We start from the raw sequence: 69,954 nt of genomic DNA, 5'->3' as shown, positions 1-69,954 counted from the left end.
TTAGTCAATATCATAGGTCAAATAGAGCTTAAATTTCCCCTTAGCAATATATCAGCAATATATTTTCACTGTATGTGGGATTAAAAAGCAAAGATTCCTCCAACAACCAACATCACAGCGTTTAGTGTAAAATCTCTAATCCTTGCCAACACCTTAACCTTTGTAGCCTGTTGGAGCTGATCCTCATGTCACTGACTAGTTTATGATGTATAATCACATCCTACTTCATTTTTTAATAGGAAGCGTGCTTTTGAGTTAGCATTAGTGAATTAAAAATAAACCTTGCTTCCATCAAGTGAATACTGTGAACTATTGTTCCAGTTATGATATGGTTTTTGTGGATCCAGTGTGCTATGTTGCCTCATTTCTTTAGTGGAAATTGAATTGTTTGGATGCAGTATGGAAATGTATGATACTTAAGTAGGAAAATAAATTAAGTGGCTCACATTTCATAGTCAGCAATGAAGTATTGGCACTTGCCACGATTATCTATTGATGTCTGTGGTGTAAGTGTCAGGTTTCTTGGCATTATTGTGATTCTGACATTAGCTGACATCCAGCAACAAAGATGTCACCAAAGAGGCTAAGCAGACAATCTCTTTGAAAAATTTGCATAAACCAGGAGGTTAAACCATGATTTTCCTTCAAGTCTTAATTATTTTAAGAAAGACCCTCCAGAAGGACTATCACCAACTTTTACAGATGCACAATTGAAAGCATACTATTCGGGTGCATAACAGCCTGGTATGGCAACTGCTCTGCCCGAGACCATAAGAAACTACACAAGGTGGTGTGCACAGCCCAGACCATCATGGAAGTCCATCTGTGGACTCCATTTACACTTCCTGTTGCCACAGAAAGGCTGCCAACATCATCAATAACCTCTCTCTCTATAACCTCTTCCATCTGGCAGCAGATGCAGAAGCTTGAACACACACACACACAGCAGTTTCAAGAACAGCTTCTTCCCTGCTGTTATTAGCCTGAAGAATGGACTCTCTAACATCAAATAATTGTTGATCTTGTTAATGTGGATCTTGCCTCGTGCACCTCCTGTACAATATAAGCTGTATGCCTCACTCTGTGTGAGCACCCTATGATCTATATGTCCTTTGCTTACTATGTACTGTTCACAAACAAAGTGCACTGAGGGACATGTGACTACAATAAATCAAATCAAATTATATGGGCAGCAAAATAAAATTTGATATACATGAATAAGATTAAGATAGAAGATGGAAGCTATCAAAAACACCTTTTTAAACACACGTATTTCAAAAACCTGAGAAATTTGACATTTTACAATTTTTAGTTAGTTTTTCAGGATCAGAGATGCTATCCAGCATTATGAATTTGGTATTCCATTTGGTATTACAATGGCCAGAGAATTGTTGGGGTAGTGTAGACTGGAGTTGTGTGTCCGAGCCATGTCTGGGAGTTTGAAATTTCCAGTGGGAAATTTGCCTGCATCGAGAATCTTCCAGAAACCTCTTTTCAGTCAGTAGCATGAATTGAATTAAATTGAATTGAATGATTTATTGTCAGTGGCATTTTACAGTGAATAATACAGCAAAATACTTTGATGAAAAACTTCATATGTCACCACAACCTGGCACCATTTTGAATGGTTTAAGAATAAAAGGATATACAGAGGAACCTTGAAATTCCAGCATTCAATTGTCTAAAATCGGATTGTCCGACAAGATTGCAAGCTCCCGATGCTTGGCTAAACTATATTATCTGGCATTCGATTATCTGGAATTCAATTAACTGAACGAAATACTCCCTGCCTGAGTCCTTCAGATAATCAAGGTTCCTCTATAACTGAAAGAGAGTCTATCATCGTTCCACTGACTTCATCATGAGTCCTGAACCCTGAGCTGGCTCATCAATGATACCTGTGCCACCACCCTAACTCCACCACCTCACCACACCCACCAACATAGGAGATGCCACTCTTTAGGCGCCATCTCTTGGCATCTGGGCCTACCTTGCCAACACTGATGCTAGAGCCCGTGCTGAACCCACACTCGCCCTGCAACCAGGAAACCCATCTCCACTTACACTGCCACCCCGCTGATAACCAGGAGCCTCAGGCTTCGCTGCCCCTCATTTAACACCAGGAGTCCCCATTCCAGGTATACCATGCTGCCACCAGATCGCCAACACCAGGAGTTCCACTCTGGGCCCACTGCAACTAGGAATCCTTGACTCCACTGCCAGGCCAGACTGTCACTTCACCAAGAGTCCCACTGCGACCAACGTCTTCCAAATTGTCGCGTTGCCAGCACCCTCTCCAACCAATGGAGGAGCTTTGATGCCACCACTGCCTCCGACAGCTGGGAGGCTGCTGCTGTATCATGCATGGCCCACTCTCACTTCCATGCTGATGCCACCGATTAACCCACCACAAAAAAAGCTTTAAAGAAAAGAAAATGAATGCAAAAATGAAAGAGAAAAAACCAGAAGTATAAAGAAAAATGAAAGAAAGCAGATGGGAAGCAGATGTGCACCAGGTTTGAGAGCCCACACACAGCCATGCTACTCTGCCAGAGAGTGTAGACCGAACTAAGGTTAACAGTTAGCCAGGAAATATTAGGGGATTAAAAATCTACTCATACGCCTGGGTAACTGATAAACTGATCCCCTGGGCTGCATAATTCCTGACCATTTATACCCCCGTTTCTGGCAACTATCCTCCAACCACTCCCATTATCCCAACCCTGTCACGCTGCTGGATCTGACCCAAATTGACACACCCCTGCCATTGTCTAGCCAGTCTCAGTCCCTCAACCTAACCCCATCTCACCAGGCCAACCAACCACCCAGACAGCCCTGATTCTACGCCCTTTCATAGCAGTTGTCAAAGTGCTCTGCTGCTTTATATCACAGAACCTGTCACACTGCTGTGTAAAGGGTGGGGGTGGGGGTGGTGGGGTTGCGGGAGCAGGCAGTGGTTAACAGAAGGGTTTTTTTTGCTGCTCAATTCATGGATTTCAGGACAGGTACATATCCAGATGCCCCTGGAATCCCCAGCACAGAAAGCAACTAAAGGTGAGTGGGAATTCTTTAATTCAACCAGGGTAAGAAATAAATGTAGTTGATAAATGAGATGTAACATTTTTAGCACTTTTTTTCACAGCAAGATCAATGGCACAGAATCACAAGTTTGCCTTAATTCAGGTGGTTTCAGGAAATTTCCATCTGTGGTGTGGCTGCTCCTGCACAATCCTTCCCTGCAAAATCTACTCCTAGCTTCCACAATCTCCAGCATTCTCTACTCTCCCCACACCCCTTTCAAGGGTCTTCTCCAACTCCACCCAACACCCCATCCCAGCCTCTCCTCCTTCTCCAGTCCTTATCTAGGGCCTGGTCTAATGACCCTCAGAAGGTTATGTACAACATCCTGCAGTTAATTTCTGGAAATTCTTACTTCTGGATTTCCCATGAGTATATGTTCCCTTCACTCCTGCTCTCTGCACAAACCCACAGTGCATTCATTTCTGAAGGATTTTTCAAAATTCAGGTTTATTTGCTATATTTATGGTAACAGAATAAAGTATAAGAGGGTGTTAAAAAAGATACATTCTGTCTTAACATGTCCATGTTTTAATAATAATACAAGGATTCATGATTTCATTTATTAGTCATTTATTACAGTGCAAAATTACAGTCTGAAGGAATTAAGTTTAATTCAGGGTCACAGTGAAGTTCTCTGCCAGACATTAAATTCACATCTGATCTGAAAGTATATCTGATACAGTCAGTTCTTACATAACATGATAGTTCTGATCTCCTAAGATCTCTTGTTATAAGAAAATTGCGCGATAGCCGCACTATTCAAACTAATAGCACCAGAATCATGTAATAGCCAATGCAGGTAAGGAAAGTTTAGGTTCTACAAATAGCAGTCTAAATTCTTCAATTGTGTTGAAGCCAATTTGCATTGAAGAAACACACGTTATAGCAGAACCAACTGTAGAGTCATAGAGATGTACAACACGGAAACAGACCCTTCAGTCCAACTCATCCATGCCGACCAGATATCCTCATCTTGTCCCATTTGGCAGCACCTGGCCCATATCCCTCCAAACCCTTCCTATTCATATACTCATCCGAATGTCTTTTAAATTGCTGCAATGCAGCCTCCACTACTTCCTCTGGCAGTTCATTCCACACACGCACAACCCTCTGTGTGAAAATGGTGCCCCTTAGGTCCCTTTTATATCTTTCCCTTCTCACCCTAAACTTATGCCCTCTGGTTCTGGATTTCCCTACTCCAGGGAAAAGACCTTGTCTATTTACCCTATCCATGCCCCTCATGATTTAATAAACCTCTGTAAGGTCACCCCTCAGCCTGCAAAGCCCCAGCCTGATCAGCCTCTTCCTATAGCTCAAATTCTCCAACCCTGGCAACATCCTTGCTAATTTATTTTGAACCCTTTCAAGTTTGCAACATGCTTCCGATAGGAAGGAGACCAGAATTGCATGCAGTATTCCAAAAGTGGCAGAACCAATGTCCTGTATAGCCACAACATGACCTCCCAACTCCTGTACTCAATGCTCTCACCAATAAAGGAAAACATACCATACACCTTATTCACTATCCTATCTACCTGTGACTCTACTTTCAAGGAACTATGAACCTGCACTCCAAGATTTGTTTGTTCAGCAACACTCCCCAGGACCTTACCCTTAAGTTTATAAATCCTGCTCTGATTTGCTTTTCCAAAACTGCAGCACCTTGCACTTATCTAAATTAAACTCTATCTGCCACTCCTCAGCCCATTCATCCATCCGATCGCTTTGTACTCTGAAGTAACCTTCTTCACTGTCCACTACAGCTCCTATTTTGGTGTCATCTGCAAACTTACTAACTATATGTCTTATGTTCAAGTGCAAATCATTCATATAAATAACAAAAGGTAATGGACCAGCACCGATCCTTGTGGCACATCACTGATCACAGGCCTCCAGTATGAAAAGCAACCCTCCACCACGACCCTCTGTGTTCTACCTTCGAGCTAGTTCTGTATCCAAATGGCTAGTTCTCCCTTTATTCCATGACAGCTAACCTTACAAACTGGTCTCCCATGAGGAACCTTGTCAACTGCCTTACTGAAGTCCATATAGATCTCGTCTACCACTCTGCCCTCATCAATCCTCTTTGTTATTTCTTCAAAAAACGCAATCAAGTTCACTTTAATTATTATTATGGGTATTTACTAAACTATCAAAAAAATCATAGGACATTGAATTGTGTTCATAGGCTAATTTGTTGCATTATAGTTTTTAATTATTCATTACATATTTTACAGCTTAATATTATTTACACATATAAACTAGGCTAATTATCAGCTGTAGTCAAAAAGTGTGGTGTTGGAAAAGCACAGCCAGTCAGGCAGCATCGAGGAGCAGGAGAGTCAACGTTTCGAGCATAAGCTCTTTATCAGAAATGGGTTGGGGGTGTCCAAGGGGGCTGAGCGATAAATGGGAGGTGGGGGGTTTGGGGGAAAGTAGCTGAGAATGTGATAGGTAGGTGAAGGTGAGGGGGGGGGGATGGTGATCGGTCAGAGTGGAGAGTGGAGCGGATAGAAGGGAAGGAAGGTGGACAGGTCAGTTCATAGGGTGGTGCCAGGTTGTCAGTTTGGATCTGGGATAAGGTGGAGGAGAGGAGAGATCAGGAAACTGGTGAAATTGACACTGATCCCATGTGGTTGGAGGGTCGCAAGGCAGAAGATGAGGCATTCTTCTTCCAGGTGCCGGGTGGTGAGAGTTTGGCAGTGGAGGAAGCCCAGGACTTGTATGTCCTTGGCGGAGTGGAAGGGGAAGTTGAAGTGTTCGGCCACAGTGTGGTGGGCTTGATTGGTGCATGTGTCCCGGCGATGTTCCCTGAAACATTCCGCAAGTTGGCATCATCCCTGTTCATCTTCCTTCCCACCTATCTGCTCCACCCACCGCTCCGACCTATCACCATTGCCTCCACTTCATCTACCTATCGCATTCCCAGCTACCTTCCCCCCAGCTCCACCACCCCTCCCATTTATCTCTCAGCCCCCTTGGGGCCCTCCCACATTCCTGATGAAGACCTTATCCGTGAAACATTGACTCTCCTGCTCCTTGGATGCTTCATGACCTACTGTGCTTTTCCAGTACCACACTTTTTGACTCTGATCTCCAGCATCTGCAGCCCTCACTTTCTCCTAATTATCTGCTGTAGCTTGGTTGGTACCTTTCTTGTCTATGAATCACAAGGGTCTAGGTTCAAAGCCATTCCAGGACCTCAGTACAAAAATCAAGTTTGATACTTCACTGCACCTCTGATGTCAAACTGAGACCCTGACTGCTTCTCACATCAACATGAAAGATAATAGCAACATTTCAAAAAAAGGCAGGTCGATTATCACCTACATCCTGACCAAAAAATTACAATGTTATCACACTACTGTTTCGATGAGCTTGCTGTGCTCAAACTGGTTGCTGCATTTCCAGAAATGCACAAGTGAGTACATTTCAAAAGTATATTATTGGCTGTAAAGCACCTTGAGATGTCCAGTGATCATAGAAAACACGATACAAAAGGGAGTCATTTTTTTCCTTAATTAATAATTATGACTTACTTAATTATTCTGCATGTAACATGGACAAAGTAAGGTGTTCAACTGGGAAAACTAAATAATTCTGTCTTTCCAAGTTTTATGCCCATGATCCAGTTCTTTTCTAAAAACTGAAAGGACGGCTGTTGCTGGAAATCAGAAACAAAACAGAAATTTCTGGAAAAGCTCAGCAGGTGTGGAAGCATCTATGGAAAGAAATCAGAGTTAACATTTCAGGTCAAGTGACCCTTCCTCAGAACAGCATTCCAGTTGTTTTCCGTTTACCTGATCTGTTGTGTTCTTTTGCCTCTTACTTGATAATAGTGTGCAATTCTGGTCTCCTTCCTATCGGAAAGACATTGTGAAACTTGAAAGGGTTCTGAAAAGATTTACAAGGATGTTGCCAGGGTTGGAGAATTTGAACAATAGGCAGAGGCTGAACAGGCTGGGGCTGTTTTCCCTGGAGCGTCGGAGGCTGAGGGGTGACCTTATTGAGGTTTACAAAATTATGAGCGGCATGAATAGGGTAAATAGGCAAAGTCTTTTCCCTGGGGTTGGGAGTCCAGAACTAGAGGGCATAGGTTTAGGGTGAGAGGGGAAAGATATAAAAGAGACCTAAGGGGCAACATTTTCACACAGAGGGTGGTAGGGGTATGGAATGTGGTGGAGGAAGTGGTGGAGGCTGGTACAATTGCAACATTTAAGAGGCATTTGGATGGGTATACGAATAGGAAGGGTTAGCAGGGATATGGACCGGGTGCAATCGGAGCAGCACTTTTATTTGGCTAAAAGCAGTGAATATGGTTTCTGGATATGGTCAGAAGTGCAGGCAGAAGGCCTGGAACCCCGTATACCTCAGCAGCAATTTGTCTAAGTTGTGACTTTGCTATTTTCCCAAATCAAGGATTAAGATCCTACATAATACATTTCTAGTAATAGTGTCTTTACAAAAACTTCCATGTCATCTCAGGGGTAGCCTGTTTCCACACTGTAGGGAATCTAATCTAAACAATTAGACCAAGGCTTTTCCACTTGTTCTCAGGTCAGCATGCAAGATGCCCTTGTACCAAGCCCCTATTAATAAATATAATTGCTGACATTGAATAGCCATCTTTCTACCAATGAACTGTTTGTGAAGGACTATTATATGGAGATCGAAACTTTAAGACCATAAGAAATAGAAACAGCAGTAGGCTGTTCAGCCCCTCGGGCCTGCTCCACCATTCAATGGGATCATGGCTGATGTGACATTCCTCACATCCACTTATTTGCCCTTACTCTTAACACTTGATTCCTCTATTGATCAAGAATCAATCTATCTCAGCTTTAAATATGCACAACTTCGCTATGTCCATAGATCTCGGTGGCGAGGAATTCCAAAGGCTCACAACCTTCTGAGAGAAAAAGTTTCTCCTCATCTCAGTCATAAATTAGTGCTTCCTTATTCTGACACTATGCCCTCTGCTCCTAGACTCTCCCATGAGAGAAAACATCCACTCAGATTTTACCCAGCGAAGCCCTAAAGAATCCTACATATTTCAATCAGATTACCTCATTCCTTTAAACTCCAGTTAGTAGAGTCCCAGCTTGTTTAATCTTTGCTCATAAGACATTCTGTCCATACTGATGATCATTCTCATTAGCCTTCTCTGAACTATTTGTCATGAAATAATATCTTTCCTTAAATTAGGGAACCAAAAATGCTTACTATTCTAGATATGGTCTCAGCTTGTACAGTTGTAGTGTCTTCCCTACTCTTATACTCCAATCCCATTGAAATAAGGGCCAACATTAAAGAAAATCTTTTCGGCACACCAATTTCTGATTAATGGAATATTTAATATTAATGGAATCTATCAAACATTTTCAGGTCAGGTATGAGGTAGACGTTAAAGCGAGGCCCAACACCTTCCTGGACCTGTGTAATTGTTTTTCTTAGTTCATGGGATATGCTTGGCTGGTATTTATTGCTTATTCCTAATTGCCTTGGGCAAGATGTGGTGAGCCATCGTCTTGAACATCAGCAGTCCATGTAGCATAAGTATGCCCACAATTCCCTTTGGAAAGGGAGTTCTAGAACTCTAACCTAGCAACAGTGAAGAAACAGCAATATATTTCCAGGTCCAGATGATGTGAGGTTTGGAGAGGAACTTCCAGGTGGTAGGGAACCCATGTGTCTGGGACTTGACTTTATCCTTCCAGATGGTAGAGGTCCGGGTTTGGAAGATGCTGCCACTAAGGAGCCTCGGTGATTTGGTGGTGGAAGGAGGAAATGTTGAAGGTGCTGAATGGGTTGCCAATCAAACAGGTTGCTGTGTGCTGAATGGTATCAGGTTTCTTTGAGTGTTGTCGGAGGTGCACCCCATCCAGGCAATTGGAAAGTATTCCCTCCCAGTCCTGAATTTTGCCTTGTGGTTAGGTATTGGCAGCGGGTTGGTAGCTCGCTAGAGAATTCTAAACTCCTGATCTGTTTTTAGTAACAATATATACCTGTCTGACCTAGTTCAGTTTCTGGTCAGTGGTAACCCCAAGGTATTGATAGTGTTAATACCATTGGATCTCAAGGGAAAACAGTTAGATTTGCTCTTGTTTGAAATGATCATTATCTGGTACTCCAATGGCATGACTGCTACTTACGTAACATGATAGTTTTCAATTGCCTTTTAGCTGAAGTGAATCGCCAGTTATTAAACAGGGATCTGTACAACCTCCCCTCACATAGAACCCTTAAGGTAAGTAGACTTACACTCAATCTGTCTGGTGTGAATATTAACAAATTGCCTGAAATGGAACATTGTGACCAACATTTTGTGATGCCCACTAACAACATTTACACCAATTTAAAGCCATAGGTTTTGTTTAACTTTACAATGAAGCAGAACTGCCAAGGTGCTGATATGATCTTTGTTTATTCTGGTTAAACTGACATGCCAAGTAATTTTAAACCATTAGGGCTGTTTTTTTCTGACCTCAGTTTCAGTCTAAATTCAGTGATCACTGGTTAAGGGAGTGAATATTGTGGAATGAACAACATTTTAGTCATCATTGGATAATGTCAGGAATAACAGTGCCGTATTACAGCCAAACGCATAGACTTCAACTTAAAGGTCTGAAATCGAATTTTTAAAAATTACAACACATAATTGATAGATTTACAGAAAAAAAATTGCAAATCTAAAATTTCTGTAATTGATGCAAAATACAATTCTAAATAGAGTCATAGGGTCATAGAGATGTACAGCACGGAAACAGACCCTTCGGTCCAACCCGTCCATGCCTACCAGATATCCCAACCCAATCTAGTCCCACCTGCCAGCACCCGGCCCATATCTGTCTAAGTTTGAAATGTATTTTGCTGTGCCCATTAATTAAGTTATAAAGATTATTAAAAGTGTTTTAATTATTTTCATTAGAAGCAAAGAAAATCAAAATTAAAACATAATTTGAACATCTGGTAATTACTGTTGGTTAATTTTTTGGATTTGGTACATTTGTTTGAAAGAACACCATACTTGGATAGGTTTATGACTGCAACAAATTAAATTCCATACACTGTATTTGCCAATTTGCACCCAACCTTATTTAACTTTATAAACACATAACAATAAATTCTTTAGCAATTTACAACTTGCCGGAGAGTGATGTTTTATAGTCATTTATTTGCACAAGTTAATTACTTGTTGCATTTTTTCTAACTGAATTTATGGCGTTACTGAAGTTTTAACCTTGAATTACTTTCATTTAAACACCCAATGTATGAACTGGGTGTGACGCTTTGATTAGATGCCACGTTGTCACAACCTCCTCCCTTTTTGTTACCAACCATAAGCAAAATTTGATTTGTTCGGTTCAGACACAGCAGGAAGCACAAAGAAAAATGTCGAGATAATCATTACTGAACAAGCTGGTGCTTTGATGGCTGAATGACAGGTAAGTTCAATTGGTTTATGTTTTGACTTATGTTAGTCATTAACAAAAAGGAAAACCTGGCTTCCTCTCACTCTAACTTAGTGCTGTTGAATTTTCAACATGCTACTTCCTGATTTTTAATGTACTTTTGGATCTTAAAAAAAGAAAATCACTTCAATTGAGGCCATAATTTGTATCTTTTTGTATCCGTGGTGAAGATGAGATCATTTTAACAAACAGAAGGATTATTCTACATACTAGGTTTTTTGTGGAATTTAACTGCAGGTTGTTACTCGATAAATAGCCTGTAATTGGATTACAATCATTAACCCTTCATTCTGGATAGCGTACATAGGTATTTGGAATATCGTGCTTAGCAAGAAGCAAAAGGGAAAGAAAAATAATGAAATAAAACTGCCCACAAAACTCCTACATATAAAGTTTATGAAAGTAAAATTCTTAAAATACGTGAAAGATGGAGGAAGAGAACAGCAGCAGCAATAATGGCAGAGGTAGTGCCTTAACATGAAAGAGGAGATGTGAAAACAGGGGGGTCTTCAGGACAAAGGGAATCTTTCGAGAGCTGCCTGAAAAGTTGTGAAGGAGGAAGTTAAAAAATCACACAACACAAAACACCAGGTTATAGTCAAACAGGTTTATCTGGTAGCACTAGCTTTCGGATTGCTGTCCTTCATCAAGTGGTTGTGGAGTACAAAATCGTGAGACACAGAATTTCTGTGTCAGAATTCATAAATTGTTTGTCTTACAATCTTGTACTCCACAACCATCTGATGAAGGACCAGCGCTCTGAAAGCTAGTGCTTCCAAATAAATCTGTTGGACTATAACCTGGTGTTGCGTGATTTTTAACATTGTACACCCCAGTCCAACACTGGCATCTCCAAATCATGAAGGAGGAAGCTGTGCTTCTCAAAGTAGATTGTTTCTGATTTTTGTCATTTGTCATTTAAAGCTTTACTCGCTGCCGCGTTTGGGATCCCTGCCTTGTCAGTAACTGTTAAGATACCTGAAGGCATCGGAGGTATCGCTCAATAAGTGCATCAGTGAGGTGACAGGTGCCAAGCATTTCATTTCCCATTGATGATAGCAGTCAAACTTAGCATCTTGGAGTCTACAGCAATGTCAGAGCACTGTTAATCACACCAAAGCTCAATGAGAACAGGCAAGAAGCTTTATCAATCACAAGGAGTCCCATGTAATCGATGTGAAGCTTGTGTATGATACAACAAATGGACTATCTCACAATATACTCCCTCAACAATGATACTGGTAGACTCCAATGCATTGTACAGGGACCCTAGAATGCTAGGTGGTGACTTCTGGTGACATATTTAATGTTACAACTGCGTCAAAGACGTTGACTCCTGCCATACATTCCAGGTGAGATTGCAGAATTGAAGTGCCATCTGAAAAATGAATAGGTGGTGGAAGTTGTCTTCTGCATTCATTCAGAAAGTTGCTCTGAGTCCTTCCCCGTGTCATTCAATCATTGGTGTATTGCAGTCTTTTTCATGACAAGATCTTCAAGTCACCATCTCTGGCTCCCTTAGCAAAGCTACCAGGAAACAATGAGTTGTTTCCAAGGCTTCCCCTAATAAATCAGAAAGTGCTGGAGAAGTTCAGCAAGTCTGGCAGCATTTATGGAGAGAGAAAAAGGCTTAACATTTTGAGTCCAATGATTCTTGTTCAGCATTTGGAAGGAACAAAGCATTTAATGGTGTTTCCTTGATCCGGAGTGATAACATTTCCATGAGGTATCTTCAAGGACCTCCTCAGAAGACTATTGCTGCTGAGAAAAAAATGGTGAAAGGAAAGGGACAAGAGTTAGAATGACAATGAGGCTGTAAATGCATATCTGGAAGAATGAACCTTCTGGATGGAAGATATCTTCAGGAGATTGATTGTCCATTTCACGATTGTTTCTGTGGATGCATGGCAGCATTGTAGAGCTTTTCAGATTCAGTCTGAGGGTTTCACTCTCAGCTCATTAGCCATGCCTTCTAGAGTTACCCCTTTTCACACATGGATCAGCCCTGACAACTTGGCGGGTGGAGTGTTTGGCAAACATTTGCAAAACCTGAGAATCATGCAGTGTGTAAGCAATACAGCAGTTCCCTGGGTAGTGGATACATTAGCTGCAAGAGTTACTGCCTGTCATCAATAACAAGCTGGACATTGAGGGAGTGAAATTCTTTCCTGTTCAGGAATCTGCCTGGAAGTTGCCGTGGAGCTCTGAGCACCACATACGTGCAGTCAGTGATCTCTTGTACCTGAGGGAAATCAGTGATGGATGTAGATCTGATGGTGTAGGCACCTGGACTGCATTGATAGCAAGTTGGACAAATTGTATTGCTTTCCTGTAAAGGCCATCAGTGGACTCACAAGTGATCTTGTGGGCTGCTAATTTGGAGTTACCACACATATCCCCAGTTGAGATTTGAAAGGAGCCTATGACTAGGAACTTCAATGCTGCTGTAATCTTCAGTAATTGATTTTTGGGTGTTTATGTTCGCAGTCATCTAACACTGGCAGTCGAACATTTGTAGGCAATTTATTAAGTTTGTTAAGAAGCAGCAGTTTAGGTGTGGTTCATTATTTAATTGGACAAAGAAAGGAAATGCAACATTAGTCACAGATGAGAAGGCTTTCCAGATCTTCAACCTCTTCTGTAGAATGGAGAAGTGGAGACGTTGGGCCGCTACTATTTGGAGAGGTGGAGTATTCATCCCTCATGTCTCACAGTTTTCAGTCGTAACAATCTATGTTCTCCATTTGAACCTCTGGTCTTCTTCCAAAATGGTAATGGCTTGTTCTGTAGGCTTTCTGTATCTCTTGACACAAACCCCCCACCTCTCTCTCTCTCTCTCTCTCTCTCGTCACCCTGTTGATATATTTTATTTCGGGAGCTGTCAGTCTATGATGTGAGAGTCTGAACCCTTTCAGCCAGGTACTCATGATGTCAGGATGACCGCTGCTCCTTTGCCACCTTCATTGGAGGATTAGTTTACCATTCTTTCTAAGATCAAAAACTTAAGACATTGATAATAGAGTGTATATGGCTGCAGATGAATTGTTGAATGGGGCATCGTGACCTCAGTGATTCTTACTGTTCTCATTACCTTTTATTTTGTTTTCATGCACCAGAGATCTGATTCTATTTGCAGAAAGCAAGTTCCCGGTGTAACATTCATGCTCCACGGAAAGCAATAAATATGAATTTAGTTTTAAACAGGTTTCTAACCAATTTCCAACCACACCGTGTGTGCAGCATTGCCTCCCAAGCTGCATGGCTGCAGTTCTGCCTGCAGGGGATGCCAGATATAGGTGATGGCTACCTCAATATTGCAAAAATACTGCACTGTTCACACATCTGCAGGCAGTTGCAATACTTTCAGTACACCCTATATTGCTACACTGCTCGCTGGTGCTGAAAACTCTGGTTCCCCTCTTCACATGGTGCTTGCTCATCCACAGCTGCTGCCACTGTGTCTCTGGTTGAGTTGATGTTGTTCATCTATTCTCCTCCTCCTCCTCCTCCTCCTTCATATTCCTAACCAGAGTAAAGCTAACAGTGCTGCTGAGGGTCAAATATCTGGCATGAGAGTACTGACCTGTGAAAAGTATCAGGAATGAATTGGTTGCTTGCTTTCTACTTCAGATCTTGACATAGTCAATCAATCTTTTGTTATGAGAGGCTTGTACCTTAGTTGAAAGCCGCCCTATAGCCACCTCCAGGAAGGAAAATATAACCTTCATGACCCAGAGCTGGTTTTCACCTTCCTGATTCTGCCATATGCAAAATCTTTGTGGCCTTGATCTTTTAGTTTCTGTTTTGATTTCCTCAGTTGGCTGTGATGGCACTGTACAGGAATATGTGCAAATAGATCTCAAGTCCCTGCCTTTGGACTCCACATTCTCTGAGAAGTCCTGTTTTGAAAACAGATAGAAGGATGGTGGTTGTAAACTTTCCTTTTGAATCATTCATATTCTACTCTCCTCTTCCCTTAATCCTGCTTTTCCCACATCCTCCAATGCTGCAGATGACTTTCTCCTGTCCTTTGGCATAACGAACTTCCTCCCTATGTCCCTTTAAATTCCTACTCTTCCCTTGATTCCACTCTCATCCAGATTTGCATGGCCAACCTGAGTTGTATACTGTTCCTTAATCAATTCACCTTCCCTCTCTCCCTCCCAGCATACCTAATTGATCTATGTTGTTCCTCACCTGAAAAATGCAGCTCTCATTCTTCCTTGTCCAACTTGCCTCTTATGCTACAGTTTCTCCACTGCATCCCAGTTTGCTCCCTCCATTACCCCAGTGTCCTCAACTAGTGCAGAACAAGGTGAAGTACAGAATAACAGTGGTCAGATTTTCATAATTCATTTGGTACAATTTATCCCCATGTTGCGAATGTAAAATGTTGTAGCTATTATCCCATCCCACTTGGGTAGATGATGACCCTTTAAAAAGTGCATTTACTTCCTACAGCTCATTGATCATGTGGCAGACATGATCGTCTTTTGTTTAAACTGGAAAAGTGATTAAAATAATTGAATTTAAATAACTGAAAATAACTGGAAAATCTCAGGAATTTTGTGAATTAAATAAAAGCAAGGAACTGAACGTTGCACAATATGTTTCTTTCTGGCAGCAGTGTGTGTACTAATTTAGTGTAACATGAAACACAATACAAAGTGAAATTTTGTCAATCAAGAAAAACAAATTGTTCAACATCTAGTTCTGGATTGAGACCAAAACACAGGCAAGCAGCTCATTGGAGATGTTTTATTTTAGGTACAAATGATTCACTTGCAAATTTTACTTCATGTTTATAGACATTTTATGAGATGGTTCAAGTGAACAGTTTTTTTTTGCATTTTAATTGCATATTTTCTGTATGATTGAGAAAGACGAGAACTATTGCTAGAACGATTAATTTTGTCAACTGTTCTCACAAGGGTAAAATGGTGCTTCTTTTAGGACAGAAGCAAAAGTGGAGTGACCTGCTGATTATCCTTTGGCCCTCAGCAGAACCTGCTCTTACCAGAGATGTATTTGAGGCATATAATCTCCTAGAAAGGCAAAATACTGCAGTTACTTGTCATCCTACCAGATGTAAAACATTAACTCTATTTCTTTCCCAACAGATGCTGCCAGACCTACTGGGTTTCTCCAGCATTTTGGTGTTTGTTGCACAAAATCTGCAGGATTACACTGTTTTGTCACTGGAGAGAGAAAAGCAAAATATTGCTATGATGTTAGGGCTTTCTAAGCATTCAAAGTATCTGTGAGAGCCCTCTACTATGGTTAAAACTTAAGGCTCAAAAGTGAAATAGAAAACATAGCCACTTGTGACCCTTGAGATGCACTCTGACTGGGTTTGAGAGACAAACTGACAAGAAACTTGTAAACCTGTCAAGATGATTAATACTGTATTCTAGACTGGAATCCAGCACTCCCAACCTTCACAACCTCACATGAGCGCAGCCATAGAAACCAAAACCTGTAAGTCATAAATTAGAAAGAGATCTGAGCTGGTGTATTTTGCTATATTCTGATCATTATACTAATGGAAAGACTGTTGTGTTGTTTATGGCTAGTCTGAGGATCAGAGTACAAATTTAAAAGAGCCTGGTTCCTTTAAATGTAATTGGGAGTTGATAGCGTAATGGTATTGTCTCAAGACTGCAAATCCAGAAATCCCGGTGATGTCCTGGGCACCTTGGTTCAATACTCACCATGGCAGATGGTAGAATTTGAATTAAATAAAAACTTGGAAATAAGAGTCGAACAATGAGTATGAAACTGCTACTGATTGTTGGAAAAAACCATCTGGTTCACTAATGTCCTTTCGGGAAGGAAACTCCATTCTTTCTTGGTCTGGTCTACATGTGACTGCAGACTCTCAGCAATCTGGTTGAAGCTTGAGACAGTCAGGGATGGGCAGTAAATGTCGGCCTTGCCAATGACAACAATATCCTGTGAATGATTTTTTTTTTTAAATCAATATGTTCCCTTGTGGGAATCTTGATACAATAGCTACTTACAAACATACTTACTGAATAACAGGTAAAATTGATTCAAAACTTCAGAATCTATTCTAGCAGTAGATCACTTTGTCTTCCTTCAACACCATTGCAAGCCAGCTTATAATATGTACACTCTTCTGAGAATCAGAAATTATGAAATTCATAAGAGTTGTTGCAACCCAGCGAGAGAGCATTCAGCCTGTCATGTCTGAGTAAGATCAGTTCATCTAATCCATTCCTCAGCTCTTTCCACCTGGCCCTGCATATTTTTCTTGGTATTCCAATTTCTTTTAAAAGTACTAATTGAATTTGCCTTCACAATTCTGCCAAGCAATGCAATCTAGATGCTATCCATGCACTGGGTGAGAAACTTAGTCTTAATGTGAATATTGGGTCACTGTTAATGTGGAACTATTCTAATGGATCCTAACGGCTGCTCTGGATGTGGCAGACAGGGAGATTTGGCCCTCCACTTTGTGGGCAGAAACCTGTAGGTCCTGCTGGATGTGATGGTGCAGAGGTGGGTTAGTCCTTGTCTCAGGACTGGCAGAGTAGGCCACAATACCAGATCCAAGGTTGTCATCCAGATCAGTGTAGTCCAAGTCCAACCCTGTAGGAAGGAAGTCAATAAACTTCTCCACTCCATCAATGCAAGTGCTACCAACATCTGCTCGATATCTCACACTCACTCTATCTCTGCTACTGCACCCAAGACTCATACTCCAGCACTCTCAATCTCCAGCCTGCAACATCTTCCCTCATTTGTTCTCACTCACTCCAACTCCTGACACCAAATGTCCTGTGTGCTGCTTAGTCACTCACTCAGGACACTGCCCAGTTGCATCAAAAATTATAGCTGTGTCACCTCCACTTTCGTCCCCCATAATATCTGTCTGACTCTCTCATTCCAGGAGAAAAACAGTCCACAGTACGGCATAAAGAATCAAGGTAGGTAGTGGGCTGATGATATTTGGCTCCTTACACTTTATGAAGAGAAGATCCTGGCTGACTGACCATGTCCAAGCCTCTGGTCTGGTATCAGAGGCTACCCTGAACTTACTATGCCAGGACCCCATGATTGAAGGTGATCTTTTTTTAATTGACTGAGGGCTGCTCACAACCATGACAAGCTTCCTCCCTTTGTACTTACACTAAATGTCATTGAACTATAAGAGGTAAAAACAATGACTGCAGATGCTGGAAACCAGATTCTGGATTTGTGGTGCTGGAAGAACACAGCAGTTCAGGCAGCATCCAAGGAGCTTTGAAATCGACGTTTCAGGCAAAAGCCCTTCATCAGGAATAAAGGCAGTGAGCCTGAAGCGTGGAGAGATAATCTAGAGGAGGGTGGGGGTGGGGAGAAAGTAGCATAGAGTACAATGGGTGAGTGGGGGAGGGGATGAAGGTGATAGGTCAGGGAGGAGAGGGTGGAGTGGATAGGTGGAAAAGGAGATAGGCAGGTAGGACAAGTCCGGACAAGTCATGGGAACAGTGCTGAGCTGGAAGTTTAGAACTAGGGTGAGGTGGGGGAAGGGGAAATGAGGAAACTGTTGAAGTCCACATTGATGCCCTGGGGTTGAAGTGTTCCGAGGCGGAAGATGAGGCGTTCTTCCTCCACGTGGGAAGGGAGATTGCGGTCTCTAAAAAAGGAGGCCATCTGGTGTGTTCTGTGGTGGAACTGGTCCTCCTGGGAGCAGATACGGTGGAGGCGGAGGAATTGGGAATACAGGATGGCATTTTTGCAAGAGTTGATGAATTGCTCAACTTCCTCATCAACTTCACCAACACATTCCACCCTGACCTTAAATTTACCTGGACCATCTCTGACACCTCCCTCCCCTTCCTGGGCCTCTCCATCTCCATTAATGACGACCGACTTGACACTGACATTGTTTACAAACCCACCGACTCCCACAGCTACCTGGATTCCATCTCTTCCCACCCTACCTCTTGCAAAAATGCCTTCCCGTATTCCCAATTCTTCCGCCTCCACCGAATCTGCTCCCAGGAGGACCAGTTCCACCACAGAACACACCAGATGGCCTCCTTCTTTAGAGACCGCAATTTCCCTTCCCACGTGGTTAAAGATGCCCTCCAACGCATCTCGTCCACATCCCGCACCTCCGCCCTCAGACCCCACCCCTCCAACCGTAACAAGGACAGAACGCCCCTGGTGCTCACCTTCCACTCTACCAACCTTCGCATAAATCAAATCATCCGCCGACATTTCCGCCACCTCCAAAAAGACCCCACCATCAGGGATATATTTCCCTCCCCACCCCTTTCCGCCTTCCGCAAAGACCGTTCCCTCCGTGACTACCGTGTCAGGTCCACGCCCCCCTACAACCCACCCTCCCATATTGGCACTTTCCCCTGCCACCGCAGGAACTGTAAAACCTGTGCCCACACCTCCTCCCTCACCTCTATCCAAGGCCCTAAAGGTGCCTTCCACATCCATCAAAGTTTTACTTGAACATCCACTAATATCATTTATTGTATCCGTTGCTCCCGATGCGGTCTCCTCTACATTGGGGAGATTGGACGCCTCCTAGCCCTTTAGGGAACATCTCTGGTACACCCGCACGAATCAACCACACCGCCCTGTGGCCCAACATTTCAACTCCCCCTCCCACTCTGCCAAGGACATGGAGGTCTTGGGCCTCCTTCACCACCACTCCCTCACCACCAGACGCCTGGAGGAAGAACGCCTCATCTTCCGCCTCGGAACACTTCAACCCCAGGGCATCAATGTGGACTTCAACAGTTTCCTCATTTCCCCTTCCCCCACCTCACCCTAGTTCTAAACTTCCAGCTCAGCACTGTCCACATGACATGTCCGGACTTGTCCTACCTGTCTATCTTCTTTTCCACCTATCCACTCCAGCCTCTCCTCCCTGACCTATCACCTTCATCCCCTCCCCCACTCACCCATTGTACTCTATGCTACTTTCTCCCCACCCCCACCCTCCTCTAGCTTATCTCTCACTGCCTTTATGATGAAGGGCTTTTGCCCGAAACGTCGATTTCGAAGCTCTTTGGATGCTGCCTGAACTGCTGTGTTCTTCCAGCACCACTAATCCAGAATCATTGAATGAAAAGAGTTCAGTGAGCCTGGCAACTAGCTGAGGGGCAAGGTGCCAAAGTGCAAAGCAAGGAAATGCAAAGGAGGGATGCTGTGAGCATCCAGGTAGGGTCAGAATGAGTGAGTGCTAGGAGAGCAGCGTAAATGTTGAGAAGACATTTCCCCACATGGAACAGTTTAGGACTAGAGGGCAATGTCTCAAAATAAAGGGGTGCGAATTTAAAACTGAGACGAAGAGGAATTTCCTCTCAGAGGTTTGTAACTCTTTGGAACTCCTTGCCACAGGGGGCTGTGGGAGCAGAGTCCTTGTGAATATTTAAAGTTAAGATAGATTCTTGAGCAGTAGGGGATTTTTAGATTAGATTACTTACAGTGTGGAAACAGGCCCTTCGGCCCAACAAGTCCACACCGACCCGCCGAAGCGCAACCCACCCATACCCCTACATTTACCCCTTTTAATGTAACACTACGGGCAATTTAGCATGGCCAATTCACCTAACGCGCACATCTTTGTGACTGTGGGAGGAAACCGGAGCACCCGGAGGGTGCCCACGCAGACACGGGGAGAATGTGCAAACTCCACACAGTCAGTCGCCTGAGTCGGGAATTGAACCCGGGTCTCTGGCGCTGTGAGGCAGCAGTGCTAACCACTGTGCCACCGTGCCCACAGTACAATGCACTCCTCACTCTTAAATTCAAATAATCTGATGGTCCTTAATGTTCAGCTTAGCAGTCATAAAGACACTGCACAAATCATGGGTTCAAGATCATGGTAAAAATGATTACTTGCTATTTGAGATGTTTCTTTTTTGAGGAAAACACAGGAAAGTGGATGTAAGGAATGTCAGATCAGCCATGATCCCATTGATTGGCAGAGCAAGCTCAAAGAACTGAATGACTTAGTCTTGTTCCTACTTCTTATGGTCTTCTGGCCTTATCTGTGTGGCGCAAATGTTACTTGCCACTTGTCAGTCCAATGCAATTGAGTTTCAGTGTTGGAGACTGCAGGTGGCCTTGGAGCACAACCTTGCTCAGCTGTGGCCTGTGATGATGTGGCTGAGGACTGTACCATCTTGCATGGTGGCAGGAATCTGGGTTGGCTGCCTAGTGAGGAACAGCAAGGCCACGAGCTGTGTGGGCAGAGGAACGCTGTCATCCTGAGAGACAAAAGAAAATTGGTGCTTAATGAAGCCACCAGAACTCCCACACTGTAACACCTTACATGACCTCAGCAATCCTGGTAAGCTGTTGCTAAAATGCTTGCTGAACTGCTATGATACCCCGCCAACCCCTTTGGTGCAATAATCCAGAAGCATTATGACAGCAGTCTGACCTCCCACTGAAGTACTCTGATTGGCTGCTGCATTGGAAGCTAGAATAGGAAAGGTTTAGACGGATATGAGCCAAATGCAGGCAAATGGGGCTAGTTTAATTTAGGAAATTAGGTGGTCATGGATTAGTTGGACCGAGGGGTTTGTTTCCTTGCTGTATCACTCTATGACATCACCAAGAGACACTGCACAGTGATTGGGTCTGCAGATGTTAGAATGCAGTGAAATGAATGATCATTATTGCCACACTGGAATGATTGGATTCCAACTCCAATGCAAAGCCCTTTGCCAAGTTGATATTGGACTCTTCTACACTGCTTAATATTAGACAAAATTGTACATTTGAAAGTGAAGAACTTAGAGGGCTACAGAAAAAAAGAGTGGAAGTTGCTGGTTAGCTCTTCCAAGAGTCGGTATAGACACAATAGATCGAATAGCCTCCTCTGTACTGTAAAGTTTTATGATTATTTGATTCTATGTAAATTTCCTAATTCAGTAAGTATTTTGATTTGCATTTTTGCGAGCATTCGTCTGTGAGCTCTTCCAGTTATTAGGACCATTGCAGATCCTGCCTTTGATCTATCCTCGACAATACAGGCACTGTTAGTATATGACATCACGGCTGAGAACGTCAATTAAAGTTGTGGTGCTATGCCATCAGTGTCCCTGTCATTTTGATATTACTGCACTGTCTGACAGCTTCAAAGTATTGGCATCTGAAAGCAAAAAGCCACAAATGTGAAGTTGTGGTGGAGAGAGGGAGGAAAAGTAACAGGTGTATGCTTACAGCATTTGTAACTTGTAAATCAGAGTGTGAAGGTTGAGTGTGAGGCAAGGATGAGGATTAAATTTGAGGATATCATTCTCTTTGATGATTTCAGTCTGACCCCAAGCACAACATCATTGCTGGATCCCAATAAAGTCAGAGCTACCTCCTGCATGGGCTATAGGTCAGTTTCTATTGCCTCTGGTTGTGTATCGCTTTTGTGATGATACTGTGGCTTTAAGAGGTGTACTTTGTCCTTTTTTTAATGAAGAGAGGTTGAGACAGAGGTCCCGAGCAGTCTGCTTAAGTCATTGAAGTAACCAGCTTGTGATGCCTTCTGAGATTTGTTTTTAGAAGCAGCCTGAATGGGTAGAGTCAAGCTCCCACTGAACCAGAATTTTTCATTTTAGAAGTAGCATCTGTTTTGGACCCTACAGACCATTCACCCAACAGGTCCACACCGATTCTCCAAAGTGCATCCCACCCAGAGTCCACCCCCACTTATGCTGTCGCTGTAATCTGACATTTCCCATGGCTATACCATCTCATCTACACATCCCTGGACACTATGGGAAATTTAGCATGGCCAATCCACCTAATCTGCACATTGTTGGAATGTGGGAGGAAACCCATAGAGGCACGGGGAGAATGTGCAAATGTTGCCCAAGGCTGGATATGAGCCAGGGTCACTGGCACTGTGAGGTAGCAGTGCTAACCACTGAGCTACCATGCCGCCCCAGAGACGATGCTCTTATTTCTCTCTCTGGTACAGCTAAAAGCTGGGGTTCTGTTCCTGTATGTGAGACAATCTATTTTACTGAATTTGGCTTTGCCTAACGTGTGTTTATGGGCTGTCACTGCATTGGAACAGTTAGAGAATCATAAGATGTACAGCACAGAAACAGACCCTTTGGTCCAACTCCTCCACGCCGACCAGATATTCTAAACAAATCTAATCCCGTTTGCCAGCACTTAGCCCATATCTTAACCCTTCCAGATGCCTTTTAATTGTTATAATTGTACCAGCCTACATGATTTCCTCTGGCAGCTCATTCCATAAACGTACCACCCTTTGCATGAAAAGGTTGCTCCTTAGGTCCCTTTTAAAATTTTCCCTCTCACCCTAAACCTATGCCCTCTAGTTCTCGACTCCCCACCCCCAGGAAATGACCTTGTCTATTTACCCTATCCACGCCCCTCATGATTTTATAAACCTCTATAAGGTCACCTTTCAGCCTCCGACGCTCCAGGGAAAACAGCCTTAGCCTATTCAGCCTCTCCCTATAACTCAAGCCCTTCAACCATGGTAACATCCTTGTAAATCTTTTCTGAACCTTGAGTAATTAATACATTGATTAGTTTGTTAAAACATTTTGACAGAGTTACAGTTAAGCCAATTCTTTTATTTTTATTTTAACTGTATTGTAAAAATAAAGTTAATTGAATTGCATCTGGGATGCAACACCTTAAACTTACCTTTAACCTAAGAAAACATTTGGGTGTAGACTATCTTCTTAATATATTTTGAGGGGGTTTTGCCTGGTCCATAGCACTTGCTCCGACAAGACAGCAACTTTGTCAAGACCTAATAAGAACTCTTGATTGATGTGATGACGTAGCTCGTAATTGAATAGGTGCCAATGTGTGTAAGCTGTGCGAAGAGGTTGTAAGGCTTAGCTTCGCTTAGTGTTTATTTTTAGGGCCTTTCCAACTTATCTCCCAAACAAGTTGGTTTCTGTCCTGACATGCTATTAAAAAGTTCTTAGTTTTGAAAAGGGCCCAAACAAATGTTATGTCCCATGCATTTTGGCATTTTAAATGACTGATAACGTGTTTAAAAGTACATCTCCATTTATAATCTGTACAGAATTAGTTCAGTTCAACTCCAAATTCATTTTACAATCAAATATGTTCAAATGGATGATTAAGGTCCTTCTGTTTTCCATGTGAGATTTGGTTTTCTCCCACCTACTGTTTCTCACAGATTCTTCTCAACCCATGTCCACATTAGCTTGCATTATTTTAGCTTGTATTATTTTATTAGCTTGTATTATTTTAGACCTGCCCTATTTCAGCCACCTCAGTCTGTGAACTACCACCTAAAATCCTGCATTTGCTGGACGGGCAGTAATATGACACCGGAATGAAATAAGGTGTGGCTCGAAACACACCTCTTCATTTGCTTAGGTTTACAATCCAGAACCTAGATTGTTTCTCACACAATGCCATCGTTAAAGTTTCAGTCCCTAGGATCAGTGCATTCAGTAAACACAAAGAATGCTGCACATAAAAGATGCTTCAGACTCATTTCATTGCTGTTGACTGATCGTAATGAAACGATCATTTACTTGGCTATCAGCTCTTCCAATCATTCAAGATTATGAACTGCAATTCCATATTTAAATTTGTTCTTTAATATCCTATTTTTAAAATATGTAGGTTTCAGCACCATGTTTAACTTGGATCATGAGCACAGTACAAGAGGAAAACTCTGTTGAACATATACATTTCAGTTCCATCATCATTGACTTAAATTGGCTCCAGATCTCTGCAGGAGAAAGTGAGGTCTGCAGATGCTGGAGAAGAAGGGCTTATGCCCGAAACATCGATTCGCCTCTTCCCTGGATGCTGCCTGACCTGCTGCGCTTTTCCAGCTCCAGATCTCTGCACTCCACAAGTTCAAAGTTCCAATTCATTATGGGCTTGTCGTTCCCTATCTGTGTAACCTCCTCCATTTTTTAAAACTCATTCATAGGATGTGTACATCGCTGGTAAGGGCAATATTTATTGCCCATTTGACAGTTAAGATTCAATCACATTGCAGTGTGTGTGGAGTCACATGTAAGGCAGCTGAGGTAAGGATAGCTGTTTCTTTCCCTCCAGGACATCAGGGTTTCTCCCCAGCAATATGCAATAGTTTCATGATCATCATTAGACTCTTGATTCCAGATCTTTAATGATTTTAATATCCATTATCTTCCATGGCAGGATTCAAACACAGGTCACCAGAACATTACCTGGCTTTCTGAATTAATAGTTGAGCAATAATACTATTTGACCATTGTCACAGCTCTGTCCACTGTATAACCACATTTAGATTAGCTTAGATGAGATTCCTTACAGTGTGGAAACAGGCCATTTTGGCCAAAAAAGTCCACACCGAAGAGTAACCCACCCAGACCCAATCCACCACCCTACATTTACCCCTGACTAATGCACCTAACATTATGACAATTTAGCATGGCCAATTCACCTAATCTGCACATCTTTGGATTGTGGGAGGAAACCAGAGCACCCGAAGGAAACCCATGCAGACATGGAGAGAATGTGCAGACTCCACACAGACAGTTGCCCGAGGTGGGAATCAAACCTGGGTTCCTGGTGCTGTAAGGCAACAGTGCTAACCACTAAGACCACTACCATGATTTTGGAATGCCTAATTTTAATTCTCACCTGAAATCTATGATTCATTTCAGCAACAAATACATATATACATTCCTCTGACTCTAGCTTGTTTTACACTTCCCTCTCTTTCACTCTATCAACAATTTCCTTTGCTGCAAATATTCCAATTCACTCTCTAAACTCATTTGACACTATGTAATTTACCACCTTCCTTAAAAATTGCTTGATGAAGCTTTGGTCATTCCTTGAAATGTCTCTTTTGGTTTGGTGTCCATTTTATCTACATGAAACATTTTCCAATATTATGACAATATTTATATGTATTTGTTGCTGAAATGAATCATATATTTCAGGTGAGAACTAAAATTAAGCATTCCAAAATCTACCAGGTGTTCTACCAGTATGACATACAGCTAATGATTATTTGAGATATTTGCTTTTGCCTTGGGGCTATCTAGGAATTAAAGGTAGAAGATGCACCATCATAGTGTAGCTACAGAAAGGCAATCTTTTTTGATAACAAGGTTTACTGCAGGGAGGCGATAAGTATAATCATATTTGGCCAAGGATAATTACTAGAACCTGAAGGAACTGATCCAGAGATATTTTCTTTCTCTGAAAGCTAGAGTAGAACTCCTTGTCTCCACATTTACCCAACCTTAGTGGCTATAAAAACGAGGTGATTGGTCTTCTTTATAGTGCACCACCAAAGGTATTAGCTTGGGAATTCCTGGTGATGGATCCAGCGGAAATAAATATTTTCAGGTAAAGATCCTGTCTGACTTGGAGATGATGCTGAGCTTGTAACATTGCCACTCCTACTCTTAATGGTAGCCGTCACAGAGGAAGAAGGTGATGCCAGAGTAATTTTGGTGTATGTTCTGTCAGAGGTTCATCATTGATCTGAAATATTGGCTGGAATCTTTCAGGCTTCAGATTGCGCAAGGAGCGTAATGAGGAGGGAAGTTGGGGATCAGAACCTCACACCCTTCCTGTCTGAGTGGGAACACTCATGATCCACCATCCAGCCTTGGTATAATTGAAATACAGAAGTGGGCAATTAATGGTGGTTAAGGATTTATTCCTGCTGGGCCTACAATTCTTATAGCTCCAGGTGAAGTGATTTTGCGGTACAGTGGTAAGGCTCTGACATCTAAACCAGGAAGTCTGGGTTCAAGTCTCACCTGTAACAGAGTAGCGCTATAACATATCTGAGTAGGTTGATTAGAAAATATCCAATGCCAGGTGAGATAAGGAAGAGTTGGCCTGGCTGACTGACTAAACAGGCCATCAATTGTTATGGAAGGTATCTGCGGTTCCTCCTAAATATGCAATAACTTTGTATACGTTCAAGGGACTGGAGAATAGAAGTGGCTGCTGACATCTTGGGCCTTGCTTCTGATCTCCCTGGGTATCTCTCCTCATGATTCTCTCTATCCCAAGTAACACTTAACTTTCCTGTAGTGATCCCTCATCCTGGAAGTGGGACTGGCAGTGGCCCTAACCTCTACCATTATAGGCCAGCAGCTCTTAGTGACTGGGGCTGCTTTATTCTAGATCCTAATCATTTCCTCAGCATTTCTAGCCTTTTCTGTTTCTAGTTCAGTTTTCCAGCATCTGTAATATTTTGGCTTTGCACTTGATGTATTGAATGCTGTAGAAAATACAAATGGCAGCAATTAGAACAAGGGGCATCTTTGGCTGTTACACTTGAACTACAGAGCAATTGCAAAGAAGGAACAGCCAATATTGAATGAGATCAGAGTGTTGCTGAATTTAATTTCTTGTATACGTGGTTTCAGATATCCTGACCACTACTGCATTACTTTTCTTTTGCTAGTCAAATTGTTTGGTTACTTAGTTTGCTAAGACTACCATCACATTATGATGAATGTATCACAGTGAGCAAGAATAAAATATAATGGAACATTCCTTGCTAAAGTTTTATTTAATTTGACGCCAAGAATAACTCTTGACATCAGGTGATAAATTCAAAGAACTGAGAAAGCAAGCATCAATACATGAGGTAGTTCTGACTCATGCCAATGTATCTGTGTTTGAGAATTTGAAACAAACATAGATCCACAAGCCACTTTTATAATGGATCTAACTACAATACAATGAACCTGGCAGGACAAACAGGGCAAATGCAAAATACGACATATGCTGGAAAACTGAAATAGAAGCTGTTGGGTTGGACAGTATCTGGGAAGAGGAACAGTTAGCATTTCAAGTCCATAAGATGGAGGAACAGGAGTAGGCCATTCAGCCCAGCTAATCTGCTTCACCATTCAATGAAAGCATGGCAGATCTTATCATCCTCAACTCCACCTCCCTGTCTTTTCCCCTAATCCTTGATTACCTTACTGATTAAAATCCTCCTCATTGCTATCTTAAATCGGTTACCTCTAACTTTGAGAGCATACCCTCTGACCTTAGACGTTGCAACAAGGGGAAACATGCTCTATGCATCTACCCTGCCATGCCCACTAAGAATCATAAATGTTTCAATAAGGTCATCTATCATTTTTCTAAACTCCAATGTGTACAAGTTCAACCTCCTCAACCTCTTCTCATAAAAGAATCCCTCCATATGTGGAATACCTAGTGAGCCTTCTCTGGACTACCTCAATGCCAGCTTTTCTTTATTTTGATGAGGAGACCAAAACTGTTCACAGTATTCTAGATTTGCTCTGACTGATGCCTTGTATAGTTTCAGCAAGACCTCCCTATCTTTAAAGGAGAAAGTGAGGACTGCAGATGCTGGAGATCAGCGTCAAAAGGTATGGTGCAGCACAGCAGGTCAGGCAGCATGCGAGCAGCAGGAGAGTCAATGTTTCGGGCATAAGCCCTTCATCAAGAAACCATTTATAGGATCCCTACCTTTATACTGTATTCCCTTTGAAATAAAGGTTAACAAACAATTTGCCTTCCCTATTACCTGCTGAATGTGAATACTAGCTTTATGATTCATGCACGAAGACTGCAAAATCCCTCAGAGCTGCTGCTTTCTGTAGTCCTTCTCCATTTCTATTCTTCCGGCCTAAAATGCAAAGCCTCATATTATATCCATCCACTACTTTTTTTGCCTGTTCACTTAATCTGTAAATTTTCCTCTGCGGATTCCACGTGTTATCCCCACTCCTTACCTTCCAACCCAGATTTCATGTGATTTTCTATCTATTCTTGTTGACATATCCAAGCCATTTTGGTAAACTTGACAAGGTGCAAGGCCCTCTGAGTCACAGGAGCCTTAGAACTTCTACTGAACGAGGTTCAAAAAAACTAAGCACAATTAGATTTAACTGAACAGAATTTTTAAAATGGGATGAGACAAAGAGCATCAGCATTCATCTTTTGAGAACCATGATGCACTTGATAATATGCTGAGTGGCTGTATTATTCCCTACATTTTATGTTCTAACTACTGTTGTCTTTGTTTTTCTCCATTTCTTTATTGATTACACTAATTAGTGTTAACACATTTTCCAATTGTATATACAAGGTCCCTTAGCTATGCAATCACTTTGTTTCAGACAGAATTTGCAGTGATGTTAATTAGAACAAATTAAAGCAATTTGGAAACACTTATTTTTAAATAATGGAAACTGTAGCATCGTTCCAGTATTAGATATTTCTGTTGATTTTCAATTGTATGTTTATATTCACAATTCAATATTGACATTATATTTATCAAGATTAATGTTTAATGAATTGAAGTTATGATACACAAATTGAGTTTTCATGAGTTAAAAACTTGTATTTCACTTAATGGTGACATACCATTTCAGGGAGTGCTGAGGTGATGATTCTAAACAAGGAAGTAACTGAAACTGTTCTGAAAGCTCAAGTACACTAGATTTGAATTCGCATGTATTAACTTCCCAGAAAATGAGGATCGCAGGTAGGAATTTCACTTTCAAAGGTTTCAAGTGACTTGATTATTGTAACTTTAGCATTTAAAATTTCCTTTGTATATTTCAATAATTTAGCAATTAATGCTGTTTTAAGAAATGTGAATTGAAGCTTCACAACTCTCAATTCAAATTGAGTTTGTAAGCAATAGTTGACTGTGAGGTGAGATCATGAGGTAAGATGTATAAATAGTTACAGCTTATCAAAGCATGGGTATTATTTGCCAGTCAAAAGGCTGAGCCAAAACATTTTTTATTGACAAAGTATACATTTATACTGATGTAAAGATTAAGTATAAAAAATGGAGTTTGATGCATGTCATGTGAAGGTGAATTTACTCAACTTGCTAGAGAATTGATTTAAAGAAGAAATGGCAATGAGTTTCAATAAACACAGATTAGAAGGGGCAGAAAATTAACTTCAGGAAAGTTAACTTTAAAAAGGTGTGGCAACTTGTTACACGACAGAGAATGTGTCAAGGAAATTAATTTACATTAATGTCAGAGTAAACATTGGGTTTATTAATACAGAAGTTAATCTTTAACAATGCTTATAAACTGGGAAAGTGACATACATCTGATTAAACAAATAAGGCAAGGGACAGGAAAATCACATTAATTAAATCTAAATAAATTGAAATGAGGCTTTAGATGTTCCATGCAAGAGGTAAATTCACAAATGGTTTCTTATATACAGAATGTTGACTGAAAGGAAAAGTGAACAGGTCAGTCTTGACATTGAATACTGTACTATAGGAAGGTTGTGGAATATTTTAGCATCGTTAGACTTGAATTAGGAAAGTTAATTATCCAGATCTCAAAAAACCTAATATTACAAAAAAAATTTAAGTTGGTAAAGTTAATTGAAAATAATACTAAATGTTTTGTTTTAAAGTATATTTATTCTTCCATGCAGATGATGACCAGGTTTCTCTTCATTTGGAGCACTTCAGTATCTAAGGAGTTGCAAAATGGTACTGAACCTTTTGTGGTCAACTGTGAATATCTCCTCAGTTGTCCTTATGATGGAGGGAAGGTCATTGATGAAGCAGCTGAAAATGGTTCAGCCTTGGACATTACCCTGAGGAACCCCTGCAGTGAGGTTCTGCGGCTAAGATAATCAATCTCCAACAACCATCTCCCTTTATAGTAGGTATGATTCCAACCAACTTGATTCCCATCAAATGCAGTCTTGCTAGGGCTCTGATCCACATTTAGCCAAATGCAGCCTTAATGTCAAAGGCAGTAACTCTCACCTCAGTCTGGAAACCAGCAGTGTTGTCTGTTTCTGCTCCCCCCCACCCCTTAAAATACATTTTTTATCTCTTTTTTTTTCAACTTTCATGATCTTCCTGGACAGTTGCTAGTTACCGAAGTATTTTATAACTAGTCAAATGGATTGGTGCAATCAACTTCAGCACAAGTTTTTGTATTCCTTGGGTGCTAGAATGGCTGGCATTCAGATCTCTTCAATACAAAAGCAACATGTTACAAATGCAATAAATCTCAAACAAAATCAGAAAATGCCACAACTATTCAACAAGTCATGGAGAGTCTGTGGACGGAAAAGCAGCACTAATGCTTCAGGTTATTGACTTTTGATCAGAATTGGACAAAGTTCAAGATGGTAAAGGTGTTAAGAATAGAGCTGGGGGAGATATGAAAGGAAATCAAAAGGTCTATGATCAGGTGGAGGTCAGGAGTGATGAAATGACAAAACGGATGATGGTACAAAAGAGCTCGCTGCATACTACAAACTAGTATGTTATATTTCATTAGGATTATATTTCATTAGGTTGATTCTGGAGTCGACTGGATTAACTTATGAGGGGAGATTGAGCAGACTGGGACAATACTCATTGGAATTTAGAAGAATGAGGCAGGGTTATTGGAAACATATAAAATTTTGAAGGGAATGGGTAAGATAGAAGCAGGGAATTTGTTTCCATTGGCAGGTGAAACTAGAACGAGGGGGGAAGGCCTCAAAATAAGGGAGAGCAGATTTCGGACTGAGTTGAGGAGGAAGTTCTTCACCCAAAAAGTTGTGAACTTGTGGAATTCCCTGCCAATGAGGCTACATATCTTAAGGTAAAGATACATAAAGTTTTGAACAATAAAGGAATTAAAAGTTATGGTAAGTGAGTCCATTGAAAGATCAGCCATGATCTTATTGAATGGTGGAGCAGGCTGAAGGGGCCAGATGGCCTACTCCTGCTCCTAGTTCTTCTGTTTTTATGTTCTTATGTTAAGAGGTGATTGAAAGAACAGAATAATTAACAGTGACTCATAAGCAAGAAGAGATGAGTGGCCAGATCAGCTGTTTGGGAAATGTTAAGTGAAGCATTGAGGAATATGTAAGACTAACAAAGAGCAAATGAAATTTGTAAATGGTGCAGGCGAATGGGAGGTTTAAGGGGGTTGAGCTGAGGATTTTGATGGGCAATATTTTCAGAAATGAATTCAAGGAGAGCACAATGTAGGCACAGAATTACTTACATGGCAAACAGCATAAGCAGCAAGTGATGGAAAGAGCTAAGCAATTCCACGTTCAACAAATCAGACCTAAGTTCTGCAGTCCTTCCACATCCAACCGTGAATGGTGCTGGCCAATTAAGCAACTCACTTGACGAAGATGAGCCTAAAATATCCTATCCTTAATGATTGAGTGCCCAGCAAATAGTGCAAAAGATAAGACTGAAGCATTTGCATCAATCTTCAGCCAGAGGTGCTGAGGTGATAATCCATTTTGATCTCTTCCAGTGGTCCCTAGCATCACAAATACCAGTCTTCAATCAATTTGATTCATTCATGTCAATATTTGGGAATAACTAAAGGCCCTGGATCCGTAAAGGCTATGGGCCCTGACAACATTACCGTAATAATCCTGCAGAATTGTGCTCCAGGAATTGCTACATCCTTGGCCAAACAGTTCAGTTACAACATCAGTATCTACTTGACATTGTGGGAAGTTGCCCAGGAATGTCCTGTGCACAAAAAAACAGGATAAATCTAACTCAGCCAATTAGCACCCCATCAGTCTACACTCAATCTTCAGAAAAGTGATAGAAGGTGTCATTAAGCAACACTTGATTAACCAACAATCTGGTAACTGAAGATCTGGGATCTGCCAGAGCCACATGGACAAGAGAGATGTATTATAAAGGTGAGGCAAAAGTGACTGCCCTTGACATTGAGGCTGCATTTGACTGTGTGTGGCATCAAAGAGCCTTAGCAAAACTGGAGTCAGTGGGAATTGGGGGAAAGCTCTGTTGATTGGAGTCCCATCTGGCACAAGGAAGATGTGTATGGTAGATGGAGGTCAATCATTACCTATCCAGGATATCTCTGCAGGAGTTCCACAGGGAACCATATTCAGCTGCTTCATCAATAACCTTCCTTCCATTATAAAATCAAAAGTGGGGATCTTCCCCAATGATTGCAAAATATTCAGCACCATTCACAACCCCTCAGAGGGCGTCCATATTCAAATGCAACTAGACCTGGTCAATATGCAGCTTTGAGCTAACAAGTGGCAAGTAACATTCACACCACACAAATATCAGGCAATCACCATCTCCAATAAGAGAGAATCAAACCATCACTCCTTGACATTCAGTGGTGTTACCATCATCAAATCCCCTACTGTCAACATCCTCGGGGTTACCCTTTACCAGAAACTCAACTGGACTCACCACATAAATACAGTAGCGGCAGGAGCAGACCAAAGACAAGGAATTCTACAGCAAGTAACTCACCTCCTGAATTCCCAAATCCTGTCCACCAACTACAAGGCACAAGTCAGGAATGTTATGGAATTCTTCCCACTGATCTGGATGAGTGTAGCTCCGATAACATTCAAGAGTACTAGCTTTCAGAACACTGCTCCTTTGTCAGGTAACTAGTGGGGCAGGATCATAAGATATGCGATATACATTGCAGGCAAGGATGCCCCGAGGCATGGTACATTGGTGAGACCAAGCAGACTCTGTGACAATGGATGAATAGACACTGCACAACAATTGTCAGACAGGGATGTGCCCTTCCATTCCGGGAACACTTCAAAGGTCAGGGACTTTCAGCCTCGGATCTTCAGGTAACCATCCTCTAAGGTGGACTTTGGGATATGCAACAACGCAGAGTGGCCAAGCAGAGGCTGATAGTCAAGTTCGGTACCTATGGAGATGGCCTCAACTGGGACCTTGGGTTCATGTCATACTACAGGTGATTCGATACATTACACATGCGCACACACTCTTATATACACACTCATGCAGACCCTCTCTCAGACATACACATGCATCTCCCACACTCACACACACACACACACACACCCTCTCACAGGCTTATACTCCGTCACACTCATGCACACACTGTACCAAGTATACACACAGAGAAAGTGAGGGCTGCAGATGCTGGAGATCAGAGCTGAAAATGTGTTGCTGGAAAAGCGCAGCAGGTCAGGCAGCATCCAAGGAACAGGAGAATCGACGTTTCGGGCATTCCTGAAGAAAGGCTTATGCCCGAAATGTCGATTCTCCGGTTCCTTGGATGCTGCCTGACCTGCTGCGCTTTTCCAGCAACACATTTTCAGCAAGTATACACACACACAAACATGCATTCTCTCACGTGCACTCATACTCACCCGCACATGCTCACATGCACAGACTCACACTCTCTCTCTCTCTCACACACACACACACACACACACACACACACCAGTCTATGGGGTGAATTTGCATTTGCAGAATTGTATTTGCAAATGTATTCTAATCTTGCTCAAAAGGCACACAACCTGCAGGCAGTCAACACAGGCAGTCAATCCATACAACATTTTATAAATTCCTACTTTGGAAATAGAACCAATCTGACTCAAGATTGGGATACATATTAGACTCTAACCTCACACCTTTAATACATTGTCTGAGCTGACTTGTCACTTTTTTGTAAAACCTTAAGTTATCTCGAGAATGTGACTCAAAAGAGGTTCTGGGATTTACATATTAATGAATCAAAACCTGCAACCCCATTGTAAAAGATTAAAGACTTAACAGCAATCTAGGTTTTTTCAATATATCATTTTAATTGCATGACACTGTGATCTTTTGCTCTAAATTCTGTGTCTTATGATCCTGCACCACTAGTTACCTGACGAAGGAGTAGCGCTCTGAAAGCTAGTACTTCCAAATAAAGCTGTTGGAATCATAGAATCCCTACAGGGTGGAAACAGGCCAGCAAGTCCACACCAACTCTCCAAAGAGTATCCCACCCACACCCATTCCCCTACCCTATTACTCTACATTCCTCCTGACTAATGCATCCAACCTACACATCCCTGAACATTGGCATGGCCAATTCACCTGACCTGCACAACTTTGGATTGTGCGAGGAAACCGGAGCACCTGGAGGAAAGCCACGCAGACACGGGGAGAATGTGCAAACTCCACACAGACAGTTGCCCAAGGCTGGAATCAAAACCCCAGTCCCTGGCGCAGTGAGGCAGCAGTGCTAACCTGGTGTTGTGTGATTTTTAACCTTGTCCACCCCTGTCCAACATTGACACCTCCACAACATTCAAGAAGTTTGACATCATTTGGGACAAAGCAACCCACTTATCCACAAACATCCAGTCCCTTCACCATAGATACTCAGTAGCAGCAGATTGTACCAACCACACGATGCACTTCAGAAATTCACCAAAGATCCTCAGACAGCACCTTCCAAAACCACAACCACTTCCATCTAGAAGGACAAGGGCAGCAGATGCATGGAAACACCATCACCTACAAGTTCCCCTTCAAGCCACTCACTCCCCTGGCTTGGAAATATATCACCATTCCTTCACTGTCACTGGGTCAAAACCCAGGAAAGCCCATCCTGTCAGCATAACAGGGACTGCAGTGATTCAGGAAAGCAGCTCCACACTACCCCCTGAAGGGAAATTGGGAGTGGCAGTAAATGCTGACTCAGTCAGCAATGCTGGTATCCAATGACTGAAAGGAGAGAGAATCTAAAAAAAGGGAAAGAAAAGTTTACCACGTCAGAAAAATAAGTTGAAGTAGAAGCTATGGGCACAGGTTTGGAGCAGCAAAAATCAGCCCTCCCCACTCCTATCCCCTGAATGGACACAGGCCAGCCTGGTTCTGGAGTGATTATTAGACCACACACTTCCTTTGGTAAAAGGGATAAAGAGATAGGACAACATGAGGGAATCCATGGTTAAAGTTTGCAGACTCATAGTGGGCTGAAGTTGGTATTGGTAGGGTGGACTTGGTATGGAGCATCAAGGAAATTCACTCAACTCCAGATACTTTTTGAGATTAGATTCCCTACAGTGTGGAAACAGGCCCTTTGGCCCAACCAGTCCACACCGACCCTCCAAAGAGTAACCCACCCAGACCCACAACCCTCTGACTAATGCACCTATCACTATGGGCAATTTAGCATGGCCAATTCACCTGACTTGCATATCATTGGACTGTGGGAGGAAACCGGAGCAAACCCACGCAGACACGGGGACAATGTGCAAACTCCACACAGACAGTCTCCCGAGGCTGGGATCAAACCTGGGACCCTGGTACTGTGAGGCAGCAGTGACTGCATGACTCCAGAGACTTGTGTGCAAACTGAATAATGGGCAAAAGTGAGGACTGCAGATGCTGGAGATTAGAGTCAAGAAAGTGGTGCTGGAAAAGCACAGCAGGTCAGGCAGCATTCGAGGAGCACACTGCAAGCTGAACAATGTATAGAAGCTATTTGAAAGGATCGAGTAGTTGGAGAATGTACTGATTCAAACATTTTCATTTGAATGAACATCCACATGTGAGCGTAGAATCAGTTGCAGGGCAGAGAAAAACATGCAGTGAGGTGAAGGTCCCAGAGCAACAGAGGAATGTGGATCAGCCGAGGAGAGTGAGTCATGCAATGATGAAATTAACTGTAGCTTAACGTGGGAACCAGCAGGCTAGCCGCAAGCAGGGTGGAGACTAATAATGAGGGGGAAGGTCTGTGAATTGATCCTCTACTTCAGAATTGTGCTATGTTTGGTGCTGCTGACCAGAACTCACTTGCACAATCTCACTTGGCATCCAGTTTGCTTTACCTCCATTGCTGATATCCAACAGTGTGCCCATTGTCCACCTCTGACAGCTAAGCCACTTTCTGGCCCCTCCTAGCTCCACAAAGCCCATTTCCTGACACCTCTCCTGTTTCCTCAGAGGCCCCACTCCTGATCCCTCACTGTTCCACTCATCCACTTCCTGCCACCCTTGACAGGTCCCTCCGCTGCCCCACTCTTGATCTCTGACCATCATGCATCCACCTCACTGTCTCAACTCACTGCCCCTCTCCCAATCACCACTGCTCCACTGACTGCTCACTGTCCTGCTCACCACACCTTAATCAATTTATTCATTGCCCCCTTCCAGATATTTGCCCCCCACTTCTAACCCCTTACTGATTCCCCCCCCCGAACAAAATCATCCCTCTCACTAACCACCTGCTCCTCCCAGTGCCCATTATTATTAATACAAGTTGTAAAGAATTAAAACCTCTGATCTTCTGATCATTCATCTCCACCTGCCGATCCAAAGGGGACCACTTATGCTTACCCTGTTAAAAATCAAACACATCGCTGAGGGTCTGAAGTTGCTTATAGACCAGACCAGGTAAAGAATGCAGATTTCACTCCCTGAATGAAATTAGTGACCAAAGTGGAACAAAAACAAAATTACTGGAAAAGCTCAGCAGGTCTGGCAGCATCTGTGGAGAGAAACCAGAGTTAATATGTTGGGTCAAGCGACCCTTCCCCAGTTCTGAGGAAGAGCCACTTGACCCGAAACGTTAACTCTGATTTCTCACCACAGATGCTGCCAGACCTGCTGAGCTTTTCCAGCAATTTCGGTTTTTGTTTCTGATTTACAGCATCTCCAGTACTTTTGTTTTTTATTGAGTGATCAAATGGGGTTTTACAGCAATTAAAGATTATGTCATGGCTTTGGCTGTGCTCCCAGAACTTGGCCACCGCTATCGCCCAGCTCTACAAAGGTACCAGGGCGGGGCATGGAGAGACAGAAAGAGAACCAGGGGAATGGGGGTGTGAAGTTGGGGTCTGGGGGGCAGCAGGGGGGGGGAAGATGGAGAGGCTCTGGTTTGGTGGAAAGAGGAACGGGGTCTGGGGTAGAGAGACCTGGGCAGGGGGAAGACACAGTGGAGGGTGAGAGAGATGGGGTGGTGGGGGAAGAGACTCAAGTTGATGCAAGTTATGTGGGAGAGTGGGTAAGGAGGGGAGTTGGGGATATAAAAGAATTGGGTTAGACAAGAAAGAGGTGACTAGGTGAGAGGAGGAGGTGGGCAGAGAGTGGGTTAGGAGAGATGTGGATGAGGAGGGTTAGGAGAGACCTCGCCACCAACCATCCCCCCAACCAGTGACCCCCCCACCCCCCACCATAACCATCCACCCATTCACAGAACGGGCTGCTTCCTGGCAAATAGAAGGAAATCTCTGATTTCAAACCTCCGTTGCCTCGCAGTCAGACCCACATGTGGGAAAGGCTTCAGAAGTAAACCTTAAGGAAAAATCCAGAGCTGACAAAATGAATGAACAGAGAACGACTGCTCGAGCTGTGCATTTACCATGATTTGTGCATCACTAACTCCTCCTTCCAGACAAAGCCTCGGCACAAGAATTCCTGGAGACACCTGTGCTCAAAGCATTGGCACCAACTCGATCTGATCTTAGTTAGGTCCACCACCATCAAACACATTCTCCACATACACTGTTATCACAGTGTGGACTTTGACACAAACCACTCCTTCATGTGTTGCAAGATTAGGCTGCAACCTAAGAGATTCCATCACACTAAAATACAGGGGAGCCCTCACATCAATGTCAGCAAGATGTCCCAGCCAGACCTTGTGTAACAGTTCTCAGAGGCTTTCGAGAGAGAACTCAGCGCCTTATGACACGGACACACCTCCACAGAGAAGTGGGAAACCTTGTGGGATACTGTGCACCTCACCTACCTGGCTATCTTGAGGAAGAGGATTTGCAAGACACATGACTAGTTTAAGGCTAAGGTAACCAAGATGACCCCCATCATTGAAGCCAAGCGTGTTGCCCTCGCTGAGTACAAGCAGTCAGCTAGCTGGAAGAATCTGCAGACTCTCAGGGCTGCCAGGAAAAAGGTTCAGTAGACTGCCAGGCGATGTGCTAATGAGTATTGCACATAGTGAAGTGAGTAAATTCAGACAGCCACTATAACGGGGAACATGAGGGGAATGTACAAAGGCATCAAGAAAGGCACTAGGATCAGCTCTGAGCAAGACAGACCCGTCAAATCCTCTACTGGGGAAGTAATCACAGACAAATGCCAGCAGATGGAGAGGTAGGTTGAATACTACTCTGATCTCTACTCCAGGGAGCAGACCATGTCCGCTTCAGCAGTTGATGCCATCACGTGCTTGTCGACCATGGAGAAGCTAGATGCAGAGCCATCAGTAGAAGAGCTTAGCAATACCATTGACAGCCTGGCCTGAGGTGAGGCCCAGGGTAGCGACGGGATTCCTCCTGATCTGATCAAGCCCTGCAAGGTTAGATTCCTGCTCCCATTGTATGAAGTTCTCTGTCAGTGCGAGCAAGGAACAGCTGTACCGCAGGCCATGATGGATGCCAAGATCATTGCCCTTTACAAGAACAAGGGCGAGAGATGCGATTGCAACAACTACAGAGGCATCTCTCTCGTCAACACTGTCGGCAAAGCCTTTGCTCGGGTCATCTTGACTCACCTGCAGAAACTGGCAGAATGTGTATGCCCAGAGTCACAGTGCAACTTCCGAGCTAAAAGATCCACAGTAGACATGATCTTCTCTCTTTTCCCATCTGCAGGAGAAGTGCAAAGAACAGGAAATGCCCCTCACCAACACGTTGGACCTGGTCAGCAGAAACGGCCTTTACAAGGTTCTCCTGAAGATTGGCTGCCCACTGAAACTGCTGAGCATGATCGAATCCTTCCGCAGTAACATGAAGGGGACAGTGCAGTTCAATGGCAGCTCTTCTGAGCCCGTCGACATCTGCAGCAGTATCAAAAAAGGCTGTGTCCTTGCTCTCACATTCTTTGAGATTTTTTTTGCTGTGTTCCTAAAACATGCCTTTGGCACTGTAATGGAGGGGATTTACCTACACACTCGATCAGACGGCAGGCTCTCCAACCTGGCCTACCTCAGAGCCAAGACAAAAGTACATGCAGCACTCAGGCTGACTATCAGTCTGAGGAAGACGAACATCTTGGGACAGGACATAGAGGCACCGCCAGTCATCACCATCAACAACTATGAACTCAATGTCATCCATCAGTGTACGTCCCTTGGCTTTGCCAACCTCTCCTTGGAGACAGACATCGACAAGAGGATTGGGAAAGCAGCCTCAACTCTTGCTCGCCTCACAACTCGAGTATGGACAAGTCCCAAACTGACAGTGAAGACAAGAATGTCAGTCTACAACACCTGCATCATAAGCACACTGCTGTATGGCAGTGAGACATGGACTACATATGCCAGACAGGAGAGAAGACAGAACACCATCCACTTGAGTATCCGCCGTATCCTCAGCATATCCTGCCAAGACAGTGTCCAACACAGCGGTGCTTTCTCGCGCTGGCCTTCACAGCGTGTACACTACGCTCAGGCAGCAGAGACAGCGCTGGTTGGACTATGTCTACCACATGGAAATGGCTGCATCCCAAAGGATATTCTCAATGGAGAACTTGCATCCAGGAAGAAACCCACTGGGCATCCCCAGCATCCCCAGCTGCACAAAAAGGATGTTTGCATGAGGGACATGAAGGCACTTGATATTATTATGGAGTCCTGGGAAAGTCTTGCAGCAGACCACATGAGATGGAGAAGCACCCTGAACCAACACCTCAAAACAGGGGAAAATAAGCTGATGAGTGCTGCATCAGACATACGGGCACAAAGGAAGGAGTGCAGCAATTCTAGCAGACCAACAACCACATACAGGTGTGATCTCTGTGACCGGGACTGTCTCTCCAGCATTGGTCTCTTCAGTCACAAGCTTCTTGCTTCAGGGAAGCAGAAACCTAAAACAATAGCAGAGTGGCTCAGTGGTTAGCATGCTGCCTCACAGTATCAGGGTCCCAGGTTCAATTCCAGCCTTGGCTGACTGTCTGTATGGAGTTTGCACATTCTCCTCGTGTTTGTAGGTTTTTTTCTGGGTACTCTGGTCTCCTCTCATATTTTCCTCCTACTTTCCAAAGATGTGCAGGTCAGGTCAATTGGCCATGCTAAATTGTCCTAGTTGTTAGGTGCATTACTCGGGGGGGGGGGGTGAGGGGCGTAGGTTACTCTTCGGATAGTCGGTGTGGACTTGTTGGGCTGAAGGGCCTGTTTCTGCATTGTAGGGAATCTAATCTAAAGGAGGATGCAATCCCTGGTCAGCCATGACCGAAAGAGGCCTCACTCAAAGATTATTTCATGGTCACTATTGCTGAGAAAAGTTTTCAATTCTAGATTTATTAGCTATATTTAAATTCTATCCACAATTATCCTGGGCCTGTGGATTACTTGTCCAGTAATATTATCACGATGTACCATCTCCTCTGATTGTATTAAGATTTTCTATGTGCTTTGCTGCAATCTCTTGTAATACTTCTGTGATTCTATGCTCTGTGAATTCATTAATAATAAATGCCAGCATTTTCTCCTTGATCTGTTGTTTCTTGCTTTCTCTCTCTCTTGAATACATGTCACATTTGATCTTTTCCAATCTGATGGGGCTTTTCAGGACTCGAGGAAATTTTCAAAAATGAAAACCAATATATTTACTATCCCGTCAGCTACTCCTTTTCCTATGATGAGACCCACCAGGATGTGATGATTTATCAGCTTTATGCTACAATAATTGTTTTCCTGGTGATGCTGATTGTTTTAAATACCACATTCCCTCTCACAGTTATTTTGGGGATGTTATTTGCATTCTCTACAGTGAAGATAGGTGCAAAATCTCTGTTCAATTCATCTACTATGTTCTTAGCTCCAACATTAATTCCCCAGACTCACTTTCAAGGGAGGAGAAAGTGAGGACTGCAGATTTTGGAGATCAGAGTCAAGAGTGTGGTGCTGGAAAAGCACAACAGGTCAGGCAGCATCCAAGGAGCAGGAAAATCAACATTTCAAGCAAGAGCCCTTCACACGTTTTGGGCAAGAACCCTTCACCACTGGAAACATTGATTCTCCTACTCCTCAGATGATTTACTGGAAACATTGATTCTCCTACTCCTCAGATGCTGCCTGAACTGCTGTGCTTTTCCAGCACCACACACTTTCAAGAAAATCAACACTCACCTTTACTTACTCTTTTTCCCCATAAATAATTGTAGAAACTCACACTATCTAGTTTTATATTTCTGGCTAGCTTTCTGTCATACTCTAATCTCTCCTTCCTTATTAATCTTTTTGTCATCCCTCGTTGTTCTGTCCAATCTTTTGACCTGCAATTGATCTTTCAGAAGTTTTTTTTTCATTTTCAATCTATCATTAACTTCCTTCATGTATAAGGACTACACATATTCTATTTGAATTATAGAAATGAAAATTTGAATTATCAGCTTTTTTTTTACAATTGAATAGAACTGTATTGTGTACTTTTGCTGCAACTGAATTTGACAGTTTTCTGGGACATGACCACAGGTTTCTTTGAGGAAAAAATAAGTACCTGTCCAGCAACAGCATGTGGATTGGTTATAAGTTGCAATTTGTCACTGAATTGAGAGGAGAGAGAGCAGCTCAGACATTCAAAAACCTGCCAGCCAGTGAGATTACTTCCTTTCTCTGTGAGTGGAAAATAAATACAAAAGACTGTGCCCCCCCCCCCCCTCCAAAAAAAAACTGCTCGTTCAATCAAGAGTTAAGTCCAATTAACTGGCTCGCAGTTGAAACTGCTGCTGAAAATGACAATGTTATATTATCACCATAAACCAAAACCTATTGAGAGAAGGTTGCAATATTTCCTTACTGTAGCTTGGTTTCTGATATACAAACTTTACCTTTCCTGTCTATATTTTGCATGCACAGTATTCCTGAAAAAAATTGTCTTGTCTATCCTGTCATATGGTTTATGAGTGAATGTGTATGTTTGGATTTAAAGGGGGTATAGTTTAAGTTTGCATATTAGTAATTAAGAATCTGTTTTGCTGCATTTTAGAGCATTAGTATGTTATAATAGGCAGGTTTTTATTTTCATATTTATTAATGTATCCTGCTGTGAGGTTTTTCTGATGGTGATCACAGTCAGGCATTTACCCATAGACTTTATTATTATAGAGTCATACAGCATGGAAACAGATCCTTCAGTCCAACCAGTCCATGCCGAACATAATCCTAAACTAAATTAGTCCCACTAGCCTGCTCCTGGCCCATTTTCCTCTAAACATTTCCTATTCACGTATCCATCCAAATGTCTTTTAAACATTATAATTGCACTCACATCCTCAGGAGTTCACTCCACACACGAACCACCCTGTGCAAAACATTTCCCTCATGTCCTTTTTAAATCTCTCTCTCACCTTAACAATTTGTCCCTTAGTCTTGAAAATCCCCTTCCTAGGGAAAAGACAACTACCATCAACTCTATCTGATATATTTCATATTTGTGACATTTCATGGATTTGGGATGCTTGACGTCTTGTACAATTTTCCTACAAGGGTCACAGTATTAGTTTTAGATAATGTGTCCTTTCCTGAGAATGTTTCTTTCTCACTGGAACATGGCTTAAGTTTAAAACCCCAGGACCCTACTCATTCTTCTCTTTCTTAAGCTGGATACGAAAGTCAATCATGTTATGATTCCTACTACCTAGAGTACAGCCGTAGAAGGAAACAACATATAAAGATTAAAGCAACACTGTAGCAGAACAAGGGCTGTGTTTAACTGTATGCTTCAGGGTAGAAAATATCATCTTGATGCAAATAAAGAAGTCCTGGAAGTTGGAAGCCAAATTTAAGGAAAGCAAATTGCAGACCTGGTCGGGAGATGGACCATAGCAGTTTATGCTTATAGTCAAATTGCAGTTGCAGTTAAGATGCACTGGCTGCAGAGGGGACTTAAACAGTGGAGGAGAAAGGGAAGTAGATGACCAAGGAACGGAGTACAGTAAGGAGCTCCATAGGGAGCTGGCCACCGAGACGTCAGTATGACATTACAGACAGAAAAATTCAATTGTAATACCACAAAGAATAACTCATTTCAAATGTTATCTTCCAGCTGTGATACGCGGTGTAGTGGTCCTGCTGGTCATTGGCCTGACATTGTTCCTTGCAAATAAACTGATGGATTCTTCAGAAAAACAGAATAATTCAGAACATTTAACAGGTACAGACATCAAAGCGCATTTTCTATTACTAAAGAAGTAGAGGTTAGCTTTGTTGTATTGCAATATATTTGAACGGAAATATTTACTGTACTCTGTCAGTGACACTAACTATCAGATTTTTATGTAAAGCTGGATGATAGTTTTGAATTTTGGTAAAGAACATTGATTCAAACGATCATAAAATGAGAATTAAAGAATTTACACAGTGGTTCAGTCAGCATCTCAAACAGAGCCATGTTAAGGTTTTTGCTTATGTTTGTGATAGAACTGTGATCTGTTGCTTTGGAACATAGGAGTGGGAGTAGGGCACTGTGACCATGTTATGGCTTAGGTGCAGGAGTAGGCCATTCTGCCCTTCGAGCCAGCACCACCATTCGTTATGATCATGGCTGATCATCCTCAATCAGTATCCTGTTCCTGCCTTATCCCCATAACCCTTGATTCCACTATCCTTAAGAGCTCTATCCAACTCTGTCTAGAAAGTATCCAGAGACTTGGCCTCTACAGCCTTCTGGGACAGAGCATTCCATAGACCCACCACTCTCTGGGTGAAGAAGTTTCTCCTCAACTCTGTTCTAAGTGGCCTACCCCTTATTTTTAAACTGTGTCCTCTGGTTCGGGAATCACCCATCAGCGGAAACATGCTTCCTGCCTCCAGAATGTCCAATCCTTTAATAATCTTATATGTCTCAATCAGATCCCCGCTCAGCCTTCTAAACTCAAGGGTATACAAGTCCAGTCGCTCCAATTTTTCAGCATAAGATAGCCCTGCCATTCCGGGAATTGACCTCGTAAACCTACGCTGAACTCCCTCAATAGCCAGAATGTCTTTTCTCAAATTTGGAGACCAAAACTGTTCACAATATTCCAGATGCGGTCTCACCAGGGCCCTGTACAGCTGCAGAAGGACCTCTTTGTTTCTATACTCAATTCCTCTTGTTATGAAGGCCAGCATGCTATTAGCTTTCTTCACTGCCTGCTGTACCTGCATGCTTGCTTTCATTGACTAATGTACAAGAACACGTAGATCTCATTGCACTGCCCCTTTACCTAACTTGACTCCATTTAGGTAGTAATCTGCCTTCCTGTTCTTGCCACCAAAATGGATAACCACACATTTATCCAGATTAAACTGCATCTGCCACGCATCTGTCCACTCACCTAGCCTGTCCAGGTCACCCTGTATTCTTCTAACATCCTCCTCACATTTCACCCTGCCACCCAGCTTTGTGTCATCAGCAAATTTGCTAATATTACTTTTAATACCTTCATCTATATCATTAATGTATATTGTAAAAAGCTGTGGTCCCAGCACTGATCCCTGAGGCACACCCCTGGTAACCGCCTGCCATTCCGAAAGGGAGCCATTTATCACTACTCTTTGTTTCCTGGCAGCCAACCAATTTTCAATCCATGTCAGTATTTTGCCCCTAATACCATATGGGAGGAGAAAGTGAGGTCTGCAGATGCTGGAGATCAAAGTTGAAACTTTATTGCTGGAACAGCACAGCAGGTCAGGCAGCATCCAGGGAACAGGAGATTCGACGTTTCGGGCACAGGCCCTTCCTGAAGAAGGGCCTGTGCCCGAAACGTCGAATCTCCTGTTCCCTGGATGCTGCCTGACCTGCTGTGCTGTTCCAGCAATAAAGTTTCAACCCTAATACCATATGCCCTAATTTTGCTTACTAACCTCCTACGTGGGACTTTATCAAAGGCTTTCTGAAAGTCCAGGTATACTACATCCACTGTATCTCCCTTGTTCATCTTCAGAGTTACATCCTCAAAAAATTCCAGAAAATTAGTCAAGCATGATTTCCCCTTCATAAACCCATGCTGACCCTGACGTATCCTGTTACTGCTATCAGATGTGTCGTAATTTCGTCCTTTATAATTGACTCCAGCATTTTTCCTACCACTGAGGTCAGACTAACTGGTCTATAATTCTCTGTTTTCTCTATCCCTCCTTTCCTAAAAAGTGGGGCAACATTAGCCACCCTCCAATCCGCAGGAACTGATCCTGAATCTATAGAATTTTGGAAAATGATCACCAATGCATCCATGATTTCTAAAGCCACCTCCTTCAGTACCCTAGGATGCAGACCATCAGGCCCTGGGGACTTATCAGCCTTCTGCCCAAACAGTCTCTCCAACACCATTTCCTGCCTAATATAAATTCCCTTCAGTTCAGATCTTTCAGCCACTGTACTTCAGGGAGATTGCTTGTGTCTTCCCCAGTGAACACAGATCTGAAGTACCAATTCAACTCTTCTGCCATTTCTTTGTTCCCCGTAATAAATTCACCCGTTTCTGTCTTCAAAGGCCCAATTTTAGTCTTAACCATTTTTTTTCTTTTCACATACCTAAAAAAGCCTTTACTATCCTCTTTTATATTTTGGCCAGTTTACCTTCGTACCTTATTTTTTCTTTGCATATTTCCTTTTTAGTTATCCTCTGTTGTTCTTTAAAAGTTTCCCAGTCCTCCAATTTCCCACTCATCTTTGCTATGTTATACATTTTCCCTTTTGTCTTTATATGGTCCTCATCAGCCACGGCCATCCCTGCCTCCTCTTAGGATCTTTCTTCCTTTTTGGAATGAACTGATCCTGCATCTTCTGCATTATATCCAGAAATACCTGCTATTGTTGTTCCACTGCCATCCCTGCTAGGGTATTGCACCACTAAACTTTGGCCAGCTCCTCCCTCATAGCTCCATAATTCTCCTTATTCAACTGATGTTATTTTGTCCTTTTTAAATGATTAATGAAAGGTGACAAGCAGTCTGTAAGAGAACAAACAGCTTGTGAGGCCTTGGGTTTTTTTCAAAACTGGAACAGTAGAAGCAGCCTGAATGGGTTGGGTCAAGTTCCCATAGATCCAGGGATCTTTAGTTTAGCTTTCAGCTGTTGAGGTCTCAGCAGGGCTGGAAGGCAGTGAATCTCTCCTGACTGCTACACACTCTCTCCCTGAGTTTTCTCTAGATGTTTTTCCTCCTGGGCTGTTGTCATTGCATGTGAGACAATTCAGTTATTTGAATTCATCTTTTGCCAAGAGTCTGTTTATGGGTGTTACCAAATTGGAATAGTTACTGTTTAGTAGTAAAATATTCTATTATTCTGTTAAGTTTTCCAGTAGAGTTAAGTTATTCCAAGATCCTCTTTCTTTTGTTGTAGTTTAACAATAGTGCTTAACGTTGAGTAGTTTGACCAATCGAATTGCATCCAGAACACAGTATCTCACATTTACCTTCAAAATAAGAAAAAGTTAGAGTCTAGGCTACTTTCTTATTATCATTCGAGGGGGTCTGGTCTGATCCATAACAACGTTCAACTCATGGAGCCTGTCACATCTTTAGCCTGTACAAACAGAATTTTGGGTGGAACTGAGAAATAAGAAAGGGATGATCACCTTATTGGAATTGTACTATGGACCCCCTAATAGTCAGAGGGAAATTGAGAAACAAACTTGTAAGGAGATCTCAGCTATCTGTAAGAATAATAGGGTGGTTATGGTAGGGGATTTTAACTTTCCAAACATAGACTGGGACTGCCATAGTGTTAAAGGTTTAGATGGAGAGGAATTTCTTAAGTGCATACAAGACAATTTTCTGATTCAGTATGTGGATGTACCTACTAGAGAAGGTGCAAAACTTGACCTACTCTTGGACAATAAGGCAGGGCAGGTGATTGAGGAATCAGTGGGAGAGCACTTTGGGGCCAGCAACCATAATTCTAATCGTTTTAAAATAGTGATGGAAAAGGATAGACCAGATCGAAAAGTTGAAGTTCTAAATTGGAGAAAGGCCAATTTTGACGGTATTAGGCAAGAACTTTCGAAAGCTGATTGGAGGCAGATGTTCACAGGTAAAGGGATGGCTGGAAAATGGGAAGCCTTCAGAAATAAGATAACAAGAATCCCGAGAAAGTATATTCCTGTCAGGGTGAAAGGAAAGGCTGGTAGGTATAGGGAATCCTGGATGACTAAAGAAATTGGGGGTTTGGATAAGAAAAAGAAGGAAGCATATGTCAGGCATAGATAGGATAGATCGAGTGAATGTTTGAAGAGTATAAAGGAAGTAGGAGTATACTTAAGAGGGAAATCAGGAGGGCAAAAAGGGGGCATGAGATAGCTTTAGCAAACAGAATTAAGGAGAATCCAAAGGGTTTTTACAAATATATTAAGGACAAAAGGGTAACTAGGGAGAGAATAGGGCCCCTCAAAGATCAGCAAGGCAGCCTTTGTGTGGAGCTACAGAAAATGGGGGAGATACTAAATGAATATTTTGCATCAGTATTTACTGTGGAAAAGGATGTGGAAGATACAGACTGTAGGGAATAGATGGTGACATCTTGCAAAATGTCCAGATTACAGAGGAGGAAGTGCTGGATGTCTTGAAAAGGGGAAAGGTGGATAAATCCCCAGGACCTGATCGGGTGTACCCGAGAACTCTGTGGGAAGCCAGAGATGTGATTACTGGGCCTCTTGCTGAGATATTTGTATTATCAATAGTCACGGGTGAGGTGCCGGAAGACTGGAGGTTGGCAAATGTGGTGTCACTGTTTAAGAAGGGCGGTAAAGACAAGCCAGGGAACTATAGACCGGTGAGCCTGACCTCGGTGGTGGGCAAGTTGTTGGAGGGAATCCTGAGGGACAGGATGTACATGTACTTGGAAAGACAAGGACTGATTAGTGATAGTCAACATGGCTTTGTGCGTGGGAAATCATGTCTCACAAACTTGATTTGAGTTTTTTGAAGAAATAATAAAGAGGATTGATGAGGGCAGAGCAGTAGATGTGATCTATATGGACTTCAGTAAGGCGGTCGATAAGGTTCCCCATGGGAGACTGATTAGCAAGGTTAGATCTCATGGAATACTAGCCATTTGGATACAGAACTGGCTCAAAGGTAGAAGATAGAGGGTGATGGTGGTTGGGTGTTTTTCAGACTACAGGCCTGTGACCAGTGGAGTGCCACAAGGATCGGTGCTGGGCCCTCTACTTTTTGTCATTTACATAAACGATTTGGATGCAAGCATAAGAGGTACAGTTAGTAAGTTTGCAGATGACACCAAAATTGGAGATGTAGTGGACAGCGAAGAGGGTTACCTCAGATTACAACAGGATCTAGACCAGATGGGCCAATGGGCTGAGAAGTGGTAGATGGAGTTTAATTCAGATGAATGCGAGGTGCTGCATTTTGGGAAAGCAAATCTTAGCAGGACTTAAATACTTATGGTAAGGTTCTAGGGAGTGTTGCTGAACAAAGAGACCTTGGAGTGCAGGTTCATAGCTCCTTGAAAGTGGAGCCGCAGGTAGATAGGATAGTGAAGAAGGCGTTTGGTATGCTTTCCTTTATTGGTCAGAGTATTGAGTACAGGAGTTGGGAGGTCATGTTGCAGCTGTACAGGACATTGGTTAGGCCACTGTTGGAATTTTCCATGCAATTCTGGTCTCCTTCCTATCGGAAAGGTGCTGTGACATTTGAAAGGGTTCAGAAAAGATTTAGAATTATGCTGCCAGGGTTGGAAGATTTGAGTTATAGGGAGAGGCTGAACTGGCTGGGCTGTTTTCCCTGGAGCGTCGGAGGCTGAGGGGTGGCCTTATAGAGGTTTACAAAATTAGGAGGGGCATGAATAGGATAAATAGACAAAGTCTTTTCCCTGGGGTCGGGGAATCCAGAACTAGAGGGCATAGGTTTAGGGTGAGAGGGGAAGATATAAAAGAGACCTTGGGGCAACTTTTTCATGCAGAGGGTGATAAGTGTATGGAATGAGCTGCCAGAGGAAGTGGTGGAGGGTGGTACAATTGCAACATTTAAGAGGCATTTGGATGGGTATATGAATAGGAAGGGTTTGGAGGGATATGGTCTGGGTGCTGGCAGGTGGGACTAGGTTGGGCTGGGATATCTGGTCAGCATAGACGGGTTGGACCGAAGGGTCTGTTTCCGTGCTGTACATCTCTATGACTCTATAATTGATTTCTGTTTTGAACCGGCTCAATGATTGAGCTTCCACAGCCCCATGTGGAAAGAATTCCAAAGATTCACCACCTTCTGAGTGAATAGATTCCTCCCATCTCAGTCTTAAATAGTCTGCTCCTTCTCCTGAGATTACCCTGGAAACACCAGCCAGGGAAGCATCCTATCAATATCCAAACAGTAAGAATTTTGTGAGCTTCAATGAAATCACCCTCATTCTGTGAAATTCCAGAGAATACAGACCCAGTTTACTCAATCTTTCCTCATGAGACAATTTCACCATGCCAGGGATTAATCTGGTGAATCTCCATCAAACAAATATTTCCTTCCTTACATTAGGAGAAACAAATGGGCACAGTACTCCAGTTGAGGACTCACTGAGGCTCAATACAACCACAACAAGACATCTTTACTCTAGTACTTAAATGATTAGTTTTCATTTACTTAACTTACCAAAGTAAAGAGTTCTGGTTTCAAGTTGAGCTTGCCATTATTTTATCATGGTTGGCCAACAAAACTGAGTATGTCTACTATGAGGCTAAGCTGCTCCAATACTTAATAACACATTTGGAAAATCAACAGCTGGGTGCTATGTTGGGAGTAAATAATCTCTAACATTTGTGCTTATACTTGGGCATTTGGGGAGTGATTACAGCTACAACATGTGATTGCTTAGCTATCTAAAACACAATGAGATATGCAGGTTCCATTTATTTGAACATCTCTGGTATAATTTAGTTATAACTAAGCTAGTACAGACAGTACAGAGTAATCTATAGACGGATCTTTTTTCTAGGGTGTTATCATGCAAAGCGGTTGTGGTCTCAGGTTATGTGATTACATCCAGATACTTGAATCATTTGTGTGTTGAGCTTCTTAAAAGACCATCACTCTTAAAGCAATAATAGTTTACAAAGTGCCTGATGAAGACATATTTACATTTTAAATAATTTCACTCCAGTTTTGCTGAAATTTCAGTTACATCCAGTAAAATCCAGTGAAACTGTTTCATTTATTCTATGAAGCTTTAATAAAAGGCGGTGTATAATTTGCTCCAAAGATAAACGAAGGGCTGAAGAAGGGCTTATGCCCGAAACATAGATTCTCCTGTTCCCTGGATGCTGCCTGACCTGCTGCGCTTTTCCAGCAACACATTTTCAGCTCTGATCTCCAGCATCTGCAGACCTCACTTTCTCCCTAAACGAATTCTTAAACAGGTGTTGGGTCTCTTTTCGAACCTGCAATTTCTATTGCTTTATTCAGCACTATCCTCGGATGTTTCATTTCTTGCCGTTTTTATTGATATGACAGGCAGCAAATTCCCAGTGCACATGCTCACTGTCTGCTTCATTGCCTCCTTTAAAACTCCTTTAATAGCTAAAAGAAAGGTACAACATCTGCCAATTTTGAGGTAATTACATTTTTGAATTATAAAAAGTATATTATGTGCTTCTTTTTACATTTACAGAGCCAAAAGTTAAGCCCCCGTGTGGAATGGAAACACGTTGCACTGCAAACCATTTCCCATTTAAAATCATTAGTGGGGCAGCTAATGTTGTTGGACCCCACATTTGTATCAATGATAAACCGTAAGTAGCAAAGATCTAACTCTGAACATTGCTGCAACTAGATTGTAAATATCCTTTGAATTGTAAACTTCCCATGATATTTGTTTCATTGAAGACCATTCTAAATCTAATGTATGCCTCTCAATTATTCAGTTTTGACTTATAATGGTGCAAGACATTCAGTATTTAATAAAATATTAACCAGAGTCAAGAAACAAAATGAAGAATTCAGCCATCAAATAATTTTCATATGACTTTGTCCTCATTCCTGATATCGACCATAGAAGGGAAGCAGTACACAATAAGAGATGAGCAGAAATGAAGAAAGGAGACTCTAATGCTGATTGATTGGAATGGATTAAAGCCAACTGGGAAATAAAGAAAATCTGCAGATAAGCAATCAGTGGGCTTAAATCTTCAGGCTCCATAAACCAATTCAGACCGTATGTTCCACTCATCCTAAAAGATAACTTTTTTCCAGACATTTGCAACCCCATTCAGATATTGTACAATGTCTCAAGTCAAGTTGATTAGCATTTCCAATCTACAATCCTTTACAAATTAACTTCTGCTTTTCTGTCAATGTTGAGTGATGGTAAGGATTTTAGATTTCTTACAGTGTGGAAACAGGCCCTCCCGCCCAACAAGTCCACACCGACGTGTACCCACCCAGACCCATTCCCCTACATTTACCCCTGCACCTAACACTACGGACAATTTAGCGTGGCCAATTCACCTAACCTGCACATTTTTTGACTGTGGGAGGAAACCGGAGCACCCGGAGGAAACCCACGCAGACATGGGGAGAATGTGCAAACTCCACACAGTCAGTCGCCTGAGTCAGGAATTGAACCCGGATCTCTGGCGCTGTGAGGCAGCAGTGCTAACCACTGTGCCACCGTGCCGCCCACAGTACAATGCACTCCTCACTCTTAGGTTCAAATAATCTGATGGTCCTTAATGTTCAGCTTAGCAGTCATAAAGACACTGCACAAATCATGGGTTCAAGATCATGGTAAAAATGATTGCTTGCTATTTGAGATGTTTCTTTTTTTCCCTTCCTTATAGAATCATGAACAATATAAAGAATAACATTGGAAAGGGATTAAATATTGCTTTAGTTAATGGTGAGTAGAGTGTGAACATTTTTTGAATAAATGTTCCTACTGTTTCATATTAATTATTATTTCTAAAAAGTGATGATTATATCTCTTCATTTCACAGCTTCATCTGGTGATCTAATAGCAACTGACTTTTTTGACATGTGGACTGGAAGTAAGATGCTTGTAAACTTGAAATGAATTTGTTCTGATTTAGCACAAACATTTTTGATCCTGCACAAACAGAAACATAATCAACCCAATCAACTACCCCTTTCCTTCATTGTTAGACATTTGTAGATGGTGGGGGTATGGGTGTTGAGATAAATTCACAACAAACGCAAACAGAACATAATGGTTTCAATATTAATTACTGTCTCTAAAGACAAACCAAGTAACCAGTGCTCATATCACAAGGAAAGTAAAATTATAGAATTAAAAGATTACTAATTTCCTTTCTTCCAGATATCAAGTTGCTGGTGGATTTCTTACATAAGGTTAAACCTGGGACTATTGTTCTACTTGCTTCTTTTGATGAACCGGCAACAAAGTGAGTCAAAGCAGCTTCTGGCTGGAATGGGTGATGGGCTATGGTGGTCTGGCCTCAAGACCACATCATGTGATCCAGTTCTAATTTGTGTGGAAATTTGGAATAACGAATGAAACCCATCCATGGAACATGTAGCATTCAATAATTACAGTAGTAATCATTTGTAACAGAATCATTTATAACCCATTGTAACACAGTTATCCCAGTGTACAAATTTTTATTGCCTACGTTTCTATTATCGACAGGAAAACCTTTTGTGAGAAAACATAGTGGATCTGCCTCCTAATACTGCTTCCACTCTAGTGAGACTTCTCTCGGCTGCTGCTTCTAATACATCCATCCAACCCTGTTGCATCTCTCCATCTGTCTGTGTCTATTCTAATGCTCTGAAGCAAGTTACCAGCTGGGACAGTAAGCTGCTAATTTGAATTAAACACATGCTGCATCATATTTAATGTGCTGTTAAACAGCATGCATGCTTAATGTTCATCAGCTGGCTATCATTCTGGCTGGTAACTGACTCCAGAACATTGGCACACTGGCTAGTAGGTTAGGAGAGTCTGTAGCTTTAGATTCTGGGGTTAGAAGTATTAGCTGAGTATCAAAATAATAAAAATCTGAATTGTTGACTTATTAATGCCTTTGTCTGCAGCTACATTATTATCAGCAGAATATGCTGTGTTTCATCAGTTTAATATCCACTCAGAACAGGAAGGGAAGCATGTTTTTCTTAAGCAACAAGTAAAGGATGGATTGGAAATTTTAAAATGTGGATGAAATTCTCCCAATACCTGCATTCTATTTACCTACTCTAGAGTTCTGTAGGCCATCAATTTCCATGTTGAAACTGCAACCTGATTTCCAAACACTATGTATGAAGCCAGGCACCAACAGTTTAAGGGAAATAGGAGAAAAAAATTAAACCAGAAGGTGAAATTATAGTTGCTTTTACTTTGGCACCATTTTACACACAAGTAAATCATCAGCTTTCCAAGTTTATATTAGCTTTCCTTATTCTGAAATGTGGCCTTCAGACAGTTTTTAAAATTGATTTGTGCATCTGTTACCAAGGTATGAAAGCCAGATTCAAGAAAGTAAGTGACTTCTAAATGCCAGCATCCTGGAAACAAGTTAAATAATGCCAAATTAAAAGTCAAAAATCACACAACACCAAGTTATAGTCCAACAGCTAGCTACCCTGACCAAGGAGCAACACTCCGAAAGCTTGTACTCCCAAATAAACCTGTTGGACTATAACCTGGTGTTGTGTGATTTTTAACTTTGTTACACCCAACACCGGCACCTCTACATCAAAATAAAACTCTGCATCGATGCCACTCTATCGATGTGGGTAAGTCACATGCAAGAATCTCTTGGATGAGGTAAAAGTCCTCCAGCTAATTAATGGAAAGATCAAATACATAATGGCCTCAACCAAAAAAAAATTGAAACCAACCATTCACTCCGTTCCCAACTTCAGCTATGTCAAGTTTAACAAAGCCGTTAGCAAGGGGTATGCTAACTGAACTTGAGCCAATGTTTTAATTCCATTTCTCTGTAGCAGTTGTCCCATCTCTCTTATGACCTCTGTCTTTAACCTTACTTCAACCAAACTGTTGCTAAAACTTTCATTCATGTCTGGCATCTTCAGATTCAAATATTCAGACACATTTTGACCTAGAACTCCTATCTCTATCCTCCATAAATCAACTCATCTAAAACTCTGCAGTGCACCTTCACTCTCACATCTCATCCTGTCCTCACTGATCAACATTGACTTTAGGTGCGCCATCCTTTCAATATGAACATTTTTACTTTGATGTTTAAATTCCTGTGTGGCCTCATTCCTCTCCATCATGTCACCTCTTTCTACCTCTTGTGCTTCTCCCTCCTTATACTCCACCATTGATTCTCTATAGCTATACATCCAGCAGCTGTCCAGATCTCACTGACTGAAATTCCCTAACCCCACCATCTTTTAACTCTTCTTCATTCATTCCTGGGATATGGGTGTCACTGGCTGGGCCAGCATTTATTGAAAATCCTAAGTTGCCCTTGAGAAGGTGGCGATAAGCTCTCGTCCTTAATCGCTGCAGTCCATGGTTTGTAGGTACATCGTCAGTGTTGTTAGGACAGGGAATTTCAGCTCTTTCACCCAGTGACATTGAAGGAACAACAATGTATTTCCAAGTCAGGATGGTGAGTGTCTTGGAGAGGACACTCCAAGGTGATGGTGTTCCCCTGTATCTTCTGCCCTTCACCTTATAAATGGCAGAGGTCACAGGTTTGGAATGTGTTGAGGTATCCTGTGTTGTTGGAGTACATCATACAGATGGTACACACTATCCCAATTGTGGTGAAGGGAATTAATGTTTAAAATACCAAAAGGTGTGCTAATCGGCAAATTGCTTTATCCAGGTAATATTGAGCTTCTTCAGTGTTGTTGAACTACACTCATGTAAGCCAAGGGTAAGAATTTCATTATACAGGCTCAGAGTGGTTAGGAGGTGAGTTATTCATTATAGGATTCCTATTTGTTCTGCTTTTGTAGTCATTGTATTTATATGGCTAGGTCAGTTCAGTTTCTGGTCAATGGCAACTGCCACAGAACTGATAGCAAAGGGATTCAGTGATGTTAATGCCATCTTCTCAGTTTAGGCCTTCCTTACACTACTTCTCTTTGATTAAGCTTTTCATAATTACTATTATTATCACTTTGAAGAAGTGATTTCCTTTTTTTAGCGCTAAAAGTGCTATATAAATGCAAATTGTTATTTTAGTAAAATGGAAATTCTTTTTATTCATTCACACATGGGACGTCTGCATTGCTGACCAGCCAGCATTTATCACCCCTCCCTAGTCACCCTTAAGGTGGTGGTGAGCTGTCTTCTTGAACCACTGCAGTCCACCTGCTGTGGGTTGATCACAATGACTTTGGGGAGGGAATTCCAGGATTTTGACCCAGAGATAGTGAAGGAACGGCAATATATTTCCAAGTGAGGATAGGGAGCAGCTCAGCGGGGAACTTACAGGTGATGGTGTTCCCATGTACCTACTGCCCTTGTCTTTCTAGATGGAAATGATTGTGGGTTTGGAAGGTGCTGTCTAAGGAACATTGGGGAGTCCAGAACTAGAGGGCATAGGTTTAGGGTGAGAGGGGAAAGATATAAAAGAGACCTAAGGGGCAACTTTTTCACGCAGAGGCTGGTACGTGTATGGAATGAGCTGCCAGAAGATGTGGTGGAGACTGGTACAATTGCAACATTTAAGAGGCATTTGGATGGGTATATGAACAGGAAGGGTTTGGAGGGATATGGACCGGGTGCTGGCAGGTGGGACTAGATTGGGTTGGGATATCTGGTCGGCATGGATGCGTACACCTCTACGACTCTATGAACAATTCTGCTGCTGTTGATGGCCCACAGCATCTCATGCTCAGTCTTTACTTGTTATGTCAGTGCGAGATTTGTCCCATTTAGCATGGTGATAATGCCACATATCACAATAGAAGGTATTCTTAATGTGTAGTGTCTACAAGGGCTACATAGTTGTAATTCTTATCAATACTGTCATTGACAGATACATCTGCAACCGATAGTTGATAAGGATGAGATCAACTATGTTTTTCCCTCTTGTTGGTTCCCATCCTGTGCCTCATGTCACACCAAATGTAAGAGCTGCCAAACTCATTTTAATAATTCCCTACCAGACACATAGGAAGCTTCAACCTCTCAGTCTTAAGTGTATTCAAACATAGATCCAGAAGGTCAGTGTGCTAATTTACTGTTCCACACAGGCTTTTCTGATTTGTACAGCTCTTCTCGATAGCTTTTGTAGTTCAGTCCACATTTTTAAAAAATGGTTGCTTTAAGTAAATACAAATTGATCTTTTTTTTTCCTTTTTTAGGTTTACTGATGAAGCAAGAACACTTTTTAGTGAGCTAGGAAGTTCCTTAGTTCATGATGTGAAGTTTCGGGACAATTGGATTTTTGTTGGAGCAAAACCAATTAAGGAGAAAAGTCCATTTGAACAGGTGTGAATGAAGAATATAATTGCAATCCAAATTAATTAATTTGATCAAATATTGAAGTACTGATATTTTGTTTAATTGATATATATTCTTGTGGTTGAATGTTGCTAGTTTATGTACAGATGGATTGCATGGTTATGATTTGAGGCTGAGTAACAGCTTATTTTTTTAATCTTGTATTACTTGCAACCATTTTTGTGAAGTTTCATGAAACAAAATTAAAGTGGATGGCGTGATTGGACAGCTTTTTCACAGCCTCATAATTCACATCAAGTGAACTTTTGTAACCAAGGGCATAGGGATCAAACTTAGTACCTGAACATTGAAGTCTGAGCAGCCCAGATTTTGGGCTTGACACCTTTTTTGGGAGGGGGGGTGTAGGGCTGAGGAGAAGGTAGCTGGGAATGTGATGGGTAGATGAATGTGTGAGTGAAAGTGATAGGTTGGAGAAGAGGGTGGAGCGGATAGGTGGGAAGGAAGATGGACAGGTAAGACAGTTCAAGAGGGCGGTACCGAGTTGGAAGGTTGGATTTGGGATAAGGCTGGAGGAGGGGAAATGAGGAAACTGGTGAAATTCACATTGATCCCGTGTGGTTGGAGGGTCCCAAGGCAGAAGATGAGGCATTGTTCCTCCAGGCATCGGGTGGCTACAGTTTGTCGGTGGAGGTGGCCCAAGACTTGCATGTCCTTGGTGGAGTGGGAGGGGGGTTAAAGTATTCAGCCACAAGGTGGTGGGGTTGTTTAGTCTGTGTGTCCTAGAGATGTTCCCTGAAACATTCCACAAGTTGGCGTCCTGCCTCCCCAGTGTAGGGCAGACAACATCAAGAGCAACGGACACAGTAGATGAGGTTTTGGAGGTACAGGAAAATCTCTACTGGATGTGGAAGGATTCTTAAACTCCCCACCCCCCCACTCCACTAAGGACATGCAAATCCTGGGCCACCTCCACCACCAAATTCTAGCCACCCAACACCTGGAGGAAGAACACCTCATCTTCTGCTTTGGGACCCTCCAACCACATGGGATCAATTTGGATTTCACCAGTTTCTTCATTTCCCCTCCCCCCACCTTATCCCAGTTCCAACTTTCCACTCGACAATGGCCTCTTGACCTGACCTACCTGTCCATCTTCTCTTCCCACCCATCCGCTCCACCCTTCTCTCCAACCTTCATCTACCTATCACATTCCCAGCTACCTTCCCCCCAGCCCCTCACCCCCCTCCCATTTATCTCTCAGGCGCCTTGGACCACCCCCTCATTCCTGATGAAAAGCTGATGCTCACAACATTGATTCTCCTGCTCCTCAGATGCTGCTTGACCGGCTGTGGTTTTCCAGCACCACACTCTTCGACATATTTCATCCTCAGTCTGGCATTGGCCAAAGACACATCTACAATATTGTATCCTATCATGTCCCCCCAAAACAATCAGCCCATTTCCTGGCTTTCCCTCAAAGGCGTGCAGTCTTAAATCATTTAATCTTCTCCATACTCTTAGCAATACAAAAACTGATGACGGAAAAAGTTGTCTTTTCATTTATCTGTGTCTCTGAGTTTGCTACATTAAACAAATTTGCTGTTTCATTAAACTCTTTCTTGACCCCCATCCTCATGTCTGATTATCTCCATCCCGGATACATTGTCCACTTTGGAATTAAGCTGTTGTGCCAAATATCCTACAGATCATCACTTCAGCTGTGACTTGGGATGAGTTTTCTTGCACATCAAATTCTTTTCAACTTACTGCACATACGTGCAACTTGTTGTGAGAGTTAAATGGCAAATCTTATGGGGCAGGCACTCAAGACATTTTCTCCCTCTCTGGGTCATAGGTTCTGGTCAATATCCAAAAAGTTGAATAACCTAATGTAACTTGTAGATTCTTTGTCTTTGTGGACTTTGCCTGGATGAGGAGAGATTCCAGAACCTGAATATACAGAGCCAAAAATATTGATCTGGCTTACATTCATCTGGCACTTCTTAGTGCTGAACATGACCTTTTCATGGTGATCCCCACCACCAATGAGTGAGGGATCTGGCCAGGTTTTTCTTTGATTTGCTCATTATTGCAATACTGTCAATAATGAATCCACACCACTCTCACAGGCCCAGTTTCTGTAATTCTGTTCTTATGCTGCTGTAGTTCTTGGCTGATGATAAACCGAAAGGAAGCACTGTTTTCCAGATAGTGTTCTGAAGGCAATGACGTGCTGAGATTCCTTGGCATGGTGTCCACCTCAGAGAAGGACCTAGGTCCTAGGAGCCTGGGATTCAATTCTCCTAGTGTTGGAATCTTGTGTGGATATGTTTCAATGATTTTCAGATCCAGACATACCTCTTTTAGTTCACAGAACTACAACGGTTCATGTAGTGATCCACAAATGAATGATGCCATTGCATTCTATGCGATTAAGCTTGTACTTAAGTTTTCTCCCAATGCTGAATCTTGTGGGAGGGCTAATTGACACAATTAAATCTTCTCTCTCATGCAGTACATCAAACCTGACTGGGCCCATTGTTGTAAATCAGGGAGTGGCTTAATGTGAGTATTCCATCCCTTCTACTGCCAACTACCTTGATAATCTCAAGTATAATCACAAAGTTGACCGGCTGTGGTTTTCCAGCACCACACTAATGGCTCTGCCATGGCTGGTCTACTCATGTTAAGTAAAATACTTGTGGTTAAATTACATAGCTGCATTGTATCATTAATGTACTAATATAAGGGATGGGTAATTTGAACAGCTAATTTGGCAGAAGCTTGGTTCATCATTGAGTTCCGTCAGTGTCCTTCAGTATTTGGAATGTTCAGGTACTTGCATACGCTACCATGTCAATCTTGGTTTTTCTTGAGTAGTTGCTAGTTTTTATGGAATAATGATGTTGATTGTGCCGAAAGCTTCATCCACAAAATGTCAAATGTTTGTTTATCCTCTGATCTCCTCCAGGTCATGTCTCAGGTCTGTCTTTCTGTGATCTCTGTGCATTAGCTTATGTTTACTCAGGTCTCTGGTACACTCCTCGTTGATATTGTTATCCTGCTGTGTCAGTCTTCTGTTTGGCTGTTCCCTGTTATACTCTCTAGCTGCGGCTTTGGAGCCAGATTTGTTTCTTACTTTGGCCCAGTGTCATTTTGTACCACTGCCTTGCATAGATCTTGGAATGCAGGAGGGCTTTGTGGAGTGTGAGAGACCGTCCATGCTACACAGCTGACTTGTTTTTTGTGTCCTAGCTACAGTGCAGTTCTATTGGCTGTATCCAGTGCTTGTTGTCTGACTATACTGGCTTCATATTTTGTGCCATCTGCTAGCAGTGAATCAATGCTGTAACCTTTCATTTTTTTTCCAGGTGGTCCCTTTGGAATGCTTCGATCAGTGTTGAGGCAATTACCAACACCATTATCCACTCCAACATTTCAGTCTCTGAAAAATCACATTGTCACCCCTGTTACAGCATTGACTTACAGACTGAACTATTGATTTTTGTAACTGTCACTAATAGAATATGAATTATAAGTAGTACATTTGACAATTAACTCTTACATGCAGCTGATCTTCTCGAAACTTTGTATATATTTGAAGCTTCTTTCTGGTCCTCTTCAGATAAGCTCATAGCATTGATGTTGTTTACAAATTGTTATCAGTGTTTTTATGGCTTGTGTAAATAGTTTGCAACTGCAAGATCTGTGAAGCACAGCTGCCTTAGTTCAAAATGTTTGAACTCAAATAGGCAATTCACACTCTTCCAATTCACACTGGAGGATGTGGTACCAGCCTTATGCTCTTTTGCCTTTTTAAGACATTACTAATATGCAGGAGTCTTCGTTTCAGTCATCTTATTACCATGGGGTCATTCAGTATATATCTTCAGCATGGTTTCTGCTGTGTACTCTGCTTTTGCCTTTTCTTTTCACTTTGTATTTTCTTTTGTGTATTTACAAAACACAGAACACTACAGCGCAGTACAGGCCTTTCGGCCCTTGATGTTGCACTGACCTGTGAAACCAATCTGAAGCCCAGCTAACCTATGCTATTCCATTTTCATCCATATGTCTATCCAATGACCATTAAATGCCCTTAAAGCTGGCAAGTGTACTACCGTTGCAGGCAGTGCATTCCATGTCCCAACTAATTTCTGAGTAAAGAAATTACCTCTGACATCTGACCGATATCTATCAACCCGCAATTTAAAGTTAGGCCCCATCATGCTAGCCATCACCATCCAAGAAAAATGGCTCTCACTGTCCACCTGAGCTAACCCTCTGATTATCTTCCATGTCTCAATTAAGTCACCTCTCAACCTTCTTGTCTCTAACAAAAACAGCCTCAAGTCCCTCAGCCTTTCCTTACAAGACCTTCCTTCCATACCAGGCAACATCCTAGTAAATCTCCTCTCAACCCCTTCCAAAGCTTCCATTTCCTTCTTATAATGTGGCGACCAGAACTGTAAGCAATACTCTCACAAGTGCAACCACACCACAGTTTTGTACAGCTGCTGCATAACATCATGGTTCCAAAACTCAATCCTTCTAACAATAAAAGTTAACACACCGTAAACCTTCTTAACAATCCTATCAACCTGAGTGGCAAATTTCAGAGATCTGTGTACATGGACACTGAGATCCCTCTGCTCATCTACACTACCAAGAATCTTACCATTAGCCCAGTACTCTGCATTCCTGTTGCTCCTTCCAAAATGAATCACCTCACACTTTTCTGCATTAAATTCCATTTGCCTCCTCTCAGCCCAGCTCTGCAGCTTATCTGTGTCCCTCTGTAAACTACAACATGCTTCTGCAGAATCCACAACTCTACTGACTTTAGTGTCATCTGCAAATTTACTCACCCATCCTTCTACACCCTCATCCAGGTCGTTTATAAAAATGATAAGCAGTAGTGGACCCAAAACAGATCCTTGAGGTACACAACGATTAACTGATTCTGGGTAATCCAAGATGGAGGACGGGAAAAATTTCTGGCTGTAACAGCTGCTCCTTTTTTGAGGTATTTTAGGTGCTGGAGATGATTTCCTCAAATTCCAGGAGCAGCAATTACTGTTTCACATGCTGTTGCATTGTTTTGGAACTTGGAAAAAAAAAGTCAAAACAACAACAGTTTTAAAAGGGAGAATCACAGACAAAGGAAGCACATGGTGAGGACAGTGCAAGAGAGAGAGAGAGAGAACCTGCACAGTTACTGCCTTTGCTGTTTGAATTCATGTATCGTTGGACATCGGAGTGTGCCTGGGAAAATTAACAAACAGTGAAATTCACAACTGATCTTGGAGGAACCTGTTTGGGCGAAGTTCACAGCACAGAGTTAGATAAGTGAATCGTTGTTTTAAGTGTGTCAAACAGAAAGGCTGCAGTAGTGAGTAGAGTGGGTTCTTTCTTGATTCTATGATTTTGGAGATATGTCTCTTGATTAAACTTAAAATATTAGCCATAACTATTAATTTAACCTGGGGCAGTGTTTGTAGAGGAATAAGACGGTGTTATTTTCTGGGTCTGTAGATTGTGAAGGAGCAAAAATGGCCTTTGCAGTGATATGTACTTCTTGTCAGATGTGGGAGTTTAAAGGGAGTTTAAGGGTTACTGCGGATTATATCTGCCATAAATGCTGTTGGATGCAAATCTTATCAAATCGAATGGATCGGTTGGAGAGACAGTGAGAAGCAATGAGGAATTTGCAACACCAACAGTATGTGATGGATGGCAGTTATAGAAAGGGGAGAAAGTCTCAGATACAGTCACATAGATGGGTTAACTCCAGGAAAGGTAAGAGAGGTAGGCACCTAGTGCAGGAGTCTTTTGTGGATATACCCATTTCAAACAGGTATGCTGTTTTGGAAAATGTAGGGAGTGATGGATTCTCAGGGGAACATAGCACATACAGCCAAGTTTCTGGTATTGAGACTGGCTCTAATGCAACGAGGGGTACATCGGGTTCCAAGCGATCAATTGCTGTAGGAGACTCTCTAGTCCAAGGTACAGACAGACATTTCTGTGGTCAGCAGAATGGTGCCAGGATCAAGGATGTCTCAGAGAGGGTGCAAAATGTTCTCACGGGGGAGAGGGGCCAGCAGGAGGACATTGTCCACATTGGAACCAACGACATAGGAAGGGAAAAGATTGAGATTCTGAAGGGAGATTACAGAGAGTTATGGAAGAAATTTAATAAGGAGGTCCTGGAGAGTAGTAATATCTGGATTACTCCCAGTGCTACGAGCTAGTGAGGGCAGGAATAGGAGGATAGAGCAGATGAATGCATGGCTGAGGAGCTGGTGTATGGGAGAAGGATTCACATTTTTGGATCATTGGAATCTCTTTTGGGGTAGAAGTGACCTGTACAAGAAGGACGGATTGCACCTAAATTGGAAGGGGACTAATATACTGGCAGGGAAATTTGCTAGAGCTGCTCAGGAGGATTTAAATTAGTAAGGTGTGGGGATGGGACCCAGGGAGATAGTGCGGAAAGAGATCAATCTGAGACTGGTACAGTTGAGAACAGAAGTGAGTCAAACAGTCAGGGCAAGCAGGGACAAGGTAGGACTAACAAATTAAACTGCATTTATTTCAATGCAAGGGGCCTAACAGGGAAGGCAGATGAACTCAGGGCATGGTTAGGAATATGAGACTGGGATATCATAGCAATTACAGAAACAGAGCTCACAGATGGGCAGGACTGGCAGCTTAATGTTCCAGGATACAAATGCTACAGGAAGGATAGAAACGGAGGCAAGAGAGGAGGGGGAGTGGCATTTTTGATAAGGGATAGCATTACAGCTGTGCTGAGGGAGGATATTCCCAGAAATACATCCAGGGATGTTATTTGGGTGAACTGAGAAATAAGAAAGGGATGATCACCTTATTGGGATTGTATTATAGATCCCCTAATAGTCAGAGGGAAATTGAGGAACAAACTTGTAAAGAGACCTCAGCTATCTGTAAGAATAATAGGGTGGTTATAGTAGGGGATTTTAACTTTCCAAACCTCGACTGGGACTGCCATAGTGTTAAAGGTTTAGATGGAGAGGAATGTGTTAAGTGCGTACAAGACAATTTCTGATTCAGTATGTGGATGTACCTACTAGAGAAGGTGCAAAACGTGACCTACTCTTGGACAATAAGGCAGGGCAGGTGACTGAGGTGTCAGGGGGGGAGCACTTTGGGGCCAGCGACCATAATTCTATTAGATTTAAAATCGTGATGGAAAAGGATAGACCAGATCTAAAAGTTGAAGTTCTAAATTGGAGAAAGGCCAATTTTGACGGTATTAGGCAAGAACTTTCAAAAGCTAATTGGGGGCAGATTTTCACAGGTAAAGGGACGGCTGAAAAATGGGAAGCGTTCAGAAATGAGATAATGAGAATCCAGAGAAAATATATTCCTGTTAGGGTGAAAGGGAAGGCTGGTAGGTATAGGGAATGCTGGATGACGGAAGAAATTGAGGGTTTGTTTCAGAAAAAGAAGGAAGCATATGTCGGGTACAGACAGGATAGATCAAGTGAATCCTTCGAAGAGTATAAAGGAAGTAGGAGTCTACTTAAGAGGGAAATCAGGAGGGCAAAAAGGGGACATGAGATAGCTTTGGCAAATAGAATTAAGGAGAATCCAAAGGGTTTTTACAAATACATTAAGGACAAAAGGGTAACTAGGAGAGACTGGGGCCCCTCAAAGATCAGCAAGTCGGCCTTTGTGTGGAGCCGCAGAAAATGGGGGAGATACTAAATGAGTATTTTGCATCAGTATTTACTGTGGAAAAGGATATGGAAGATATAGACTGTAGGGAAATAGATGGTGACATCTTGCAAAATGTCCATATTATAGAGGAGGAAGTGCTGGTTGTCTTGAAACGGGTAAATGTGGATAAATCCCCAGGACCTGATCAGGTGTACCCGAGATCTCTGTGGGAAGCTAGAGAAGTGATTGCTGGGCCTCTTGCTGAGATATTTGTTTCATCGATAGTCACAGGTGAGGTGCCAGAAGACTGGAGGTTGGCAAACGTGGTGCCACTGTTTAAGAACGGTGGTAAGGACAAGCCAGGGAACTACAAAACAGTGACCCTGACTTCAGTGGTGGGCAAGTTGTTAGAGGAAATCCTGAGAGATAGGTTGAACATGTATTTGGAAAGGCAAGGACTGATTAGGAATAGTCAACATGGCTTTGTGCAGGGGAAATCATTTCTCACAAACTTGATTGAGTTTTTTGAAGAAGTAACGAAGAGGATTGATGACGGCAGAGTGGTAGATGTGATCTATATGGACTTCAGCAAGGTATTCGACAAAGTTCCCCATGGGAGATTGATTAGCAAGGTTAGATCTCATGGAATACAGGGAGAACTAGCCATTTGGATACAGAACTGGCTCAAAGGTAGAAGATAGAGGGTGATGGTGGATGGTTGTTTTTCAGACTACAGGCCTGTGACCAGTGGAGTGCCACAAGGATCGGTGCTGGGTCCTCTACTTTTTGTCATTTACATAAATGATTTGGATGCGAGCATAAGAGGTACAGTTAGTAAGTTTGCAGATGACACCAAAATTGGAGATGTAGTGGACAGCAAAGAGGGTTACCTCAGATTACAACAGGATCTGGACCAGTTGGGCCAATGGGCTGAGAAGTGGCAGATGGAGTTTAATTCAGATAAGTGCGAGGTGCTGCATTTTGGGAAAGCAAATCTTAGCACTAACAAATCTCCTCGCAGGGATATTGGTCCCCTTGCAATTCACGTGCAACCTGTCCCTCTTACGCAGGTCACATCTACCCCTGAATTGATCCCAATGGTCCAAGGATGTGAATCCTTCCCCCTATCCACACATTCATCTGCTCTTTCCTCCTATTTGTACACCCATGAGCACATAACGCTGGGAGTAGTCCAGACATTACTACCCTCCAGGACCTACATTTTAACCTCCTGCCTAGCTTCCAATATGTTCTCTGCAGAATCTTGTCCCTTTCCCTCCCTATTTCGTTGGTACCAGCATGCACAGTGACCTTGTGCTGGTCATTCACACCTTAGAAAATACTCTGCACTCTCTCCGAGACATCCTTGACCCTGGCACCATGGAGGCAACACACCATCATGATGTCTTGCTGATAGCGCAGAAAGGTTTGTCTGTGCCCCAGGCTAGAGTGTTCCCGATTGCAATCAATCACTTGGAACCTGACTTAGCCCTCACTAGAGCAGATCCAGTCACAGTACCAGAAACCTGGCTGTCACTCCCCTGAGAGACTATTCTGCTACAGTGTCCCAAAACGGAGTACCTGTTCGAGATGGGGATAGCAACGGATGGGTTGATGTTAGGAGGTATATCTAGGATTTTGTATACCAGCTGTTAAAATCCAAAGAGTAATCAGCAGTCCCTTTCCAGCTGCTACTGGGAAGGAATCAAAAGCAGAATATTTTCTACAGCTCTGTATGAACTTGGCACTTAAACCCAGCTGGAGGCAATATGACATGAGGAATAAAGTTCAGCGTTAAGGACAGAGATCTCAAACTGGGGTTCAGGTACAATGGGTCGCATTTATGCCTCCTCATACAACAAAAAAATCATGGAAGGTTCTCCAAATAAATTGAGGAGAAAGTGAGGTCTGCAGATGCTGGAGATCAGAGCTGGAAATGTGTTGCTGGAAAAGCGCAGCAGGTCAGGCAGCATCCAGGGAACAGGAGAATCGACGGATGCCCGAAACGTCGATTCTCCTGTTCCCTGGATGCTGCCTGACCTGCTGCGCTTTTCCAGCAACACATCTCCAAATAAATTACCAAACTCCTTGAGTCAAAGAACCATGAGAGAGAGACAGAGTGAACATTTTATGTTCAGTTTGATTCCTCTTCTGCAGGAGCAGCTCGTTTGCCTCGCAGCGCCAGGGACCTGGGTTTGATTCTACCCTCAGTGACTGTCTGCGTGGAGTTTGCACATTGTCCCCGTGTCTGCATGGGTTTCCTCCGGGTGCTCTGGTTTCCTCCCACAGTCCAAAGATGAGCAGGATAGGTGTAATGGCCATGAGAAATTGCCCATAGTGTTCAGGGATGTGCAGGCTGGGTGGGTTAACCAATGGAAATGCAGGATTACATGAATAAGGTTGTCTCTGGGTGGTATAGAATAACACTGGTTCCTGGTCATGTGATGAGGTAGAGCTTTTTGGCTCACATTATGTTGCGTGCCTTAAAGGGATATCCTCCTTATATTCAAATCTAGTTCCTAGTAGCTGAAGTGTTCATTAAGTCTACATCAATTTGCAAACGTTTCAGTAATGAAAAACAAGCAATTGTGATGTGGAAAAGATGTCTTCACGTGAATGATTCAGGTGTGGAAATGCATCATCTTGAGATGTGGCCATGAGATGATTAGTTAAATGAGACAGTGTGGGGAATATGGGGAAATGGAAAGGGAGTGGCACTAATAGTCATGAAGGTCATTTGGAGAGCCAGTGCAGACACTGTGGGCTGAATGGCCTTCTTCTGTGCCACAGCGCTTCTGTGATTAATGTATTCCTGTTTTGACATACATTATGGTTCATATTTTATATTTGTATCTGACAAATAAGAAAGTATTATTTTTTATCCCTGTGATTCTGTACTGGCAGTATAACCATGGGGCATGGGGTAAAAACCTAACTTAGGATGTCAATAACCATTCTATTCATTGCTGTTCTCAAATATGGTTCCACTGCAATCTTTACATGCTGTTGATGTCCAGATGGTGAGTTTTTTTCTGCCTGTGTTTTCAATAGGGAAGAACAGATCTGGAGAACCTCCCAGATAACAATGGAAAAGGATGTGCTGCTGTGAACATAGGCTGAGACGGGATACACAGTCCCACTTTCACCCAGGGTTCAAGACATGTTTTAAATTTGAAACTGGAAAAGATTGTTCTTGTTTAGTAAACTTTTGGGTGGTCAGTAAATCAAAGAAAACATCTTCAGTTCTAAATAAAGAACAGTAAATCTCAAATGTCACTGAGGACGATTGCATTTTAATGAAAGAAACAAAAATTACTTTAAGTATCTAAGCAGTATTTTCATTAAAGATATATTTTTGTTAACAGATCCTGAAGAATGAGAAATCAAAGAACAAATACGGACAATGGCCTGAAGCAATCGAAATGGAGGGTTGCATACCAAGAAAGATGGATTAACTGCAATTTATAAAATTGTATTTTGACATTTCTTTAAAACATTATATTGGTTCTTTATTCCCCAAAGCAATAATGATCAATTTACTATTTTTACCCTCTTCAAATTTATTATTGTTGCCCAGTAAAGCTTCAATTTCCATTTATCTTACCAGGTAAGGTATACATATTTGAAGGCTGTTGCAGCACAGTGGTAGTGTCCCTACCTATGGGTCAGGATGCCTGGGTTCATGTTCCACCTACTCCGAAGTTGTATAATACCATCTGTTAGCAGGTTCATTAGAAAGTCAGAAATGAACCTACTGGTAATTAAATTACAATTTAATCACGGTATTTGAAGGAAACTCACCATTGTCATTATTTCAGCCTGGGGTTAATTTTTGCTTAAACCAATGCTAAAGAGACCAGAAACTCAATTTATTGCTTCAACTTGCATTTAACTCCATGATCTTTTACATTGGTTCAGCTAGTTTCTCCATAATTGCACTGGTCAAACTACTGGAAATTCTAACAGTGTACATTTTTTTATGTTTTGTATTTCTTGCAAAGGCTATCATTTTACATCCTTGATTCATTTATGCACTTACGTCTCATTAAAATTTTGTTTGTCCTACATCAAAAATCATGTTGTTTTATTGTCCAACCTTGTCAATCATTGTTACAGGAAGTACAGAAATTCATCATAATATGATGAGCAATATTTGGTAAAATTAGAAACAGTTTCCCTCGAACATGAGGTCAGATGTAGAGATGTCCACAATCATCAGCATTTGATCAAACGAATGTTTTGAAAAATTCAGAGGCCAGCTTTTGGTTTTCTGAAATCCCTTTTTCAACCTCACTTATTCATTTATTAGGTGATGCAGCCACATAGTAACAATACCTTCTGTGCATATAGGACATAGGAACACCAGCAGAAGCAGAATTAGTCAGAATTACCAATATTTTTAATTATCAACCCACTATTAAACATAAAGCCTTAAACAAACAAAGGCATGAAGTTTTTAGACACCAGAGTATTTAGATTGCTAGAAATCAACAAGTTTGAGTTAACAGTGAAAGATGCTTTCAAAATAACTGATGCACACATCAACACACAAAAAGCTATGCCAAAAGCATACCTTGTGCAGACTGTGAAGTCTTAGCTAATAGTGTGTTTCCATTGCATATGAACAAAATTAGAACATTTTAACCTAGCCATTAGAAAACTTCTCACTACATCTCAAATCTCAATCTCGGATTGAATTAAAAAATTGACAAAATGTTTATTACAATATATTTTACAGTATATATTTTCTCCTCATAGTAGTTCTTGAACCTAAACAAACTGAAGATAGTTTTCACATTCAATTTCAAGTAACACATTACCTCTGTGATTTCACATTTTCTTAGCTCCAGTTTGACAGAGTATTTCTTTGTTGATGGGTTTCTAAACTATTCTGTCTCCTCTGTAGATTCCAAATTGTCCACAGTCCTTGCAAACACGCATTATCTAACACCCCTTGTAGCCTCCTTCTGCCCTCCTTGTTTGCAGCATCCTTCTCATCCCCACCCTCTTAAAGCCTGTGTTTCCTTTCTCCCATCCTGTCTCCTCTCACACCCTTGAAGCCTTTTACAGCCCCTTCTCCCCCCACACCTCACTTTGAGCCTCCTTTATCCCCACCTCCTCCTTACAGTCTCCTTCGCCCCTCATGTACTTGTCACTTCCACCTCCTCTCCACCATACCTTCTTCTAACCTCGGTCATTCCTGGAAAGTGAAACTCCTGGATCAAGCAGTTGGATACCCCCACCCAAGCAAAAGGCCCTCACCCCACAATGTCCAATCAGCAAAAGCCAGCCCCGCCCCTCCCACAGCACCTCCCCAACGACCCCTTACTGCTACCACTTATTCTCCTGACTATTCACTGCTCCTATAAATTAAAGGGTGTTTCTGTCGTGAAGTTGATTCTGATCAAGTTGTCAATTCTACTTATGGAGGAGACCATTTTCTCACATTATTTGCCTCGATTATTAAATTTACCTAGATATTTTAGTATCACCCACTGCTACTGTGAATTTCAACCTCAACCAAGGAATTTTTGGCTTTCATTAACAGGGGGATTGAGTTTAAGAGTCGTGACATTTTGTTGCAGCTCTATAAAACTTTGGTTAGACTGCA

At 42.2% G+C, this 69,954-nt stretch overlaps 1 protein-coding gene across 7 annotated transcripts; it reads left to right on the top strand.

Moving 5' to 3' along the window:
- The first annotated feature begins 10,373 nt into the window (after positions 1–10,373).
- On the top strand, positions 10,374–68,417 carry LOC122559040 (protein FAM3C-like). 7 transcript variants are annotated; one of them, XM_043708201.2, is made up of 11 exons: positions 10,425–10,526; positions 17,467–17,503; positions 28,931–29,043; positions 29,970–30,027; positions 43,332–43,439; positions 50,883–51,003; positions 52,051–52,109; positions 52,207–52,257; positions 52,548–52,632; positions 56,540–56,666; positions 67,709–68,417. In XM_043708201.2, exons 4-11 carry the CDS (start codon positions 29,970–29,972, stop codon positions 67,796–67,798), a joined length of 699 nt encoding a protein of 232 aa, XP_043564136.1. In that variant the 5' UTR covers positions 10,425–10,526; positions 17,467–17,503; positions 28,931–29,043; the 3' UTR covers positions 67,799–68,417. The 7 variants fall into 7 exon arrangements, with proteins under 7 accessions (XP_043564142.1, XP_043564138.1, XP_043564136.1 ...); XM_087994364.1 differs by lacking the exon at positions 29,970–30,027 and having other exon boundaries at positions 10,429–10,526; XM_043708203.2 differs by lacking the exons at positions 17,467–17,503; positions 29,970–30,027 and having other exon boundaries at positions 10,375–10,526.
- The last annotated feature ends 1,537 nt before the right edge of the window (positions 68,418–69,954 follow it).

The sequence above is a fragment of the Chiloscyllium plagiosum genome, unplaced genomic scaffold (assembly GCF_037043375.1).
Source record: "Chiloscyllium plagiosum isolate Xiang-an unplaced genomic scaffold, Cpla_swu_hap1 HiC_scaffold_14, whole genome shotgun sequence".
NCBI classification, from domain to species: Eukaryota; Metazoa; Chordata; class Chondrichthyes; order Orectolobiformes; family Hemiscylliidae; genus Chiloscyllium; species Chiloscyllium plagiosum.
Note: the sequence above shows the minus strand (reverse complement) of the source record. Positions and strands in the feature narration are given on the sequence as shown.

What these genes read in the sequence shown, in the direction of transcription:
- LOC122559040 (XM_043708201.2), top strand. Translation starts at nt 29,970, where the DNA reads ATGATGACCAGGTTTCTCTTCATTTGGAGCACTTCAGTATCTAAGGAG. An exon ending in ATTTGTATCAATGATAAACC is followed by an intron (nt 51,004 to 52,050) that starts GTAAGTAGCAAA and finishes CCTTCCTTATAG; the next exon opens with AATCATGAACAATATAAAGA. An exon ending in AGAAAAGTCCATTTGAACAG is followed by an intron (nt 56,667 to 67,708) that starts GTGTGAATGAAG and finishes TTTTGTTAACAG; the next exon opens with ATCCTGAAGAATGAGAAATC.